The sequence below is a fragment of the Cupressus sempervirens genome, chromosome 9, assembly GCF_028749045.1.
Source record: "Cupressus sempervirens isolate cs-2001-9-10 chromosome 9, ASM2874904v1, whole genome shotgun sequence".
In the NCBI taxonomy this organism is placed as follows: Eukaryota; Viridiplantae; Streptophyta; class Pinopsida; order Cupressales; family Cupressaceae; genus Cupressus; species Cupressus sempervirens.
The window spans coordinates 605,267,443-605,339,531 of NC_143126.1; positions in this window are offsets into that span (position 1 = coordinate 605,267,443).

Sequence of the window (72,089 nt, forward strand, 5' to 3'; positions counted from 1 at the left end):
AGGAATATTCAAAGGGAGATCCATACCTTGATAATTTTCCAATCTTGTAGGAGTTTGTAGATGTGTTTCCTTTAGAGCTCCCTGGTATGCCTCCACCTAGAATAGTGGACTTTCATATAGATTTTATGCCAAGAGTCAAGCTAGTATCAAGAGCACCATATAGGATGACTACTCATGAGCTCAGTGAACTAAAGACTTAGTTGGAGGAACTCTTAGACAAAGGGAATATTTGACCTAGTGTGTCCCCTTGGGGTGCACTAATGATCTTCATAAAGAAGAAAGATGGATCACTAAGGTTGTGTATTAATTATCGATAGTTGAACAAAGTAACCATCAAGAATCGATACCCACTTCCTAGGATTGATGATCTCTTTGATTAGTTATAGGGTGCCCAGGTATTTTCAAAGATTGATCTAAAGTTGGGCTATCATCAGTTGAGGATTGTGGATAGTGATGTTTCCAAGACTACATTTTGTACGAAGTATGGTCACTACAAGTTCACTGTGGTACCGTTTGGCCTCATGAATGCTCTAGCTATATTCATGAGCCTCATGAATGGAGTATTCCATACCTTTTTGGATAAGTTTGTGGTTGTTTTCTTTGATGAAATTTTGATATATTCTCTTGATGAGAAGGAGCATGAAGAGCACCTGAGACAAGTATTACAAAAGTTAAGAGAAAATCAATTGTATGGTAGCTTATCAAAGTGTGTGTTCTATAGACCTAAGATACATTATTTGGATCATGTCATGTCTCAGTAGACCCATCAAATATTAGGGCCATCATGGATTGACTAGCACCCACTAGTGTCATTGAAGTGAGGAGCTTTATGAGACTAGCAGGATATTACTGATGCTTCATTGTAGGATTCTCTAGATTGGCACACCCAATCACATCTCTTTAGAAAAAGGGGAAGAAGTACAAGTGGATAGAGAAGTGTGATAGAGCTTTTCAAGAGTTCAAGAGACCCCTCACAAGTGCACTGATCCTAGCAATGCCAGATCCTTCTGTGAATTTTTTGGTGTGTATAGATGCATCTTTCGATGGTATAGGGGTAGTCCTTATGTAGGAGGGATGACCTATTTCCTTTGAGTTTAGGAATTTGAAGACTCATGAACTCAATTACCCTACTCATGACCTAGAGCTTGCGAAAGTGGTTCATGCTTTAGTGTGGTGGCAACACTTCCTTTTAGGTCATAGATTTGAGCTTCATTCTAACCACTAGAGTTTGTACTACATATTTACATAGCCAAACCTTAATTCTAGGAAAAGAAGGTGGATGGAGTTCCTTTGTGAGTACAATTTTGATGTTCATTACATCAAGGGAAAGGAGAATGTGGTTGCAGATGCCTTAAGTAGAATGCACCATGAGCTTTCATTTGTGACTACTTACACTAATTTGAGAGAGTGGATCCTATAGCACTTGCCAATAGATGAGCTTTATGCAGAAGTTATTTAGATGGTGCATTCTTAGAGACCCTTAGAGGGGAAGTATTCAGAGTATTCTTTGGAGTTCGATGGACTTTTGTGTCATAGAGGACATATGTATGTACCTTCCATTGGGGGTTTGCATGAGCTCATTTTACTTGAGGCTCACAGAGCACTATATGTAGCACACCCTGATGTTAAGAAGTTACATGCAGATTTGAGAAAGATTTTTCACTGGCCAAGCATGAGAGTGCAGATTGCTAGCATTGTTGCAAGATACCTCGAGTGTCAAAGGGTGAAGGCAGAGCACCATCATCCCAGCGGACTACTTCAGCCTCATGAGATTTTAGAGTGGAAATGGGATGCTATATCTATGGATTTTATTGTTGATCTCCCCATGTCATCTCACTGCCATGATGCCATTTTGGTAAAAATTGACACATTGACCAAGGTTGCTATCATGCCTAAAAATACAGGGGCAAAAACACACCAATTTTTTTTTTTGTTAAAGGTTAATAACACCACTAATTTTGATGAGGGGTTTTGATAAAGTTTACCATGTTTGATTTACCAGTTAAACTATGGAGATGTTGCAAAGTAGATAATTGTTCCCCTATCAAAACCTAAGACTACCTCTCAGTTTTAAACACAACATGTAGGAATAGATTGTTTAATGAAACTTTCATTATTAAATCAATTAATTAAATTAAACAATCCAATTTAAATTAATTAAAAGATTTAGCACATTATCACATTTATTTACTTTTAAAATATTAATGAACAATACATTTAAATTATTCAGATAACAATTAAATAAAAATAGATCTAATTATTTCAAAATATTAAAATCATAGAACTAACTCTAATTGTTCGAACATTGATATAAAAAGAACTCACTAAGTAAAATAATATCTAACATCCAATAACTCGACTTGATTTCAAATTGACATAATAATGCCATCATTACTCTAAGGATAAATAATAATTTAAATAATACAATTAACTATTACTTTATCATTATCGAACTTATACTAAATTTAAATTAAAAAATTTGAAATTAAATCTAATTAATATCCTAAAACTAAATACTAACATATCAATTACTTTAAACAAAAAAAAAAAACCTAACTAAAACACCCTATAACTAAAGCTAAGTTATAACAAATAACTTTTAACTAACACTTTATTTAAAGATTTAACATTCAAAAATACTAATTAAAATAAAATACTTAAAATAAACTAAACTAAACTAAAACATATTTAATGCTTTACAATTAAACTAATCTAAACATTTAAAGTATATTAATTAAACAACTCTACTAATAAAAAACTAATCCTAAACTAACAAATACTAAACATCACTTTACTATACTAATATAAACATTTTTGGAAAAACAACTAACTAAATAAAATAATAAATAGAAAAATACTAATATCTTTACTTTACTAACCTATCTACCTAACACCACTAACCCCCTACATCTACTAACATCCTATACCCTTTTTCCCACCTCACTACCCATGTGGGTCTGCACTTTCCCAACTTGGGCGCATTCCTAAGTGTAGGCCAAGTGGGAAGTGGACTGCACATGCCCCAAGTTACAATATGTGGGCTGGCCAAAATGCATAGGGGAGGAAGTAATGATGGGTTAAAAAGGCCCAAGCCAAATCAAATCTTTTTACAAAGCCAAGACTAAATTTTGCAGGTTGCTAGGAAAAGTAATGATAAGTTTTAAATTTCAAACAAATCTTCCCGACTTTAATCTCATTCATAGGTACCACCAGTATGTCAGTCCCGCCCACACCCCCCCCCCCAAATTTCAAATCAAAACATTTAATGCAACCCTATGTCAAAAAGGCATGTGCCTAGGGGAGAGAGGGGAAGTTAAGATAAAGTTTAGTAGTTAGGATATTTGTTAGTCATTTTACTTTCTTTTTTTTTGTTTATTTAATATTCAAGATTAATTAAATTTATACAAATAATTTTTAAAGAGGATTTTGAAAGGAATATTCCTTGTTATCTCAATGGATTAAACTTTTTTTTTCTCATACAAAATCCTAAGAGTTTTTACTCCTAGGATGCAAATTTTTTTCTAAGTGTTGGATTTTTCTAACTTGTATAATTTCCAAGAAGAATTTTTTTTTTGTGTCCTATATTTTTTTCTCCTAAGTGTTAATTTTGAAAACAATCATTTTATCTTAGCAAGGGGACTATTTATTTATTTATTTTTAATAGATGTATAACATAGGATTTAATGTAAATCCATAAAATTTGAATAGCTCTCTCTTCTTTTTAACTTCCTCATAATCATGAGAAATTATGAAATGTGAGATGTGGGTTTCATTCATGCAACTTCAAATTTCCTTAACACAATACAAATTTAAACTGTTTAATTGTATACCATCTTTTTTATCCAATCAACATAAATTAAGTGAATGAGATTTTGAAGTGTATAATGCCATAGTAAGGTAAATCATCATCACATCAACTTGAAGTAAACATATGCAAAGAAAAATTGAGATGCTAGAACTCAGACGCAAGAATATTACTCAATCTCTTTTTCTATTGAACCACCTAATTCAAAGGCTCCACTGGGAAAGAGCTAGTAAGAAAACCTGACATCATTGCAATTTCCAGAACAAGTTAAAATAATATTTTTACACAGGATTTCAATCCCAAGGAGAAATCTCCCAACATAACTGAATTTCAATAAAAATTTTGAATTTCCTTCTTGGCCCTTAACAAAGGATCCATTACAAATTCTGTAATACATCATGGTGATCATGGAGAGAACAAAAACTAACTGAGGGATAACCAATCATAACATGAAGATAGAATCAAACATTCACTCCCATCTTGGTTTGCACAACAAGTTCAACATTGAACCAGACTAGGGAGAAGTTGGATTTTTCCAATAAGAGACATCAAACACAACACCATAAAAGGTGACCTTTTGGGGCTAAGAGCTCAAGAACTTTTTTTCTTCCATTCTTACATTCCAAAACTCAAAATTTGGTTTGTGCTGATGAGTAGGAGCCCATAACACCCTACCCTCTCTCCATCTTTTCATCTTGAGAAGAGACTCTACATTGTTAGAGTCCAACTAAAGACCTCCTCCTATACATGGCCACTTCTACCCTATCCAGGGGTGAGTAATGTGAATACAACCCATACAATCTCTTCAAAATTCAAAGAAAAATACAAAAGAAAAACATTTAAGAAAACCTATTTCAATCCCTCCCAAACATACTCAACACACACACAAACATACATATGCAATAAAACTGAAACATGAAACACAACATGAACAAAATGAGGTGAATTATTCCTATCTACAAATAGGGTTATGGCAAATGAAAAAATTTGAGATGAGCTTTTTTTCCTCTCCTACTCTAATCTTGAATTTCTCTCTAAAACTAGAGGTTGGGTGAACACTCAAACCCTATCAAAATTGCCTCTAAATAAGATTCTAAACTCAACCACCTTCAAAAAGTAATAACTCCCCCACTTGCCTAAAGTTCTAGAGGCTTCTAACTCAAATAGACATAAGGCTAACCTCAAGGTGGAGTTAAAGTTATTCAACTCATGATGGAAACAATCAATTTTTGCAATAAAGAAAAAATGAGGTTTATGAGTGACCATAAAAGTCAACAAAAGGGGCTAGGGGGTGGAAAATGCCCCCAACCCATACCCATACCCCTTAGGTACTTAGGTTTCATGATTTTTGACCCTTAGGACTAATTAGGGACCTATCAAAAGCTTGAAAAAATTTAGGATTTTTTAATAAACTTCAAAAATGCAAATTACTCACTAATCTTGATTAGGGGAAATAATCTTGATTACTAACTGATTATTAAAAGGGTCACTAACCTAGTCCAACTTAGGTCTTTAGGTTATTAAATTAATCCTAACTAACATGTTGGAATGCATATACAATTCATGAGTGTCAAGCGACACTAAAAAATTACTAAACATTAACACTTACTGATTATAGAATGATACATTCATTTAACTCACAATACAAATAAAATACAAATAATAGGGTTTGCATCTTTCATCAGATTTAACCCTAGTTTCCACAAATGGTACATAGGGTTCAATTTTGTTTCTCTATTAGATTTCTTGGAAAAAATATCCTACACACTTATTGCACACATCAGTAGCTCAAAAAAATCACATGCACACACACACACACACACACACACACACACACAACTTCTCAAGGAACTCACATAAATTAAAACATCCATCTTTCAAATAACTAGTCATTTATCTCATTTTTTAACCATTAAGATTGCATAATCAAAGTGTTAATTTTGCATTCACGTTCTACACTACTTCATTAGTATACATGTTCATAAAATATTAAATAGTATAATTAAACATCTAAAAATAAGACATCACACAACATAATAACATAATAATGTTCAGTGTATTCGATAGTGTCTCAACATATCGAGTCATGAGTATCAAAATAATAACGTATCAACTATGCTAAGATGGGTCGGGGTGAGGCCTCATAGTTGCCCATTTCTCACCCATGCATACTACATACACAGCATGAGAAATAGCCTAGGTGTTTTTGTGGGACATTGTCAGAATTCATGGCATTCCCTGTAAGATCATTTATGATAGAGACTCACTATTCACTTCATCTTTTTGGAGAGAGTTATAGGCAACATTGGGCACTAGGCTCAATTTTAGTACAACATACCATTCTTAGACTAATGGTCAAATTGAGTGAGTGAATCAAGTTTTGGAGGATATGTTACATATGTACGTGATGGACCATCAGGTCAAATGGGAGAAATACTTGCATCTTGTCGAGTTTTTCTATAAAAATGGGCATCATTCCTCCGTAGTTATGCCACCTTATGAAGCCTTGTATAGAAGACCTTATAGAATGCCCTTGAGTTGGGACAGGATTGAGGATCAAGTGTCTATTAGCCCTTAGTTAGTCAGAGAGATGGAGTAGCAGGTGACCCTTATTAGAAAATGCTTGAGAGAGGCACAAGATAGCAAGAAGAATTATGCTAATGCAAAGAGGATAGATTGAGAGTATCAAGTTGGAGATAGAGTTTTCTTGAGGGTGCAACCCCACAAGAGTCTAATTTGATTCATAAAGGACTCTAAGTTGGCACCTCAGTTTGTTGGACCATTCAAGATCCTAGAGAGGATAAGACCAGTTGCATACTATCTAGCCTTGCCACCTAGCCTATCACACATCCAAGATGTGTTTCACAATTTAGTACTTCAAGGATACATTTATGATGAGTCTCACATTATAGATTGGAATGCCTTATAGTTTCACATTATTTCCTGATAGACCCTAGCTCTTTGAGGCTATGAGCTAGACCAGGTTAGGGTCCAGGGGGATTCTTATAATAAGGTCATGGCTTCTTGGGAGGATGCAACACAAATGCAATCTCAGTACCCATATCTTTTTCATGAACTCTAGGAGGAAGTTCATGTCTAGTGGGGGAGGTTGTGAGGCCTCACCCCAACCCATCATTTCATAGTTGATACATTATTATTTTGATACTCATGACTTGATATGTCAAGACACTATCAGATATAGTGAACATTATTATGTTATCTTATGTTGTGTGATGTTTTACTTTTAGATGTTTAATTATGTTATTTAATGATTAAGAATATGAGTAGAAACAAGATTACAAACTACTTATTTGAAAGATGGATATTTTAATTTATGTGATTTCCATAATAAGTTTTATATATATATATATATGCATGAGATTTTCTTCAGCTACTAATGTGTGCAATGAGTGTGCAAGATATTTTAGCCAGGAAATCTAATGGAGAAATGGAACTAAACCCTATGTATAGTTTGTGAAATCCAGAGTTGAATCTAATGAAAGATGCAAACCTAGTTGTTTGTATTTTATTTGTATCATGGATTGAATGAATGTATCATTTTGTAATCATCAAGTGTTAATGTTTTGTAACAGTGAATTTTTAGTGTCACTTGACACTCATGAATTATATATGCATTCCAACATGTTAGTTAGGGTTAACCAAGTAACCCAAATGATCTATGTTGGACTAGGTTAGTGACCTTTTTACTAATCAGTTATAATCGAGATTAATTACCGTAATAGGAATTAGTGATTAATCTACATTTTTTGAAGGCTATTAGAAAGTCTAAAATATCCAAGCTTTTTGTTAGGTCTCTTATTGATGGAGTATGACTCTACTACCACTAACAAAAATATGCTCTGATACCACTTGATGGAGTATGACTCTACTACCACTGACAAAAGTATGCTCTGATACCACTTGATGGGGACACAACCCAAATAGAGAATGGACACAACAAGAAAAGGGAAATTGTATTAACTGTGAAAATAAGCTAGTACATTTAGTACAGAGAAAATAGACTTCAAAACATGCCCTAAGGGCTTACAATAACATAAATCTAGAGATAATTTCTCCTTTCAGTACATCCTCTCAAACTCCACTCCTAACTACTTTTTACAATGCCAAAAATGTCCTTAAATAGACCCCGGAGGATTAAGGACTAGGAATACATTCTAGAAAGTGCTAGTAGGCATCCATGGACCAAATAGAAGGCTCCAAAAGTCGTGTTAGAAGTTGACGCAAATCTAGAAGAATCCAAAAATGGTAATTGAACTTTTGAGAGGCATAACTTTTGAACCATAGCTTTGATTGACGAACCGTTTACATTTATGAAAAGCTCTCAAAGTGCTCTATATTTTTTACCCTTTTCAAGGTCATTTAATGCCCCTAATCTAACTTTGAAGCATTCTTAGGAGGTCTCCAAAAGTTAAAAAATTGCGATAACTTACAAACTGTGGGGCCTTTTGACCTAATTCTTTTTCTGGAATGCTCTAAATTACAATTACATTCATCTGGCCAATTTACACCTCCTAGTTCACCAAAATGATGGATCAATTACATACTCCTATTTTTTGGCATTTATACATATCCCAAGGTGTTCAAATACTCTATCCTTGAACACTGATAGTAGAACTGTGAGAGTTGGAACCTTTATTTGACCCAAATGGGTATCTAGAAATGAAAACACATGAAACAGAAACTAAGTCTAAGTACCTTTTTTTGGGTGACACAGGATTGCCCTTATACCTCTGGATGCTCCTGCATCAGACACCCAGGGTAGATTGAAAAGTGACCCTGTCACTTTATGAATGGTAGAGGAAATCTCAAATGGGAAACCTCACCTTCTGAAATCCAAGTTGAGTCCTCGATCGGCTATCCTTTCCAGTTGACCAAGTACTCTTCATACTGCCTATTTTTGGTACTTCTACCCACACGATGATCTAGAATGTCTTCTATCTCCTCCTTCTTAGAAGCAGGAATTGGACATTGCTCTAACACCAACTCCTCATCTGCACCATCATCATGATACTTTGTTAAGTCTACAATGTTGAAAATAGGAGAAATGTGAACACCATCTGGCAGCTCCACCTCATATGCATTTCCTGAGTTATGTTTCTTCAAAATTTTGCAGGGGCCAATTTTTTCATTTTCAGCTTGTTGTAAGTACCGGATGGAAATCTTTCTTTTCGTAAGTGCACCATGACTAGATCCCCTACTTGGAATTCTTTATGTCTTCTCCTTTGATCAGCCCTAGCTTTATACTCTTGATTTATCTTGGTAATGTGTGCTTGAACCTCCTCATGTAAATGCTTGATATGTTCAGCAAATTCTTCAGCTTCAACACTTGTCCTCTCCCCTTGCTCTATCTTCCTCAATTCTGGGGCAATCCTTGGGCTACTTCCATATACAATTTGGAATGGATATTTTCTAGTACTCCTATTTATAGAGTTATTGTAAGAAAACTCTACTTGTGGTAGAATCAAATCCCATCCCTTGGGCTTATCCCCAACTAAACATCTCAGCAAATTGCCCAAAATTCTTTTTACCACTTCTGTTTCACCATCAGTTTGTGGGTGATGCGTGGAACTGAATTTCAAGTCTATTCTCAACTTCTTCCACAATGTCCTCCAGAAATACCCCACAAATTTAGTATCTTTTTCAGAAACTATAGTCCTTGGAAGACCATGTAGTCTTACCACCTCTCTGAAAAACAAGTCTGCAATATGGACAGCATCATGAGTCTTGTGGCATGGAATGAAATGTGCCTTTTTGGAGAACCTATCAACCACCACAAATACTGAGTCATTACCACATTTTTTCTTGGCAATCCAAGAAAAAAATCCATACTTATGTCCTCCCATGGCCTTGATGGAATAGGCAATGGCTGATATAGTCTAGTATTGTGACTAAATCCATTGGTAACTTGACAAACCTGGCAACTCTGTAGAAACTTCTTCACATCTTGTGAAATTTGAGGCCAAAAATAATGTTCTCCAAGAATGGCAATGGTCTTATCTCGACCAAAATGTCCTACCATCCCTCCACTGTGTTTCTCCTTAATCAGATTTTCCCTCATGGAACTCCTTGGAATGCACTATTGACTACCCTTGAACAACATGCCATCTTGAATCAAATAGTCTAACCACTTGGTTCTATCTACAACAACAGGCTCTTTACAAGCATTCCATGCTTCAAAAAAATTAGGATCCTCAGGGTACAAATTCTTGAGTTCATCAAACCCGACTACTTCAACCTACATTACTATAAGAAACAACTATCTCCTACTTAGTGCATCTACAACCCTATTAGATTTTCCACTTCTATGCTTTAACGCAAATGTATAACTCTGCAAGAACTCTACCCACTTCATATGCCTCTGATTCAATTTACCTTGGCTATTTAGGTACTGTAATGCCTGATGATTAGTATACAAAACAAATTCCTTTGGCAATAAATAATGCCTCCATTTCTTTAAGGCTTGAACTATTGCATAGAACTCTTGATCATAAACAAAATACTTCTTCTTTGCATCATTCAATTTTTCACTAAAATATGCAATAGGCTTACCTTCTTGGCTTAATACAGCCCCAATAGCACTGCCACTAGCATCAAAATCCACTCGGAACACGTTTCTAAAATTTGGAAGTGCCAACATAGGTTGTTCTATCACCTTCTTCTTTAGTAATTCAAAACTTCTCGCAGCTATTGCAGTCCATTTGAACTCTTTTCTATCCCCTCTTATTGTGTCAGTTAGGGGTGCACATATGCCACTAAAATTCTTAATAAACTTCTTGTAAAAACTAACCAAACCATGAAATGATCTTACCTCAATAGCAGATCTTGGAGTAGGCCATTCCAAGATGGATTTTACCTTCTCTGGATCCATTTTGAGACCTTTAGGTGATATAACAAACCCCAAATAGACTAACTCCCTTTTTGCAAAGATACACTTCTTCAAATTAATTAATAGTTTATCTTCCCTTAACCTTTCAAGGACACTATGAATATGCAATAAATGTTCTTCCAAAGTCTTGCTGAAAATTAAAATATCATCCAAATAGACAATAATGAATTTTCCCAAGAACTTCTTTAGTACCTCATTCATAAGCCGCATGAAGGTGCTTGGGGCATTTTTCAATCCAAAGGGCATGACTAACCACTCATAAAGACCCTCCTTGGTCTTGAAGGCTTTTTTCCACTCATCTCCTTCTTGTATTCATATCTGGTGATAACCACTCTTGAGATCTATCTTTGTGAAGTGCTGAGCTCCACTCAAGCAGTCCATAAGATCATCCATCCTTGGCAAAGAAAACTGGTAGTTGATGGTTATCCTATTTATAGCTCGAGAATCTGTACACATCCTCCACTCTCCATCCTTCTTTGGTGCAAGTACTATAGGTAATGCACATGGAATTAGGCTCTTCTGAATCAAGCCCTTCCTCAACAGCTCCTGAACCTATCTTTTTAGCTCCTCTATTTCAGTAGGAGTCATCCTGTGAGCAGCCTTGTTAGACAAACTTGCTCTTGGAACCAGATCTATCTGATGACTGATTTGCCTTGCTAGTGGCAATCCTTCTAGAACATTATCAGAGAATATCTCCAAATTCACCTAGTAAATTTGAAAATTCAAGTGGTATTTCACTACTACCTTCTTTATCTTTCCTAGGAATCAAAGCATAGCACATATGCTGATGTTTCATTCCATCTAAAAACTTCTTTCCATCAACAAGAAAAATCCTAGAACTGCTACATACCTTTTCACCTTCCTTTTTCATGGGCTTCAGTTTGTGGCGAACTCCATCCTTTGTTAGAGAATATGTGTTTGCATGACCATCATGTATTGCATGTCTATCAAACTGCCATGGTCTACCTAACAATAGATGGAAAACATCCATTGGAATAACATCACAGAGAACTGCATCATGGTAACTCCCAATTTTGAATTTCATGAGACATTGTTCACTTACTAGAACCTTATGATCATCTTTTACCCAAGAAATCCAATAGGGCTGGGGATGTTTCTCCCTCTTGAGCTTCAGCTTAGAGACCATCTCTTCTGATACCAAGTTATCAGTGCTACCACCATCAATGATCATGTCACAACATTTATCCTCACACTTGCATCTAGTATAGAAAAAACTCCTCCTTTGTCCTGGTTCAATCTCACCACTTAGTAGGATCCTTTCATTCACCAAGGTCTCTCCTCTTTCTGCATCCTCTAAATGTGATGATTGTGCATCCTCATCCACATGAGCAACCCTAGCTTGGCCCTTAGCTCACCTATTTGTCCTTCCTTGTCATTGAGGGCATTCAAAGGCATGATGACCTTCTTCATTGCAATGGAAACAGGTACCACAAAAGCCTGCTCTTCCTTGTCCAAGTCCTCTACCTTTTCCTCTCTGATTTCCAAAGTCTTGATCATGGGAGCGGTTGAAACCCTCATTCCTCTAGTTCCTACTAGTACCCACATCTTCATTTTTCTTTTGGGCTTCATTTCGACCTCTAGATGACCTACCGCTTCCCCTTCCTCCTTGATCATGCCCTCTTTGTCTCCCTTCAAACCTCTTATTCAGCTTTTCTTCAACTCGTAGGGAAAATTGGTATGCCTCTTCAAAGTTGGTCATTCTTACCAGACTTAATTCCTCCTGGATGCTAGGTCACAACCCATTGATATAACAAGCAACCTTCTCCTTATTTGCTTCTGCATGCCCTACTCTAATCAAAAGTCGATAAAACTCCTTTGTATATTCTTGGACTGATCTTCCTTCTTGCTTTAACCCATGCATCTTCTTAAACAAATCAAGCTCGTAGTCCACAAGAATGAACTGCATCTTCAATTTGTCCACCATGCGATCCCACCTTGTGATCTTCTCCTTTCCTCTTCTGTTTCTTTCCAATTGAACCTCTTGCCACCAGATTTTGGCATGGCCTTTTAGTTTGGCCTTTACAAACTTAACCCTATCTGGGTCCCTGATATCCTCATACTCAAAGTATTCTTCCAGTTCATTGATCCAGTCGATCAACTCATCTGGTTTCAGATTTCCTGAAAATACACCTACATCAATTGTAGGTCTTTTCCCAAATTTAGTAATGGCCCTGAAAAGCCTTTCCTCTGCTTGATTTAGAACTTCCCCGTCAAATTCCCCTTTTGGTCCAATTTTTTCTTCTTCATTGTCATCCTCACTATCGTTACTTGCGACAACATTTGTTCCTCTACGGAGCTCCTCCTGCAATGCTTGTACTTGCCTTTGGAGGGCTCTAACCTCCTCAGGATTAAGAGCTCTAGCTCTTGCACCACACTCTCTTCATGGAGGCATTTTCTTAACTCAAAACCACAACCACACAGTCTTGGTGCAAACTACCTCACAGTCAGTGCTCTGTCTACACACTCAAGATAACTTGCTCTGATACCATTTGATGGAGTACGGCTCTACTACCACTGATAAAAGTATGCTTTGATACCACTTGATGGAGTACGGCTCTACTACCACTGACAAAAGTATGCTCTAATACCACTTGATGGGGACACAACCCAAAAAGAGAATGGACACAACAGAAAAAGGGAAATTGTATTAATTGTAAAAATAAGCCAATACATTCAGTACAGAGAAAATAGACTTCAAAACACACCCTAAGGGCTTACAATAACATAAATCTAGAGATAATTTCTCCTTTCTGTACCTCCTCTCAAACTCCACTCCGAACTACTTTTTACAATGCTAGAAATGTCCTTAAATAGACCCCAAAGGGTTAGGGACTAGGAATGCATTCTAGAAAGTGCTAGTAGGCATCCACCAACCAAATAGAAGGCTCCAAAAGCTATGTTAGAAGTTGATACAAATTTAGAAGAATCCAAAAATGGTAACCAAACTTCCAGGAGGCATAACTTTTGAACCATAGCTCCGATTGACGAACCCTTTACATTTCTAGAAAGCTCTCAAAGCGCTCTATAGCCCTATGGACCAGCTTTACTCATCCCCCATTTTTTGGCCCTTTTCAAGGTCATTTAATTCCCCTAACCTGAATTTGAAGCATTCTTAAGAGGTCTCCAAAACTCAAAAAATTGCGATAACTTTCAAATTGTGGGGCCTTTTGACCTAATTCTTTTTTTGGAGTGCTCTAAATTACAATTACATTCATCTGGCCAATTTACACCTGCTAGTTCACCAAAATGATGGATCAATTACATACTCTCTTTTTTTGGCATTTACACGTATCCCAAGGTGTTCAAATAATCTATCCTTGAACACTGATAGTGGAACTATGAGAGTTGGAACCTTTATTTGATCCAAATGGGTATCCAAAAATGAAAACACATGAAATGGAAACTAAGTCTAAGTACATTTTTTTGGGTGACACAGGATTGCCCTTATACCTCTGGATGCTCTTGCATCACTTATTAGTCCTAGAAGCCACAAATCATGAAAAATAAGTACCTAAGGGGTATGGGTGTGGGTTTGAGGCATTTTCCACCCCCCTAGCCCCTTTTGTTGACTTTTATGGTCACCCAAAAACCCCATTTTTGCTTTATTGCGAAAATTGAATGTTTTCATCATGAGTTGGATAAGTTTAACTCCACCTTGAGGTTAGCCTTATGACTAGTTGAGTTAGAAGACTCTAAAAAATTTAGGCAAGTGGGGGAGTTATTTCATTTTGGAGTTGGTTGAGTTAGTATCTTATTTAGAGGCAAATTTGAGAGGGAATGAGTGGTCACCCAACCTCTAGTTTTGGAGTTGGTTGAGTTATTTCATTTTGGAGTTGGTTGAGTTAGTATCTTATTTAGAGGCAAATTTGAGAGGGAATGAGTGTTCACCCAATCCCTAGTTTTAGAGAGCAATTTAGGATTGAAGGAGAAGGAGAAGGAAGGGAAGGTCATCTCAAATTGTTTAATTGCCATAACCTTATTGTGAAGGTAGGAACCCTTCAAGCTCTTTTGGTTCATTTTGTGTTTCATGCTTAAGTTATTTCATTTGCATATGCATGTTTATGTGTTTTTTGAATAGGTTTAGGAGGGATTGAAATGGGTTTTTTCTTAATTTTTTTCCCTTTGTATTTTGCTTTGATTTTCAAAGAAATTATATGGGTTGTATTGGCATTACTCATCTTCGGATAGGGCAGAAGTGGCCATGTACAAGAGGAGGTCTTTAGTTGGACTCTGACAGTGTAGAGTCTCTTCTCAAGATGAGGAGAGGGAGAGAGAGTAGGGTGTTATGGGCCCCTACTCATCAGCACAAATCACGTTTTGAGTTTTAGAATTTAAGAGATGGAAGAATGGAAGTTCTTGAGTTTATAGCCCTGAAAGCACACCTGTTATGGTGTTGTGTCTGACGTCTCCTGTTAGAAAAATCCACCTTCTCCCTAAATTGGTTCAATGTCAAACCTATTGTGCAAACCTAGATGGGAGTGAATGTTTGAATCTTTCTTCATGTTAAGTTTGGTTGTCTCCCAATTAGTTTTCATTCTCTCCATGACCACCTTGATATGTTGCAAACTTCGTAATGGTTTCCCTTGTTGTGGAGCCAAGAAAGAAATTTAGAATTGTTATTGAACTCCAAATATGTTGGGAGATTTCTTGTCAGGATAGTAATCCTGTGTAAAAAAATTATTTGTGGAAATGGATAGAATGTTAGGTTTTCTTCCTAGCTCTTTCCCAGAGGAGCCTTTGAATCAAGTAGTTTAATAAAAAAAATTGAGTATCATTATTGCATATTAGTCTTCTAGTTGTTTAGTTTTTGCATATGCTACTTAAAAATTACATGTAATGATGTTTCACTCTTTTTGTTGCATTCTTATGTTTCATAATCATATTCTTTTGATTTGGATTAATTAGATAAAATGATGATAAAAAATAATACAATTTAAGATTCAAAATAGGTTAAATAAAATTCAATGTTATGATTGGGACTTCAATTTATTTTCGTGATTACTATAAGGTATAATAATCTTACATTATGGTTGTAATATTTTTGAATGATTGAAATATGATTTGTGTCAAAGGGAATTGTTTCGATGTATCTTAAAGAGGTCTTGGAACTATGTCCCATATTTTTTTTTTGTAAAAAAATAAAGATTCTTGTTTTCATATCATTCCCCTTACATAATCTCATGATTTCTATTGATAAAATTTATGTTGCGTGTTTAAGTGTTTCACTATTATTCCAACAAGAATTGAACTAGTTGAAGATTGTGTTGAACCATTTCAAATTGGCTTTTTAATTCCTTTTTAAGCCATGACTCTATAAAATAAGAAGCATTGTATTTTTTTTTGTACCTCTAAGATGTTATTTGGAAGAGTATGACCAACACAAAAATGATAACAAATGAAGGCTAGGCTAACAAACAAGTCACTAGTATTTAGGAAAGAAGGTGATTGCATGAAGATTATCTGCATAAACACTTAATAATTTACTAAATAAACTATTTCCAAATCTAGGTTGTGTTATTGTTGGTTATGAAATGAATTGGTTGGTTTTTTACACTTAACTACTAATAACATCACTAAAGGGTACTAGTTCAATGGAAGAACACCTGCTTTACAAGTAGGAGGATGGTGGTTTTATTCCACCATACCCTAATATGATTGAATTAATGATTAAATAAAATGCCAAATATACTACAAATTAAACTACCAAATATATAATCAAATAAAATAGTCTAGTCATAAATTTGGTTGGGAGATAAATGTCTGGTAATACACTACCATCGGTCATGTGATCAAAATTAGTCACATATTTACAATTTTTAGTAGTTCATTTAGTAATATATTGTTGTTTTTGTAGTAGTGAAACATCATTTTCAATGATATTTGATGCATTCTTAGATCTGCAAAATTTATCATCATATTGACTTGCCCACATTCAAAATGTTTTACATTTTTGTTTACTAATTGATGCCTTAATTTGCATTAACTTTCCTTATGCACAAAATTATTGTGTACATAACATTTTTTATGAAAATAATTAACTAGTATCTTCCTTTCTAGTTAATTTTTATTCTAATTTTTTTTTTCTTTATCCTTATGATCAATACTATGATAAATAAAGAATTGAGGGTTTTTTTTTACTTTTCTTAGGGTACAATCAACTACCTTATGACCATAGTTATTGTACTTGTGACAAAAACAATTAAAACTAAAATAGTTATAAGCATTAGGTTGCCTTACCATAGATTTTTTGATTGTGGCATCTTTCTCTCATATTTTTTTTGCCACTCCACCATCTATATTATTTTTAGTTTCCTCTTATTTCCCCTTTTTACCAATGCAAGTTCTATCCAATAATAAATTATCCTTTTGAAATATCTTCAACATGAATAAGATGAAGCTTGTTCCATCACAGCATGAGAATTCACCCCAAATTTCAAGCCTGATTCTTTTACTTTCTTCATGCCTTCCTCTAGTAATTCAAATTCCAAATTTTAATTTATCCATTTCTAATTAAAATCACCAAGACAAGTGTTTCTCTTTCCTTTCTTCTTCCATTCCTTTGTTGTCTGTGATTTACTCATTTCAACATTTTGAACATCCTTCTCAATTCTATTTGATACATTCTTAGATCCACAAAAATTAGCATCATATTGGTTTTCCCACTTTTTTAACATTTGTAATTTTCTTTACTAATTGATGCCTTAATTTTTAATTAACTAATCTTATGCCCAAAATTATTGCATACATGAAAAGTTTTATGAAAAACATTAACTCTTGTCTTCCTTTCTAGTGGAATCTTATTCTAATTTATTTTCTTTATCCTTATGACCAATACTAAGACAAATAATGTATTGGGATTTTTGAAATTTTCTCATGTTACAATCAACTACCTTATGACCATAATTCATATACTTTTTACAACAACCATTGAAACTAAAATAGTTTTCAGTATTAGGTTGTCTTACTAGAGATTTTTTGAATGATGTATCTTTATTTTGGATATTTCTTTCCACTCCACCATCTGTATTAAATTGGTGGTTACCTTTTCTTTACCCTTTTTACTCTAATTTGAACATTTTCCAATATATCTTGAACATTTTTTCCCTATATCATTCTTCTATCATATAAATAACTGATTTAGAATAGAACAATTCTCACATACTCTTGTCTTCAATTTTTTCAATCTTCTATTTTTTTCATAAACTTTCTTGGTCATTTCTTTGAAATCATCTTTAGTTTGCTTACATTCCTTCATAGATACATCCAAGTGAAAACAAGCTAACTAGTCATCAATTATGTTGTCCTTTATCTTTTTCCTTACATTAATATATTTCTCATGCGACTTTTACTAACATCTTTAATTTCTTTTGAAATGCCAAATTTTCATTCTAGACCCACAAAAATTTCTTCTAGGTTCTTTATTCCTCGTAGTTATTTCTCCAATATGTAATTTTTTTTAGACCCCTTAATATCTAGATTCACTTCCTTGTATCTTGTCTTTAATTTCCTTATTTGAACTCTTAGTTTTGTAATACATCCATTAGCATCTCTGAAAATCACTTTCAGTTCCTCATTTTTTAATTTGGTACTTTTTATGTCACTCATTTTATACTTCTAATACTCATATGATAAGTATCCTCCTTTAGTTTTCCCAACATTCTAAGATTTCACCCGAGCAGTTAAGTTTTGTTACCAATGGACCAAACTCTAACACTAATTGTTGAACAGGTTGAATAACTTAGGGGGCCGGGGGTTGAATCAGTTATTCCTTCACACTTATAAAATGTTTGGATGTATCGATTAATACTTAACAATCAGAAACCACCACTTAATATATGTAGGTTATATCATATTAAATCACCAACACAAAGATAAGGATGAAAGTACATAAACAACAAAATAATCAATGCTAGGATTTACATGAAAATTTTAAAATACAAAAAAAATCATAGAGAAGCTAATTCTCATGAAATAAAAACATTGATTAAGTTGAGACCACCTAATTTGATTTTTTATAACAATAATAACTCTCTAAAAAGATCACTAGAATATGAAAGGATTTAGTTATTAGGCTTCACTACCTAGATGGGCATGCTATAGAAATACAATAGGCTCAATTTTGATAGAATAAGGCTCACTACCAATAGGATGATAGTAGATTCAATATAGAGTATAGTTGTCAATCCTTTGCAATTATAATCTATTTATTTTTGTACCTCATCAAATCATCTATCTAGGTAAGTTCCCACTTGAATTATATACACATGCTTCATAGTCAACACATGTTTTCTGACACATAACAATAGCAATTACCTCTAATTACATCGATGCACCACTATTTACACCATGCCTTGGATACAATTCTCCTTTATCTATGTCAATTTCCAAGAATTCATACATATGTCATATTCATAACAAAATGTGTGACTAATGAACTTAGCTAAAGTATTACATTTAATTCCAAGCATTATACCTAAATATAAAAAGTATCTTCCACAACATTCCATTATGAATATGGGTCACACATAAGATATAGCACAACTTTTCATAATTACTGATGTCATAGAAATGTCACAACCAAGAAAAAAAGATGGAAAACACAAGTTCTCCACTCTAACTGATGAAACTAGAAACCAAAAAATGTTGCATCACCAAGGGACCAAAACAAAATCCTATTATATACACAAAAGATGTGTGTATGATCATATTGTAGTTGCAATAATTATGAAAAACACCAAGTGTACTAGAATGGAAGAGACTACATAAACACACACAACAAAACCAAGAAGTGTGAAATATCTACATTCTGGAACATATATGTACATACCCAAAAAAAAAATTAGGCTATTGTTAGTAACATACCATAGGATATACTAACAACTCCAAAACCTATCACTGAATCACTAAGTCTACCAAAGTGTTGCTATGGGATTTTTTAACTTCAATCACAAAGATTATCAATCACAAGCCAAGTCTAATAGATAGATGTAAATGGAAGATGCATATTTCCAATACATTTTAATGGCAAGTCAAAGAGTGCATGGAAAAAAGTATAATAATATAGGTGTTGCTTCACCATTTTTGGAACTTCAATAAACTTAGGACATTATGAGCACCTATTTCCTCAATAGATATCTCATCACTATCAAGGTTATGGGAAACATACCTTGTGATGATATTCTTATCACGACCTCTAGGAATAACTTGGTCAATAGCTAAGAAAAAAATTGTAAAGATATTAGTTTTCTTCTTAAATAAATATTGATCAAGAAAGTATGGAAATTGTAAATTATTGTAAAAATTATTTCTAAACTACCTTAATCCTTAGATATTCAAAGGCTGGGTCAAATTTTCTTATTCTGTATTTAATAATTAGTATTATGATAAGTTTATGAATCTAGTAGCTCATAACAAGAATTTTACATTGATCATATTTATTAATGAAGAGACAAGTAGAGAAAATGATTTTCTACCTTACTATAGATAAACACAATAGGTGTAATAATTTCTTAGAAAGAATAATGGGAATGTTCATCACCAAGTAATGAACTCTTTCTAAGTAAGAATTGACTTACTAGTGAAATATGGGAACATCAATTTCGTACTTATGATATTCACCTAAAATCTAACCTTGTCTACAAAAAATGGATAGAGAAGCTACTTAAAATGAAATACTAAATCCAACATATGATATAGTTATCGATGTGAGCTTTGTTACATTGTAAAATATAAAAGTAAATACTTTGTATTCCAAGATGAAACACAAAATCTCCAAATCCATTGAGTAAGAAATTTCATATGTTAAACAATGTGTCTAGAGTGTGTGGCCAAATGAGACAATAAAGGTTCCCTACTAATCATAGACTTTCTCTTAGTTTTAAGGATGTTATATATGTAGATCATCTCAAAGAGGCTTACATTTTTTAGTTAAAAGACATCAACTTTATTTTAACTTATTCCAATTACTTCCAACTAGAAAACTTGGAAAGGAAAATATTTAGAATGATAATATATTCCTAGATGTAGAAAATTGTGGATGGCTTTGTGACTCTATGAAACTTAGTTTAGCTATCAACATCAACTAAAATAGTGTTATCTCCTAAGGGAAATCTAAGATGTTTAAACTATTACCATTATATTAACACCATCCATCAATCTTGTTGGCATAACTGATGCAATGATCCTACATTTTTTATTGAGGAAGACTAGTATAGATTTGATCATAGGTGAATTAGTTACTGGGTTTTCATAAATGTCAATTATTTGACTTAGTGTTTTTAGCATGATTCCAAATATTGATTGTATAAAGTATGGGTTGTAGTATGTTTTAAAAATTGTTATTCTATAGGAAGACTATGTTATGTGTCGTGATGTTATGTTTATGATAGAAACTCTTGATATGAAGAATTGAGTGAGTTATTTTTGATAAGAGAAAACTAAGTAAGTGGTAAAAAATATTAAAGATGTGAAGTGATTTGAATGTTGTTTCAGATTAATACTATATTAATTTGAGTGGTCATAGGATATGATTGTTAATAATGTTCAAATTTTGTGGTTACGATAGAAACATATAATGTGGATAAGTAAAGATATTTTTTTGGACTAGAAGTGGTGTTAATAAGAGGAACAAGTAAACAAGAACAAGTTCTTGAATAAATGATGAAGATTTGTAGATCAGTGAAAGATTCAAAGTAGCAATGAGATTAGTGATATTTTTCATAAAATAGAAAGGTATTTCCATTAACTGTGGAAATGATTTGAGATCACATTGCTCTAAGTATGCATTTGAGAAGGATTTTTCATGAAGTTTCATTTTGGTTAAAACTATTAATTAGATGGTTTTATTTCCAGGGACGGATTCAAAAGTGAGCTAGATCACTTAGAGAAAAATAGTTTGAGTGGTTGGATACATTTTATCTTATCTAATTTGATCTAGATCATTTGGTCTAGGGTTTTTTCTAAGGTACTGTAAGGAATTATACATAATAGAAAATAGATGGAGCTAGTTGTTGAGTGTGAATTGAAGTAAGATTCACTAATATGGAAAGTGAAGGAATAAAGTGTGATCAAGCTAAGAAAGAGTATATGGTATTAAGAATATTTATAGAGATTATTAGGATTTTATCATGGAAAGGTAGTACAATTCCACAAGACTGTCTCATTTATTTCTTTTTTACCATTGTAATAGTGAAGTCCTTTAGCAACGTGAATCCTAACATATTATTATTATAAATCCTCTAAAAAGATGGCATTTGAATATAATGTTTAAAGTCTTTTAACAAATCTTAAACTAATAGATCAAAAGGAAACCCGTTAATTGGGTAGCACCTAATAGTTCTTTTGTAACCATTAATTGAGTCATATCCTTATAGGGAACATTCCATAAAATCATAGATTTTTTCAGCATCATATCACATCATATGTTTCACCCGAAATATATTTCCATGAGATAAACAAGGTCTTTACTTTATGTGATCAGTTTACATGATAAACAAGACTAAGTGAGTTGAACACTTTCTCCCAAAGCCATTCAATACAAGATAAAGTGGAGCTTCCAAGGATAACTCTTGATAAGCCTTAAATTTAATTAGCATAAACCCCAAAAAAGGATAAAGGGATGTTACTACAAAATCTAGAGAGTCATTAAGAAAGTATGCTAGCAAGGTTCTCTTTCATGCGATGTAAAAAATAGATATGACAAATGTAGATCTGAAACTAAATATATGCTAGGAGTGAAAATAAAAGATAAAGTTCTCACCTTAAAATTGTAGGATTTGATGAAATCCAACTCCATAGCTCACCAAGATCACCTGCATGCAAATAACCTATCTAAAGGAAACCAAAAGAAGGAAGAGGTGGAGCTTAGAAAAACCCTAAATGGACTTGAGAGAGAAGATATGGAAAAACAAGAAAAATGTATTTACAATATGTCTTGAAAATGAGATGTGTTGTGAAAATACAAAGAGAGAGCTTGAATATAAAGGCTCATGGAAGCTTGTAGAACAAGCTAGAAAGTGGTAGAAGATAAGGTTCACAACTAAGCATCCATAAAAAGGTGGAACATCCTAGAAGGGAACAAACTCCCATGTTATCAACAACTCATCACTACAACAATTAAATGAATGCATTAACCTAAGTAAATTTAAGTAAATAGAATAAATAATTAAATAATAAATTATTTACTCTAACACCCTCCCTTAAGTGCAACTTAGGGGAAGGCCTTAAGCTCACAAAACTAAGATGAAATGCAAAATGGGTCTCAACAATGACACCATGTTAGGTACCCATGTACAAAGCAAAGAAATGCAACTTCTAAAAATGTGGAAAGAGAGAAAACCACATGCGAAAAACCCTCCCCCAAAAAGAGGTAACCTAGTGAAGGACTAAAGAAGCTTCCAACTAGAGGAATGTCCCATAAAATAAGAACAAAAAGTGATCATGAAGAGCATCACTGAAGCATGAAGAAGCCATAAATTTTTCCATCAGAAAGAAACTACTAATCTAAAGAAAATCCATGGAAGAAGAAGGCATGGATTGAGCATGTCTATATTGGAGATGATCCATCTCACCAAAATGCATAGGTAGCTAGCCACTGCAATCACCTCGTATATAGGATCAACCATTGAATACATAGCTCACACTATCAAATCATCAAACCAAGGATGCATTAGAACAATAGAATAACCTACCTTAATGTAGATGGGGTAAGATGATAGGCAACTGAGAAGGTGGGCCAAAATCCTCTGCAGATAGAACCAAGAATGACAAGAGAGGGAAAGAGGTACAAACACCTATAAAGATATGGTCACACTGATGTTGCATGGGAAAACAAAAGGAAGAAGGCCAAAAGTAGCAAACAACTATCCCCCCATGGTGCTTTATAAAAATAGTGCAAGTACAACTATCTCAAAACAATGTTCATGAACCTAAAACGTAAGAGTGGCACTTTATCTCAGTGTGTATACATAAAATTGCTTTGAAATGATAGCTACAATGATCAAAAAAGGAAAAAATCTAGTACAAAAGATAGTATAGCCCAAAAAAAAAGATCTCATGCCATGTAAATGATCCTTAGACCTAGAACACCCAACATAGAGAAAAAATGCCAAAAATATGATAGAAAGAGCATGGGCTAGAATTTGAAGGAAATGATAGCATTTCTTAAAAAATGACAAAACCAAATTTCCAAAAATAGACATGGGATGCAAAAGATATGCATGTCAGAGTCAAAAATTGAACTTCAAACTTCAACTACAAAAATGAGAAACTAAACTACATCAAAACCTAAAAATACCTACACCAATGTCTCTATCTTGGAACTAGCTTTCTAGTGCTTCTTTTGGATCAGAAAAATACCTCTGTATGCTCAAGATATGGCCAAAAAATTGATTATAGGTCAAAAAGGACCCTGGAGAGGTGTTGGAGAGTTGTTGATGTAGTGTTGATGTCATGCTAACATTAGCATTCTAGTGGAAAAAATTTGACAGCCTTGGGGCTATCGCAGCAAAAAAAGGGCCACGTGGTAGTGCCACATGGATGCCACATGGCAGGTAGCTAACAGAGCAGGTGACATGGCAGGGTCCATGTGGAAAAGTGCCACCATGGCACCCATGCCACATGTCACCATTGAAATATGCCAACTATACCAAATAATCCACATAAGCACTGACAGTGTAAAAGTCTATGAACAAGCAAAGCATAGGTGGAGGACCTAGCAAAGCGAAGCTCAAGCAGAGAACACAAGCATTGGATATTGGAGGAGCTAGTAGAGGTGGTGCCTAGGTGGCCCACCAATAGTGGCTAGGCTTGAGTTTCCTCTATGGTGGCCTACGAGCTAGGTGTGGGCTACACGATAGTGGCCACTTGGTGGTGCAATGGTGGCCACTCGGTGGTGCACCTGTTTTATTTATTTATTTATTTTTTTCACCTAAATTGTTCGTACAGCTGTACGACAAGGCCTACAACTAAATTTTTTTTGCCTTCTAGAACTCTGTCACCAAAATTGACAAATTCTATATGAATATTGACTCTAAATGGCCTTCTAGATCTAATGGTAGTGTCTGTTTGGGTCCAAATTACTCCAAAAAAATGTTCTTCCCCCAAATTGAAGAAAAAATCATAAACAAACTAGGGTTTGTGTCTCTGAATCATGGCTTCAAAAATCCTTCAAGAAAGAAGCAACAGGGAGGCTCTAATACCATGTAGGAGTTGATGAAATCCAACTACACATCTTGCCAAGATCACATGCATGCAAAAAACCTATTGAAGGGAAACCAAAAGAAGGAAGAGGTGGAGCTTAGAAAAACCCTAAACAGACTTGAGAGAGAAGATATTGCAAACAAGAAAAATGTATTTACAATATGCCTTGAAAATGAGATGTATTGTGAAAATAAAAAGAGAGAGCCCGAATATAAAGGCCTCATGGAAGCGTGTAGAACAAGCTAGAAAGTGGTAGAAGATAAGGTTGACAACTAAGCATCCACAAAAAGGTGGAACATGCTAGAAGGGGTCAAACTCTTGTGTTGTTAACAACTCATCACTACAATAATTAAATGAATGAATTAACCTAAGTAAAGTTAAGTAAATAGAATACATAATTAATAATTAATTATTTACTCTAAAAAAAATACATACTAGAAGATGTAATTAAGACCCAAAAATTTTGGATCAAAATCATTTTCTAAAATTCTAACCATGAATCTTGGAATAAAATGATTAAAAGAACGTAGCCTAGAAATCTCCCTAGAAAAGGGTGTTTAAGTTTTGTGTCAACTTAGAAGGGCCTCCTACAACTAGTTTAACATAGTCTAGTGACCTACAACCAACTTCTCTACAAATATCTCATAGAGAAGGTTCTAGATCTCTAAGATTTGCACTAACATTCTGTAAATCTATAATAATTTATGTGTGTGTGTGTGTGTCAGTGGGTATAAAATAATTTTCCTTAGTCAACTCCCCATTTTGGTGATTTCCACCTCTACAAATAACCATTAGTAAAGATTTCATGTGTATGTGTGTATCCTAGATGTGTAGATCTAGAATAAAAATATGCTAAAATGCTAAGAATATACTTCATGAGTGAAACCCTACAATGTAAGTATGCATGTATGTAAATGTATGAAGGTGAAAAGAATAAATATAAAGCATGATATAGAAATCATAACAAGCCCCCAAGGCTAAAGTACTCCAACCATATTCAAGGTCCCTTTTCAACTCCATGTTTGATATATTCTCCTTTGAATGCTTGATTAAGAATAATGACCTTCCTTTGCAATGAAGAATAATAAATGAACCCTTTCTTTCACCTTGTAATTTCCTACAGTCAGATCAGGGTGTCTACATGTAATTTTTCCTTTTGTTCTCATGTAAAATGAGGAATTGAATACCTTTTCATAGTATATGTTTGGAATATTCATGAAATTACTTTGCAAGAGTTTACTTCACAAGTAGGAATTTGTCAGAGGAGTAAAATAACACCGAGCCCAAAATCAATGAAAGATTTGAGAATAGGTCAACTAAGTCTAGACCAAGTTAACTAGGGTCAACCTAGTCTATACTAGGTTGACCTAGGTTGATGTAGTCCAAAAGATCAAGCTTTAAGGTCTTCATGTTCTAAATTCTAGACTAGTAGGGGTTAGAGGTTAAAAATATGTCTTGCACTATCAACTATAGATCCAATCTACGATTTTTGGGGGAGGATACTTATTGGTTAAGCTCTAATTTTTTGAATGTGTGAGGAAGAAGGGAAATCAAGGAGGATTAATTATATCCTACATCAATTTAACTTAGGAGAAGGAGGATAAAAGAAATGAGGTGTATGCTTAATGTGTGAGTACAAAATGCAAACACACTAAGAGGAGCTAAAGGTCTTAAATCAAAGTGCATCAAATTCAAGACAATAAATGTATCCCCCACTTTAGCAAGATATGACACTGTGTTCATATGCAAGCTAAAGTAAGAAAACATAATCATAACTTGTAAAAAGGATATAGCAAATTCCATAAGCACAATTCCTACAAGAAAATATTAGTAATTGCATCCTACAAAACTATAAGTTAGTAATAATCAAAAATCACCTAGGACTTACTATAGGAGGATAGTGAAGCTCTTGGATATCCATATCCCTCTTGTTTTGACTTGTTCATTAGAAAAGGTGAAACAAAGGATGATTCTAAACATAGCGTACTATAAATAAAATATGATGAAAAACCCTCAAAACACTACTAGATGAACTATAGAGTCTTAGAAGGTTAGGTAATTGAATCAATATCCTAATGCCTATGACAAGGAGGAAACCAGAGCAACCAAGCTTAGGATATGATAAAAAGAAGGAATAGGTGTATTACATACAAATTAGGATTTGTAAAACATATCAAAAATGTAACCTAACATAATGTTATATAAGCTCATGTTACCTTTTTAAATCTCATTTTTTACCTTCTGCTTGAAGGAGAGAAGAAGGAAGATATGCCAAAGATAAATCCACTACAACTCATATAGATGGAGACACTTTGATAGGATGTGTTAGATGGTTTTTTTCTTGAGGGGGTAAGCATGAGATCCATAATTTGCATTATTACATGTCTTTTACACATTTCCTACTTCCATAGATGTATAACATTGCCATATGAGTGATTTGTAGGGTCCCTAATAGGATTTTGACCTAGTTCTAGGCTAGGTCAACCTAGTCCTTAGTGTTTCTAGGGTGCTTAGGGATAGGTCAACCTATCCCATAGGTAGGTCAACTAGTCCCCTAGAGATCACCTTAGTCCTAGAGAGTTTGACCTAGTCCTAGGTAAGTCAATCTAATCCCTAGAAGGTTGACCTAGTCTAGATGTAGACTAGGTGGATTGTAGAGATTTCTATGTTGGGTTGATAGCTCTCTTGTTTGGTTCTTTTATAGGATCCACCATTTTTGAGAGATCACTACATTTTCAATGTGATGATATAAATTGGAGAGCATATCTAGGATGTGGGGATACATGTGTGGACTGGGTAGTATAGAAACAATAGGTGAGGTTCCACAAGGGGATGCTAGTAGCATTGATGGAGAGATGAGATGAGATACATGCTCATTTCACTTACTAGTGGGAGAGATGAAAGACACTTTAGAGAATATATAGTTGATCTTGTACATGTTGAAACATGGACTAATAGTCTAACCACAAGGAAATAGATCACACATAGAGATCAAGATAGAATTTGTGTATTGCATGGGTATACCATACAAAGAAAGATTGAGACTAGACCAAGTGAACCTGAAGGGAATCATCCTTGGGTGAGTGCCTCTTCTTAGGAAGAATATCCTATGCATTATGGCCAATAATTCCATACCCAATACAAAGGGTATAGCTTTTATGAATCCTCTAGCACATATAATTAGGCGTATGGATGGAGAGTTAATAATGTATGTATGGGTATGGGGTGTGGGAAATTTGTGAGGTACCAATGATAGAGTCTTATGAAATGTACACTCTTTTACATGTGGGCCTTTAAGAACTTTAGATTAATCAAATCATCTAGGTTTCTAATTGCTATACTAGTTGAGTCACCAAGAGTGTATTCTTCCACACTAATCCATCCCTATAAGTTTTGAGATATATTATATTGGAGGATCATATTTGATTGACTATAGTCTAATGATGTTATGTAGAGACCCTAATATTTTTTGATAACATAGCTAGACTCAATATTTTAGTTGATATGGATGCAAAGGTAGAGGATTTTAGAGGGAAAGCATGAGTACATAGTGGTGCCCTACTATTATGATAGAGTGCTATGGTAGTTTTGTCTTTAGGAAGGTCCTACTCCATTTGTGGCCCAATATACATATGGGACTAGATACAAAGGCATTCCTAGGACTAGACATAGGTTAATAGTAAATGATGTGACATTGATAGATACTAAGGGTCTAGATGATAGAGAGGTTCCCCCAACATGAGAAGATGTAGAAGCATTGAGAGACTATGTATAGTATTTTAGTGTTGAGGATGTGAGACCCTTATTCCCATATGACTACCCTATGGGTGATCCAAGTCCATATTTTAGATAATCATGAGGAGAGGATGACATACAAAAGGGTGATAAATGATGATGATGAGCCTTTACTAAATGGAGAGATAATGGAGGCTGAGGATGAGAAGGATACACTGATAGTGGGTGGGGGATCCCAAGAGAGGATGACATCTCCTATAGTAACTAGACAACTACTATTATGCACACTAAAAGTTAAAACTAGAACCCCTCCTTTTAGAACTAGACAAGAAAAGTAAAGAGTGTCAAGTCAACCACCACCAGCTACCCATATTCAAGATATAGTTCCTAAGTTCTAGAAAGGAGATCCAAGTATGAAAAATGATGTAGAGCCAATTCATGAACAAATAATGATGCATGATAAATTTTTGATAAAAATAGAACTTGTGCAACTACTAAAGAGAGTAGAGATCCTTCATAAGGGACATCATGATAGACATGGCCATAGAAGTGAGGACTCCTTTGACTTAGCAAATTTGATATGTGAGGAGATTAGATCTAGGATGCCACCTAGACATCTTCATACTTGTAGCAATAGAGCTATAGTTGATGAGAGAGAAACTAGATCACTAGAGCCATGAGCAATAGGAGCTACACAAGCACTAACATAGATCTTATAGTCAATCAAAGAGGAGTACCACTAGGATTTACACATATGTATCAACTACCTAGTGGTTAGCTCCACCATCACATCATAGAGTAGAGAGATCAGGATCTCACCATCCTATGGATAATTTTTGGTTACACTATTTTGATATAGGGCACATTTTGCACCTAGTGCCTACTCTATATACCTATATAGTATGATGATAATATATGATGAACATATTTCTCGATTCTTTCTTATGATTATTTGCATTACTAATTAGAAAAGAAAGAAAGAAAACATGTGAATGTACTTAGTATTTTTAAGATCATTTTTTGAAGAATAGGAAAAATGTATGTACATAGTGTGAAGAATGAATAATTACACATAATACTGATGTAAATGCATAATATTAATGGGTTCCTTAAAAGGCACACCATTCATATCAAAAAATTTGTATGCACATGATCCATATACTTTTGTAATAATATAAGGGCTTAATCAATTAGAACTCAACTTCCCTTTTTCACCCAATAAGGAATTTACATTCCTTTGAGTGTCATAAAGAACTAAACCACCTAAGAAAAAAGAGTATTCATTCACTTTATCATTATATTTTTTTTTCAATGTTGAATGATAAGCCATGATGTGTTCCGTGGTATTGATTTTCTACTCATCCAAAATCTCAAGCTCTTGTAAATGGTGTTCTTGAAAAGTATCCTTGTCAATTATACCTTTGAAAGTTACTCTCAAGGAAGGAAACTATAAATATAAAGGCATTACCCCATCTACTCCATATACTAGTTTATAAGGAGATGTTCTAGTTGTCATTCAAACACAAGTTCTATAAGCCCATAAAGCATAAACCAATTGAATTTGCTAATACGTATCATATTTATTAGTTATCATCCAAAGGATCTATTTGATAACCTGATTAGAAGCTTATAGTTGTCCATTAGATTAAGAGAATTAAGGAGAAGAGAAAGGGTGATAGATACAATATTTCTCCAAAAATGCCTTAACTTCCTTATTTTTAAATTTAGTTCCATTATCTAAAATGATAGCCATAGGAATACCAAATATAGTGATAATGTCTTGACAGATGAAGTCATAAATTATATCCACAGTGGTAGAGTGAAGGGGCTCATCTTCTACCCACTTACTGAAGCAATCCATAGTGGTAAGAATATGGATGGGGGATAAATATTCACAATAAGATTAAGATTAAAAACCCCACACACTAAAAGGTAATGGTGCAACTTGATAATATAGAGCATATGCAAGAGTATGAATAATATTATTATGGTGCAGACATTGCAAACACTTGTTGATAAAAGTGAATTATTCTTGCTCCATAGTTTGCCAATAAAATCCCATTCGAAGGAGTTTTTTAATTGAATATTCTTTGCTAGAATTCCCCCCCCCAAAATGATCTAACATGAGCTTCTTGCAAAGCCATTGAGAGGACCATTGTAAGATCTCTTATAGAGAGAATCAACAATAATTATATAGTGAGTTGCAATAAACCGGATTCTACTCCTAGAATTCCTAGTTCCTATCTTAGGAAATAATCCATCTTTAAGGTACTAAAAAATGTGAGAATATCTCTCATCTAAATGTAAGTTAAGAAAAGTTACATTTAATGGCGTGTTTTGTAAAATTGTGAGTTCAGAGAGAGTATGAATTGTGAATTGAAAATCTTACACACCTTACTCTAAAGTAATAAGTGATGTTGCACTAGCCATGGCATTAGCATGTAGATTATCCTTTCAAGTTAGGTTTTGAATAGAAAACAAAGTAAATTTTCCAAAAAAAATTTAGCTAGATCTTGATACTTGGTCTATTTATCTTTCTTAGCTTGATATGTTTCATTAATATATTATATGAAAAGTTGTGAATCACCAAATATTTTAATATGCTTAATGTGTAAGGATTGGAATCATACTCAGATTGTTAGTACATGAGAAGGTGAGCTTTAAGATAAAGGAATTTGTTTACTAGATGGGGGTATTAATATAACACCATATCTAGATCTAGTTTGACATCTAGATCCATCAAAGTATAACTTCCATGTCTCATCTACATCAATAGGTTAGACAAATTTGTCAGGAAACTCAGTAGGTTCCAATGTTGAAGTAGGAGAAGGAGCCTTAGCTTATGGAAAAAAACTTTAAATAAAACTCTTTCATGAGAATGACCCATTTAGAAAGTCTCCTAGATAAATATATTTTTGAAAAGAGATTCTTTAAAGGATAAAACTTCACGTAAACATTAACTTCTATGTGAAGGAGATAATGTTTGCATTTTTACTAGAATTTGTTTACTAGATGGGGGTATTAATATAACACCATATCTAGATCTAGTTTGACATCTAGATCCATCAAAGTATAACTTCCATGTCTCATCTACATCAATAGGTTAGACAAATTTGTCAGGAAACTCAGTAGGTTCCAATGTTGAAGTAGGAGAAGGAGCCTTTAAATAAAACTCTTTCATGAGAATGACCCATTTAGAAAGTCTCCTAGATAAATATATTTTTGAAAAGAGATTCTTTAAAGGATAAAACTTCACGTAAACATTAACTTCTATGTGAAGGAGATAATGTTTGCATTTTTACTAGAAGAAACTAAAGCACGAAATTATTTTTCAATTGTAGTGTAATGTGTTTAATAATCAATAAATTTATGACTTATGTAATAAACATGGTCCTTCTTACTATCTTAATCATGTTGAACCAAGATAACACTCAAAACTTTAGAAGAGGTAGAAGTGTAAAGAAAGAATGTCTTATTAGCTTGAGTTGATTGTAAGACAAGAGGATTAGCAAGGTAGGTCTTGAATTTTTCAAATGAGAGTTGATAATCCTCATATAAGACAAAAAAGAATCTTTTAAAGAAAGGAAGTGAAAGGGATATTACAATGCACTAGATTAGAAACAAACTTATGAATAGCTTGTGTCTTTCATTGTAAGCTATGAAGTTGTGAGATATTTTGAGGAGGAGGAATATTGACAATAGTGTCAACTTTCTCTCTATCTACCTTACTAGATCTATTAGATATAATAAACCCTAGGATATTTCCAGTGTCAACCCAAAAAGAATATTTTCATGGGTTAAAGTACATATTATACTTATTCTCTCAAAGATCTATCTAAGTGTAGGAACATGTTCATTGAATATTTTATAGACTTTTATAGAATGTCATCCACATGGTCTTTAAGAATCTTATCCATATAGTCATGGAGAATCAAAGTCATAGCTCATTAATAAGTAGCACCCATATTTATTAATCCAAGAGGCATCATTACCAAATAGAAATTTCCCCGAGTAATGAAAGTAGTTTTATATTGATCATAATGAGGAAAAAAAATATGATTATATCCAGAGAACCCATCATTAAATGATAATAGTGCATGTCTAACAGTTGATTCCACTATCATATCAATGTTAGGTAAATAAAAGTAATCTTTCATAGAAGCCTTGTTTAAATCATGAAATTTGGCACACATCTTTATCTTATTTTCACTCTTAGAAATAGCCACAATGTTAGAAATCCAAGGGAATAATGTATAGGATGTATAAAACTAAAATCCAAGAGTTTCTCTATCTTGGCCTTAATAAGAAGAGTGATTTTGGGATTCATTTTATGAATCTCTGTCTTAATAGGTTTAGGATTAGGTTCAAAACTAAGTTATGAGTAACAATTTTAAGATCAATGTCAAGCATATCAAAATATTTCCAAGTAAAGATATTATAAAATTCTAAAAGAAGCTCCGTAATTTATTTTTCTATTTCACCCAAACATTTTCAATCTTAATAAACTTTTTAGTGTCATCCTAATCAATAGGAACATCTATCATCTTAGTGATCAAAATATTTATATTTTGTGCTTCCTCTATAGGATGAAGAGGATCAATATGTGTTTTTGATTTAGTTTTTTCTCCAAAATATCCATTAATACCCATACAATAAGGTTTTCTCTTATTATGATATAAAGGAATTAAATCCTAATATGCACCTAAAAAGTTACCCAAGGCATCATTAGAGGAGAAAATATATAAAGAAGATGATTGATCAAATGTGATAAGATATGGGTTTGATAATTTCAAAAGACCACTGCAAATGTGATTCACCTTTTAGAAAGAAGGAAGGTTTCTTATAAGGATTAAATCCTGAATGATAGGTATGTTCACAACCATCACTAGATAGAGGAACTTGTATTTCGTATTCAAATTTTCTACATCCTTGACCATAAACCCATGCTTAGTGAGAAAATAGTATCTAGGACCATAACAATCATCCATGTCAGAGATATTTAAGGGAGCTTCATAAGAAACTACCTCTTGGAAATCTAGGTTAATAATTTCAATTGTTTATTTAGATTAAATGGTGATGAAGTTACTACTTTTATCTCTTTAGAAAGAGGAGTTGAAACAACATTTTTGTCCTAAGTTTGTTTAGATATTTTTATGAAAGAAAGACCAGAGACTTTGTATTCTCCAATTCATGTTGGATAAAAGTCTAAGGTACTCTAGTCATCTTCAAATAAAGAAGAGGAAGTTTCTTCACTTGATTGATTTTTAGCTTCAAACTTATCCTCCCTAGGTCTTGGCACTTTGGAAGATTCAACATAATGGAAGCTATTCGGTCTATCATCTATATCAATATTATACATCATCTTTTCATTGACAAACTTAACATTATGAAAGAGAGTAGAGGGAATAACATGCATATTATGTAACCATGGTCTTCCTAAAACAAGGTTATAACTAAGAGGTCTAGGCATCACATGGATTAGAGTATCTAATTGAAGATGACTGATGTAAATAGGAATATTTTTAGCTCCCAAAGTTTCCTTAGAAATTTTATTGAAGCCACAAATAGGGAGACTATCCAACTTTATCATGGACATATCAACACTGATAGCTTTCAAGATATCCAAACTACAAATATGTAATCCTGAACCATTATTAATTAAAGTTCTTCAAGTAATATTTGTATTAGAAAGGACCACAACCATAAGAGTTTCATACCAATCTTGAACTTTCTTAGGTTGAAAATAATCTTTAGTAAATAGAATCTAGAGAAAACCAGGTCTATCATCCATACACTCTAAGAAAGGATTAATGTTATCTTGATTTGGCAGATATTTAGGAAGAGTGGATTAAGAATTTTGTAAAGCTTTATAATAAGTAGGGGAGGTTTGAAAAAGTTTCCATAAGGAGATCTTAGTGGGAGCATCATGTAGATAATCAACTAAATCATACTACTTCCCAAAGGAATGAAGTGAATGAGGTGCTTGAGGAAGCACTAGTTGAGAAAGTGGTATGGGTGTAGGAGTTATCATAATATTTGGTTTAGGATTATTTTGGGTTCGATAAGTGCAAGAAACCAAAGTGTAATCGAGTTTCCCTTTAAGGAATATAAGAGGCTTATCATCATGAGGAACACCCTTAAGAGTGATGATGATTTGGTAAGGTGGAAATCCTTTGAGACTAATATAGGACTGAAAAAATTGCACAAGCTCAGTACTACGCATAGTATCACACATAGAAAGCCATGATATTACCCTATTGTAAAGGTTAGTTGTAAAAGATGTAGTGGAAGTCAAAGGAGGAGTGAACTCAATGAAAGTATCATTCTTTTCATCTAGACCTTCACTACTAGAAACCTTTAAATTTTTATTAATAAATACATCATCAAAATACTCATAAAACAAATCATACATCTTGAAGAAAAGAAATATCACTCAAGAGCATAAAGATGTAAAATGAAAAGTAATCCTAAAAATGAAATATATTTTGAATTTTTGAATTTATAAATGCAATTCATAAGGAAAGATCTAACTAACAATATCAACTAAAAGGAGAGTTAACATTGGGTTCACCAAAATGTTCAAGGGGAAAATTGCATCAATGATAACAATGTAAACACGACCAAGTGTGTTCAACACTTTCTCCCTAAGCCATTCAATACAAGAGAAAGAGGGGATTCCAAGGATAACTTTTGATAAGCCTAAATTTTATTATCAAAAACCTAAAAAATGATAAAGGGATACCAATACAAAATCTAGAGACTATTTAAGGAAGTATGCTAACAAGGTTCTCTTACATGCAATGTAAACAAGAGATATGATAAATGTGGATCTAAAATATACACAAATAGCCCAATAGAGAAGTAAAAGTAAATATATGTTAGAAGGGAAAATAAGAGATAAATTACTCACCTTGAAATTTGTATTAGAATATATAATTGATCCCCAAATGATGTGGATTTGAATCTTTTTATGAACTTCCAATTGCAGATCTTGGAATAAAATGACAAAACAAAAAAAACCTAGAAATCTCCTTGAAAAATGACACTGAAGGTCTAGGTATACTTGGAATGGTTCCCTAAAACTATGTTAATTTATTTGTGTGACCTACAACCAACTTCTCCATAAAGCTCATGTATAGTAGGTTCCAGATCTATAAGCTTTCAAATGATATCCTACAAATTTGTACCAACTTTTGTGTGTATGGGTGGCTATAAAGATGTTTACCTTAATCAACCCTTAGTCCCCCCATATTGGTGATTTCCACCTCTATGAATACTTATTAGAAAATATTTTTTTGTTTATGTTTGTACCCTAGATGTGTAGATCTAGAATGCATATATCCTAAATTGCTAAGAATCTACTTTGTGAGTGAAACCCTAACATGTAAGTGTGCATGTACATAAATGTATGGATGTAGAAATAATTAGATCTGAAGCATGATATAGAAATCATACCAAGCCCCCAAGGATAAATTATTCTAACCATCTTTGAGATCCCTTTGCAACTCTATATTTTATATATTCTTCCTTTAAATCTTTAATGAAGAATAATAACCTCTATTTGCAATGAAGAATAGGAAACCAACCCTTTCTTTCACCTTGTAGTTACCCAAATTTAGATTGAGGTGTCCATGTCTGATTATTCCTTTCTCCTTGCATGGAAAAATGGGGGATTTAATGCCTTTTTGTAGTAGATTTTTGAATATTCATAAAGCTACTCTACAAGGGTTAACTGCACAAGTGGGATTTTACCATAGGAGTAAAACAACACCAAGCTTAGAATCACTAGAAGATCTAGGATTAGATCAACTTGGGTTGACCTAGTCTAGATCAGGTCAACTTGAGTTGACCTAGTCTAGAAAAATTTAACCTAGGTTAGTCTATTCTAGATGGTCAATCTTCAAGGTCTTCCTATTCAAGATTCCAAACTAGTAGGGTCAAGGGATAAATGTCCTAGCCTATCAGCTAGAGATCGAATGTAGGATTTTAGGATCCTAAGAAGAGAGCATATTCATAGGTTAAGTCCTAATTTATTTAATGTGTGAGGAAGAAGTTAAATCTAAGAGTATTCATTGGGTCTTACCTCAGTTTCACTTAGGAGGAGGAGCAAAGAAGTGAGATGTGTGCTTAACGTGTGAATATGAAATGTAAACACACTAAAGCAGAACTAAAATGTCTTAAATTGAAGTGTTTATAATTTAAGATGGTACACTTATAGTTTTAATTGAATAATCTCAGTTGTGTAATTAAATATTTTTCTTGTTAGTTTTGATAGTTTGGGAAAGATTAATGTGCAAATATGTGGTATATGTTTGTCTTCTTTAATTAAGCCAAATAATGCTTCCTTTAAGGAGTGTTAGTTTAGAAAAAATATTGGTTCTAGTTTTTCTAGTAGAGTCTACTCATCTCAAAATATGATTGACCTTATACACACTAACTTTTATTGACCAATTGGAATTGAGAGATACTAGTGGAGGTAAGTCCTTTATCTTGTATGTTGATGATCAAGGATTATGTTTTTTATATTTTTGAAGGTTAAGTATGATGCAATATACATGTTTAAGTTGTATAAACAAATAGAGTTGAGAAAGAATTAGGAAATCACTCAAGTGTGTCAAATATTTTAGAGGAGATGAATTTAATTCAAAATGATTCACAACATTTGTCAAGAGCATGGAATCAAGAGACCAATGCCAGTACCAAGGACACACTACCAAAATGAAGTTGTTGAGAGAATAAACAAATCCATCATTGAATGTGCAAAAACATGTGTCAAAAAAAAGGGAGTGGCTAAAAAACTTTGATAGAAATGATAAGTACTATTGTTCATACTTTGAATATGGTACAATTTAAGAAAGGTACAAACAAAAACCCTTATGAGCTATTGTATGGTCACTATCCTAGTGTCAATTATTTCAAATAGATGGAAGAAAATATTCCATAAAGAAGGATTATAAAAAATAGTGAACTTTTAATTCTAAGAGTGGTGAAGGGATATTTATTGGCTATTCTAGTAGAAGAAAATGTTATAAGTTCTTGAACAAATTTACCAACAAGATGATTGAAAGTTCTAATGTTAAAATTTATGAATCTTATGGGAAAAATGAGGAAGATAGCAAGAAGGAATTGGAAGACTACAACTACTTTGTTTATATTTAACTAGTGGAACTACATACAATATATCAAATGAATGAACAAGTGAATGCTTCACAATTGGTGAATTTTGATGAAGGTAACCAAAGAATAGAATTGTTACTCTTAAGATATGTGAAACTTAATCACTCTCAAGATGATATTATTGGAGATAAAAATGTTGGAGTGATGATAAGAAGGTAAGAGAAAAGTTTTGTTTACTATTTAAATTTGAACCCAGGATTTTTTAAGATGCTTTGAAAGATGATGATTGATAAAGGCTATAAAAGAAGAATTGGATTAGATTAGGAAGAATAGTATATGGATTTTCATACCTAGACCTACTGATAAGAATGTTATAGATATAAAGTTCATTTCTAGGAAAGGGAAAAAAAAGTGGAATAAGAGAAGAGAAGTGATCGGAAATAGGGCAAGGATGGTATGAAAAAGATATGAACAAGAAGGATTGGTTTATGGTGATACCTTTGCACCTATTTATTCAACAAGAGGTGTAAGGATACTTCTAGCATATAAATCTTATAAAGGTTTCAAATTCTATCAAATGAATGTAAAATTTGCATTTTTAAATGGAGTGTTAAAAGAAGTATACATTGAATAGCCCAAAGGTTTTTCTAGTGAAAGAGGAAAAGACATGGTATGTAAATAATGTAAGGCATTGTATGGACTAAAACAACAACCAAGATCATGGTATGAAAGGTTGTGTTCTTATCTTATTCAAGTAGGTTTTATGAGAACTAGAAAAAATAGAAATGTATATCTAAAATCTAAAAGTGAGGATAAGATATTATTTGTTGAAAATTTAGTGGATGACATAATTTTTTTGGAAGTAAAGCATCAAGAAGGACATTCACAAAAGAGATGAGAAATGATTTTTAAATTTCTATGATAGGAGAAATCAAATTCTTGATTGGTCTTTAAGTACAACAAATGAAGAAAGGGATATACATTGGTCAATCCAAGTATGTAAAGGAGATTTTGAAAACTTTTGGCATGGATGATTCAAAACCAATGGCAAAACCTATGGTCACATATTGTAAATTATCTAAGGAGGATGTATCCAAAGAGGTAAATGAAACTCTATATAGACTTTTGATTGGTAAATCATAGTATGTAGTTCATAGTAGACTTGATATTGCACATGTTGTTAGTGTTGTTGTAATATTTTCTTCAAATCGAAAGGAATCACATATGGTTACACTAAAGAGGATCTTTAGATATCTCAAAGGAATTGACTATTATGGCCTATGGTATGATAAGAATGGAGATTTCTCTTTGAATGTATTCAGTGATGCAAATTGAGCTAGTAATGTTGATGATAGGAAGAGCAAGAGTCATGGAACATTCTTTCTTAATGAAAGATTGGTATCTTGAAAAAGAAAGAAATAAAATTATATTTCCCAATCTACTATGGAAGAAAGGTATGTTTTTGCTTCTATCAACTATCAACACATGATGTATATAAAATAGTTTATTGAAGGAATCCATGAGAAGGTCATGGAATGGGTTGTTATCTTTTGTTAATGGAGTGTTAAAAGAAGTATACATTGAACAGCCCGAAGGTTTTTCTAGCGAAAGAGGAAAATACATGGTATGTAAATAATGTAAGGCATTGTATGGAATGAAACAAGAACCAAGATCATGGTATGAAAGGTTCCATTCTTATCTTATTCAAGTTGGTTTTATGAGAACTAGAAAAAATAGTAACGTATATCTAATGGAGTGTTAAAAGAAGTATACATTGAACAACCTGAAGGTTTTTCTAGTGAAAGAGGAAAAGACATGGTATGTAAATAATGTAAGGCATTGTATGGACTAGAACAAAAACCAAGATCATGGTATGAAAGGTTACGTTCTTATCTTATTCAAGTAGGTTTTATGAGAACTAGAAAAAATAGAAACATATATCTAAAATCTGAAAGTGAGGATAAGATATTGTTTGTTGAAATTTTAGTGGATGACATAATATTTGGTGGAAGTAAAGCATCAAGAAAGACATTCAAAAAAGAGATGAGAAATGATTTTTAAATTTCAATTGTAGGAGAAATCAAATTCTTGATTGGTCTTTAAGTACAACAAATGAAGAAAGGGATATACATTTGTCAATCCAAGTATGTAAATGAGATTTTGAAAATTTTTGGCATGGATGATTCAAAACCAATGGCAACACCTATGGTCACATATTGTAAATTGTCTAAGGAGGATGTATCCAAAGAGGTAAATGAAACCTCTATATGGACTTTTGATTGGTAAATTGTAGTATGAAGTTCATAGTAGACTTGATATTGCACATGTTGTTAGTGTTGTCATAATATTTTCTTCAAATCCAAAGGAATCACATATGGTTACACTAAAGAGGATCTTTAGATATCTTAAAGGAATTGACTATTATGGCCTATGGTATGGTAAGGATGGAGATTTCTCTTTTAATGTATTCAATGATGTAGATTGAGCTAGTAATGTTGATGATAGGAAGAGCAAGAGTCATGGAAAATTCTTTCTTAATGAAAGATTGGTCTCTTGAAAAAGAAAGAAATAAAATTGTATTTTCCAATCTCCTATAGAAGAAAGGTATTTTTTGCTTCTATCAACTATTAGCAAGTGATGTATATAAAATAGTTTATTGAAGGAATCCATGAGAAGGTCATGGAATGGGTTGTTATCTTTTGTAATAACTCTAATACAATAATTATTTATGAGATTTGGGTGATGCACTCAAAGACAAAGAACATTGCAATACAATATCATTTTTTAAGAGAATAGGTACAAGAGAAAAGGGTAAGGTGTGTCTATGTTTCTACTAAAGAATAAGTTGTTGATATATTCACCAAGCCATTACTAATAAATACCTTCAAGTATCTTATAGGTATATTACAGGTCATTCCCCTATTTTTAGTTAATCAAAGGATGATGTTAGTTGCATCAGTTCATGTATGTGTTAATCAAAATATCATGTGTATGAATTGATGTAGAGGTGGACTATTCTATTGTGGGAGAAGTATTAGTATAATTTTGTGATGTAGTAATGAGGAAAGGATAAGAAAAGAATAGTCAAGAATATATAGTAAAAATAATATTTAATGATTTGTAACCTTTGGCTTTATCATGAAAAGGGGAGATGAAGTGGGATATGAAGCAATCAAATATTGTAAAGACCAAATGAGTTATTTGTATGTAATGAGTATTTTCATAAGGATGTGAGTACTTTCATAGGTAGGTATATGTAATGAAAAAGTTAGGACATAATGGAAAGAAATTAGTATGATCATAGGTATAGACAACAATATACATGAGTGGAAATATTGTTGCTAGAGTTACTATAGAGGTGATATCAAGAAAAAAGTTATGATAATATGCAAGTGTTCCATCAATGAAAAGGGGGAGATTGTTAGCATAACTAATTTTTAATAATGATACATATCTCATTGATGAATATTAATATAGATATGATGATATGAAAATGAGTTATTTGGTTTTTATTGGTGTTAGTTCTAGTTGACTTAGTATTTTCAACATGATACCTATATGCACACTTAAATGGCCAGCTAGGCTATGGGTCCCATTCTTCAATTTATCAACTGATGGAATCAATTAATCAAATTATGGAATTAATTTATCAATTTCCTAAATCAATTCCTTGCAATATTTTCAATTCAAATCAATTTTCATGATCAAATCGTAATAAATTCAATTATTTCAATATTTCCTAAGGTTTGATCATTTCATCAATAATCTTATTTAATTAAAAGAAAACATCCCTTTTAAATAAATAAAATAATCTTATTTAATTAAAATAAAATCTCTCTTTTAATTAAATAATTTTATCTTATTTAATTAAAATCTCTCTTTTAATTAAATAATTTTATCTTGTTTAATTAAAATATCTCTTTTAATTAAATAATCTTATCTTATTTAATTAAATAAAATCCCTCTTTTCATTAATAAAATAAATCCCTACTTAAAGCTCTCTTTTTGATGAAAAGAGGAAATAAATTAAATAAATCAAATAGAAATAAATAAATATTCATTTTTTGCACATATTTCTAAGTGGTGGGCTTTTTCCGCTCACTTGCCTTTTTAGGGATTTATCCCACATTGCTCTTGAGGATGTAGTCCTCTCCATACTTCCTTTATAAGGAGCCCTCTCCTTCTCATTTTCATAGAAAAAGATTTTATTGTTATGTTGCAGGTTTGGAGAGTGATGTTGGCAGTGAGCTTGAGCACTTGAGCTTAGACATTGCAACTTCTCTTTTCTCGTCTACTTCTCTAATGCATCCATAACAATCCATTTAGATTACTCTTGCATTTGCATGTTAGATTATATTTATATTTCCTTTCATAGAATACTCTTTCATTACTATTTCCTTTGATGCATTAGTTTTCTTTCATGCATTGTTATCATATAGAAAAGCTTCCATTTTTATTTGATGCATATTTGATGATCAAGGAGACTAGAACTCTTGCTTTTCTTCTTTGCATCTCTCATTTTATGGTGTACTTACATGGGCACAAACTAGGTCTAAACGAAGGACCTCCATTATAAACCCTTGTACTCCATGAATATAGAGTTATGAGTCATCATTTGAGAACTTATTATAGAGAAATCTTGGATATAATGATTCATAGAAGTATGTCAACATTTTGGCACACATTTTTGGCACCCACCATCAGGAAACTCACCTTTACATGGTGGTTTTTGTTATTTTTGGAGCTAATCCCCTTGCACAGATTTGTTTAGAGATAAAAACCCTAGATTTTTAAATATTTGATCATATCTACCAAATGGCTTGGAGGTTCGGTCTGAATTTTATTTTGTAGGTTGGCGATATATTAGAGAAGCTTTATTAAAAATTCAAAAAAAAATTGAGGTATTTCAATTTTTCTATAAATCTTTTCTTTATTTTTCATTTAAAAATTTGATTTTTGGTGAAAAACAATATTTTTCAAAAATTTTGCATTTTTGGAAAGGTCTTTAAATTCTATCAGGGATCATTCTTTTTGTTTTAAATTTGGATACAATTTTATAGCTTATTTCAAGGTCAATTTATGAGAACTAGTCTATTTTGGAAAAATGGCTCCCTAGGGTACAAATGAAAAGATCTTTTCAAATTCCAATATTTTTGAAAAGCTCTATGTTTTTTAATAAGGGTCTCTATTCTACATTTAGGGTTTGTGATCAAAATTCATGTCATCTAGGTCCAATCTTGTTGACTAGGTCAAAAATTAGAATTAAAAAAAGGCATTTAATGATTACCTTCTACTAATTTTTCACATGGTTCAATGCAAGATATGAGTTATCGTTTGGATTATTTGCTGGTTATTATTACTCCTAACAATTAATTTTTAGATATAACCCTAGGGTTTGGATAAGTAAAGTGTACATTGCATATCTTGTTTGCTTGTTTGTTTGTCTTTCTTGTTGGATAGTTCGTGGCTTGCTTGCACAAAAAAGCTCAAGAAAAATAAAAATGAGGTAAAATCTACTAAGCGCATTACATGGTTTACTAGGTATTATGTTTGAATCTCTATAATATTTAATTTCGTTTCATTAAAATGAACCTATCACATTTCTTATTTCAGTAATTTTCTATCATCATAGATCACATGTCAATTTCTGCTCGAAAGGAACAAACATAGATTTATTCTCTTGCATATCTATTACACATAGTAATTTGGCCCTATCAACACTATTTTTGGATCTTTAGAGAGTGTGTTTCAAGCTCTTCTTGATGATAGAACCACTTGTAGGTAGGGAAGGTGTTGATCAACTCTAGGTTCAAACATTGTCGATTCTTTGGCAACTGAAAGTATGCTCTCTCCTAAGAGAAATAGAAATTGTTGTTCGTAGATAGATTTTGTTGAGTTGGTATTAGCAAATTAGTAGGTTAATTAATTTTTTTGTTGTGTTTTAGTGAGGTAAAGAGGCTAGAGGATTATTCTTTGTTCCCTTTGGGAGCATCATAAACTTGGAACCCTTGGATCTAAACCAAGTCCCCATGTTGTCCATGTTGTGAGTTGTCCTTGTTAGGGAGGGTTAATTGTAGCGGAGAGTCACTTTATTGGGTAAACCACTTGGCTAGAACCTCAAGAGGTGTTAGCCATTCCTATCATGGAGAAACGACTTCTATATAAATTTCCTTGTGGAAGAAATCTCCATAGGTGTGGTCTCTTGTTGGGCTATTAGATCTCTTCACCATCTCCTAATTGATTAAATTCTCAGACTATGTCAAAAGCTTGGTACAATGAGATTGGATTTTTCTCACTTGAGATTGCAAGAGTTGAAGAGTTGACCATTGTTATAAAGGTTAATCTTTCCTTGGATATATTTTAATTGGGATATTCCAAGCGTCCCTACATGTAATTTGTCCACTTGTACACATGTGGAGGACATGTCATTATTTGTCCTTTATTCCACATGTAAGGACAACTCTTGTTTATTTCTTTATTTAGTTTATCCTCCTTAAGAGGATTGTGACACTTTGCACACACCTATTATGAATGTGGCATTCATAGAAATGGGAGTTACAAATGCAACTCCTCTCTCATCTCTATATAAGAGATGCTCCTCCTTCTTTCTTCACAACTACACACCACTCTAAGCACTTGATGTTATTGTATTGAGCTACCTTTGCTCCAACACTCTCTCTCTCTCTTCTTTAGGCATTTGCCTTCATTCATAATAACTCACAAGGGGTTTTCTTTGCTTTCCCCTTATAAATCCTTGTCTCCATTGTTGAACCATCTTGGTGTATGCTCTTGGAGTTGCTTATCTTATGGTAACATTGTTTCACACTTAACTTACTTGGATTGTTTCTCATTCCTTGCTCAACATTATTCATTTCTTACATGGTATCAAAGCTTGGTTATCTAATCCTTGTTTTAAGTTTTGTGGTGAAGGTTGCCATTCATTGGAGCACACCTTATTTGGAGACGTTATTGAGAGAAGAAGATTGTGTTGTGATCTTAGCTCATTTTAACTAATCTTGTGCATGCAAGTTTTTTTACTAACCCTCTTTGGAAGGCTTGCTGCCAAAGGGTTTTCTTGCAAAGCTTCATTTTTTTTACTAACCCTCTTTGGACGGCTTGCCGCCAAAGGGTTTTCTTGTAAAGCTTCATATTTTTCACTAACCCTCTTTGGACGACTTGCCGCCAAAGGGTTTTCTTAGTAAATTTTTTTTTTGGTTTGTTTTGGACGGCATGCCGCCAAAACAAAACATATTACAATAGTGAAGCTTTCTATATCTTTATTTTTTCTATTACTTTATTTTTCTAAAAAAAAAAAATTTTTTTTTAGGAAAAAAATAATATATTTTACTACTTTGTGTTTTTTTTAAAAAAAAAAAACAAAAAAAATAGTGCAAAGTTTATATATATATAAAATCAAATAAAAATTCTTTTATTTTTTTATAGGGCGGTCGCGCCACCCGCGTGCCACCCCGTGCCTCAGCAAATCTTTCACCGCCGAAGGCACTTTGGCCCGGGACATTCCTTGGCAGCTTAATCCGCCGAAGCATTTCGGCCACCATCTCTGCACCACCGTTGCACATTCGCGCCGCCGCGCAAACATTCTCGCCGCCGCGCAAACAACCGCCGGTTAAAACTTTCGCCGCCGCCGCCGGTGCAGCTCGGCACCTCTGCAACCCTTGCCGCGCGCATCCACCACTCTGTGATTTAAAAAACCCCCCACAACCGCTTCCTCCGCTCCCACCATGCGGTGACCACCGACTTTGGCCGCTCCCGCCACGCGGCAACCACCGCCCGCGGATCGCCGCTCCCACCACGCGGCGACCACCGACCGCGGCTCTTCTTTCGACACGCAGCAGCCACCGCCCACTTCCCTCCCTTTTCAAATTTAAAAACAAAACGTTTCCCCCTCTTTCTTTTCCAATTTTTAACTAATATTAATTGTTTAACTTACTTTTTAATTTTCTCTATCACCATTAGTTAAAATTTAAAAAAAACCCAAATATTCTTTAAAAAAAAATAATAACATAAAATAATAAAATTTAAAATAAAAAAAAACAATTTTGTTCAATTCATAAAAATTTTAATTTTTTTTCCAAATCATTTGATTCTAAAATTAAGGGCATTTTTTTCCCACAAAGCGAAGAATTTTTTTTCCTAAACATGTCAACATTAATTCCAGAAATCAAACTTAATTATTCGAATTATCATTCTTGGAAAACGCATATCTCATTTATTTTTCATTTTAAACATCTCTTTGAAATAGCCACTGACCCTTCTCTTGAGCCCAATTCAGCGGCTACTCAAGATGAGAAAGATACTTGGAAAGCTAAAAACGAAGAGGCTTTAGGATTAATTGGTATTTCTATTATTCCAGATTTATATGTCTTAATTGCTCACTGTTCTAAAGCTTATGATGTATGGTCCATCTTGAAAACCAAGTATGACAGTGGCGATGAATATCGCAAAATACAATTGCAAGATCAACTCGAAGATCTCAGGTATGCAGATTTTAAAGGTATGGATGAATTCCTCTTAAAATTTGATTCTCTTAAAAGTCAAATTATGGCTTTAGGTGTTCAATTAGAGGACATTCTTTTAATCCATCTTATTCCTAAAAAATGTCTTCCAAGACAGTTTCAATAGTTTATAACCAATATTCATGCTCAGCTTGCTATTCCTACTTTATCTTCTCAGTTAACTTATGTTATTTTTCAAACTTTATTGAGACAGGAAGAAGCTAAGCTAATTCAGTTTGGTACTCTCAAATCAACTGAACATGCATTTGTCTCTAGAAATTCAACTCATAATTTTCGTTCCAATAATCATAATTACAAGCCATCTAATTCAAATAACACCAACAATAAATTTCATCCCAAATATAATAATACCCATCATCCTAATAATACTCGTAATACTAATAATCAAAGGAACCATTCCAATTCCAAACCTCATTGTTCTTATTGTGGCAAAGATGGTCACCTTGTCAATAACTGCTTTCAAAAAAAAAATGATAGAAAACCTATGAATCATAGTACCAATCATCAAACCTCAAACCATAGAAAAGGTAATTCAACTAGTTCTAATTCTCATCAAGCTTTTACTTGTAGCTTTAATCTTTGTAAACCTTTAGAATGGATTGTTGATAGTGGTGCATCTCAACATGTCACCTCTCATAAAGAAATTTTTGACTCCTTACAACCTGATATTGCTAACATTCCTATTCAGTTAGCTAATAATCAGACTTGTAAAGTTGAAGGACTAGGTGATGTTACTATTCCTAATGGTAAATTGCATGATGTTTTCTATGTACCTGACTTGAAAACTAATCTAATTTCTGTTTCACAGCTATGTCAAAACTATAAAGTTGAATTCTATAAAGATACATGTTATATTATAGATCCTCCAACTCTTAAAGTAATTTCTTATGCTAAAATGGATAATGACAATTTGTTTAAATTCCATGAATTTGCTAGTTCACGATATTCTTTACATACTTCTATTGACTTCAATATATGGCATGAAAGACTTGGTCATTTAAATTTTGATTATATTACTTTCATGCAAAAGCATAATATGGTTGATGGCTTTCCTAACATTATTCCTTCCAAGATTACCTGTACAGGTTGTATGAGTGGTAAGATGCATAGGGAACCCTTTCCAAGTGGAAAATCATGGCGAGCAACTCATAAGCTGCATCTTGTCCATAGTGATCTTTTGGGTCCCATGGAGAATACCTCCATCCAAGGTTCTCGGTATGCCCTTACCTTTGTTGATGATTTTTCTAGATGAACTTGGATCTATTTTTTGCATAGCAAGGATCAAGTTCTTGATATATTTATTGAATTTCAGTTATATGTTGAAAGGCAATCTGGATATAAACTTAAAATTCTTAGAACTGATAATGGGAAGGAGTATGTGAATAATGCTTTTCATTCTTATTTGAAATCATGTGGAATTAAGCACGAGCTTACTATTCCTTATACACCACAACAAAATGGTGTAGCGGAAAGAAAGCATCGGACCATTGTTGAAATGGCTCGAAGCATGTTGCATGCTAAGAATTTGCATTATAAATTTTGGGCTGAAGCCATGTTTTGTGCAACTTATATTCTTAATCGGACTCCTACCAAAGCTCTCAAAGCTATCACTCCAAAAGAGGCTTGGTCTGGTAGGAAACCAAATTTACATCATTTACGGATATTTGGTTCTATTGCTTATGTTCATACGCCTAAACAGAAAAGGCATAAATTAGATGCTAAGTCATCTCCTTATATGTTTGTTGGCTATGATGAACACACTAAGGGTTATCGTGTTTATGATTCCACTACTAACAAAGTTCAAGTTGCTAGAGATGTTTGTATTGCAGAAACTGGAGTTCATGATTGCTCTACTACAATGAATGAAGAATTTAGTGGCACTAAAATTGTGCTAGTGGAGGACCAACCTCCTTCTCTTAACCCTACTCTTTCAATTAATCAAGTACCACTGGTTATTTCTACTCCTACATCTCATGATACTCAAATAGATACTAATGATACTTTTCTTACTCATGATTCTTCCTCTAGTGATAATTCCATTACAACTAAACGTAAACCTAAATGGGCTCAAAATCTCATCAATGAAGCTGATGATTATATTTCTAAATCTGGTGGAATTAAACATAGAAGGATTAATTATTGTAATTATGCTTTGATGACTACTATTATGAATTCTAACAATCCTAAGTCTTTTGATCAAGCTAACTCTCAACCTCATTGGCAGAAAGCCATGCAAGAGGAATATGATTCGTTACTTGCTAATCACACTTGGGACTTAGTCACATTACCTCCTGGCAAAAACCTAGTTTCATGTAAATGGTTATATAAAACAAAATTGAATACTAATAATGAAATTAGTAAATTTAAAGCTAGACTAGTTGCTAGAGGCTTTTCCCAAATTGAAGGCTTAGACTATAATGAAACCTTTGCACCTGTTGCTAAAATGCCTACTATCAAATTAGTTCTTGCTTTAGCATCTAAACTGAATTGGCCCATTCATCAAATGGATGTTAAAAGTGCTTTCTTAAATGGTGAGTTACATGAAGAAATCTATATGGCTCAACCTCCTGGATTTGTTAAGAAAGGTAGTGAAAATCTAGTTTGCAAATTGAACAAATCTATTTATGGTCTTAAACAATCACCTAGAGAATGGTATTCTCAAATTAATTCTTTCTTCATTTCTCAAGGTTTTACTAGAAGCAAAAATGATCCTAATTTGTTCATTAAACATACTACCGATGATATTATCATTGTTATTGTTTATGTAGATGATTTAATTCTCACTTCTAGTTTAGACATTTTGATTTCTGATATTAAATTCCAACTTAAACAAAAATTTCAAATGACCGACTTAGGTATCTTACATTACTTCTTAGGTATGCAAATTTTTCAAACTCCTAATGGTATCTTTGTTTCTCAAAGCAAGTATGCTTATGATCTTTTAGAAAAATTTAAGATGAATGACTCTAACCATGTTTCCATTCCATGTGAATTAGGAAGTAAATTAATGAATGATATGAATACTCCTTTTGTTGATGAAACTCTGTATAGACAATTAGTAGGAAGTTTAAATTATTTAACTCTTACTAGACCTGATATTACTTATAGTGTTGGTTTAGTGTCTCGTTTTATGTCTAAACCTCAACAAACTCATTTTAAAGTTGCTAAACGCATCTTAAGGTATATTAAAGGAACTATTAATATAGGCTTATTTTATGATCCAAACTCTAAATTCATTTTACATGGCTATACTGATTCTGATCTAGGTGGAGATCCCCATGATGGGAAATCCACTTGTGGTTATTTTTTCTTTGTTGACTCAGGTCCAATCTCTTGGAAAAGCAAAAAGGAACACTCTATTTCCCTATGCTCAACGGAAGCTGAATACAAAGGTTGTACCAATGCAACTAAGGAAGCTTTGTGGATTCGAAGACTTCTTGATGATTTTGGTCTACCTCAACAATCACCTACACCTATACATTGTGACAATCAAAGTGCTATTGCCTTGGCAAAGAATCCAGTGTATCATGCCCACACCAAACATATTTCACTTCAACATCACTTCATTCGAGAACAAGTTGAAGACAATCAAATTATTCTTCTTTATTGTAAAGGAGAAGATCAAGTGGCTGATATCTTAACCAAACCACTTTCTAAAGAGAGATTTCAGTTCCATTGTAAAAATTTGGGTTTGCAACCCGTTGAAGTACACTCCCCAAGTAAAGATTAAGGGGGGAGTGTTAGAAAGGTTAATCTTTCCTTGGATATATTTTAATTGGGATATTCCAAGGGTCCCTACATGTAATTTGTCCACTTGTACACATGTGGAGCACATGTCATTATTTGTCCTTTATTCCACATGTAAGGACAACTCTTGTTTATTTCTTTATTTAGTTTATCCTCCTTAAGAGGATTGTGACACTTTGCACACACCTAATATGAATGTGGCATTCATAGAAATGGGAGTTACAAATGCAACTCCTCTCTCATCTCTATATAAGAGATGCTCCTCCTTCTTTCTTCACAACTACACACCACTCTAAGCACTTGATGTTATTGTATTGAGCTACCTTTGCTCCAACACTCTCTCTCTCTCTTCTTTAGGCATTTGCCTTCATTCATAATAACTCACAAGGGGTTTTCTTTGCTTTCCCCTTATAAATCCTTGTCTCCATTGTTGAACCATCTTGGTGTATGCTCTTGGAGTTGCTTATCTTATGGTAACATTGTTTCACACTTAACTTACTTGGATTGTTTCTCGTTCCTTGCTCAACATTATTCATTTCTTACAACCATTACTAAAAACCATAGTGTAACCAACTCCTTTTCTAGGACTGTGTGTGTGACTAAAAAATATTTTGAGAACATACAAAAGTAGAGTCCTTAGGGAGTAGAATATTATGTCACTATTCTTGTTCATGTGCATGGTTGCTTTGTCCCTTGCTCATTGTTTGAAGACAATTATTTTCTTGAACTCCTTGATTGAATGCTAAAAATATATTAATTCATCTAGTTGGCGAATTAAAATGAACAAAAACTAAGTTCCCAAGTCGAAACCAAACCTTTTAGCTTGCTCAATTTTCTATCCTATCATTTTTGGTCTTCCTCAGTCAATTTGGGTCAGATTAGGTCACTTACCCATTCTTAGAAGCATTTTTTCACTTTAGATTCTTGTGTTTTGACCTCTAAAACTTGTAATCTTTGATTTCATAAGTGACCTTTCTTAGAATTGGTGAGTTAGAAACTGTCCTTTTTAAGCAGATAAACCATTGGATCCTTTGATAACACACTTGGATAGTCTTAGTAATCTCTTGTCCATTTATTTACATAAAAAATTTAATTCAATCAATATAAATTGGGTAAATAATCCTCTTGATCCATATGTGTTAAGGTATTCACCCATTTAGTGGGTAGCTCTGTGGCAGTGTTGGTTTATGCCTCATGCAAAATTCTATCTTACCACCTCTCTTTTGGACAATTGAGTATTTTACTATCTTGGTTTGGTACTATTACCCATTTTTGTCACCATGCACAAAATTGGTTCAGGTTGACTAGTCATATCTCTTAGGGTGGTGAAAACATTTTTTTGACTCATTTATGCCCATGCAATGAGGGGATACATAAAATGTTGACCATGCTTTATTGTTATATCCCTAGGTTTTAATCTTATAAAATCTACATGTCTTATGGTTACACAAAATTCTATTATAACCCCTAAGTTTTATGGGTCCCATTTTATGTCACAAAATCAAAAATCATGAGGGCCCTTGATCTTTAATAGATCAAGGGTTTTCATTTTGCCACTTTGGGGAGTTGCGAGGTTAGTACTTATAGAAACATAGTGACATGTTGATGTATGTCTAGGTGGGGTCAGAAGAAATGATTAGGTTGTGTAGTAATAAAAGAATCAAAGAAAACCTAATGACATGGCAATGCCTGATTGGCCAAAGTTTTTTCCTATGTCAAGCAAATCTCAACTTTCGATATCTGTAGATCTTAATTGATCCAATGGATGTCACTTTGTTTCTTTATCAAGTTGCACATTTATTATCCATAGAGACAAAGTAAGGAGGTGACGTATGTCTAGGTGGGCCCAGTCTTATGAGTTCATGTTGTCATAGCATTGTGAGTCTCAACTTTTTGAGGAGTATTGATTGATAAATATTTCACATTCCAATGCTATGATAGATAGTATTCAAGAGATCTCAGGGGCCATTAATGTGATTTATGATGTTACAATTGTTGTTTCTCATGAAATCATGAAGGTTAAATATCAAATTTTTGATGCTACACCATTGAAGGAAAAGGGTGATTGTAAGGTCATAGGAGGTTAAATTCATATTCCAATGCTACAATATAGGGTTTTTCATATGGTCATAGAGCTAATTTTTATGGGCTCACAATACTACAATATAAAGAGGATTTCTAACAATTGTAGGATCATAAAGCTAGGGTCCTCATGTCAATTAATTCTTTCCCCAAGTTGGCACAATATCATTATAGAAATGAAGCAACAAGTTAGCATCAATTGAAGGGATGGGTTGGTGATTCAAACTACGTTTTAATGAATATTTGATCTACATTTGAGTATGGGGATGGTAGAGATCGAATTAGGTTGGTTCCATCGAATGATCACCAAGAAATATATGATCTTTTCTTAAATATAGTTGTAACTGTTAATGTTATACCAGGGGAGTGGTTGTAGATTTGACCTTTGAACACAAAAAGAAGCAAAGGGTAGTTAAGGTATTCTATGGCATGTAGAGCTCAATAATTCATAATTATTCTCCTCGCCTTACCCATGATGGGGAGATGCAAAAACTTAAAAGGTCAATGTAATTCTCTAAAATATTGAACTCTTTCATTATTTTTTTTGGTAGGTGCCCCTCCCATCTAGAGCTTATTGCAATTCTGGTCTATTTAAGAATTCCCAAGATGTGGAGAAAGAGCTAGAAATTTTTGAAGTCTTATGTAAGATATCATTATTGAGATCTCTTAGAAGTCCTTCATGATTTTCTCGACACATCACTTTATTTTTACAGTCAATCTGGATGAATGTTTTTCAATGACATTTGGAATCTAAATGAAGAAACAATCTTAGAACCCTTATTGCGTCTTCTTGTTGCTTAAGTCTCTAATTTGGTAGAATTTCTTGGGATTTTATCTTTGAATCCCTAGATTGTATCTCAGTTTTAACTATAAGCAAGATTTGATTATTCATGTAGCTTGCAAGTCGAGATACTTTACATTCCTTCAAGTTGTGACATTGTGAATGTTAGTGCTCCCTTTAACTTCTTGTCTAAATTGTATCCTTCTTGTGAAATATTTATATGTGGATGATTCTTTGAAATATTGAGTTCTTATTAGTAGTCTAGAAGTGTTCCATTGAGTCAAGCCAGCAATATCTTCATCCTACCATTCTATGTATCACCTCCTATTACTTTTTTATTAGTTATTTCCAAGAATCCTTCTATCCCATTTTCTTTTAAGTTTATTTTCCTATTTGAAGAGGTAAATCAGTGAAACATCAAGAGGATTTGACCTATAACCTGGAGATTTACTCTTAACTTAGGTACCTCCCACTACCTAGGAGTTTTTCCATGTTACTCAAAGTTGATTGAGGTAGAATCCAGTCATAGGCACAACTTTGAGAGATAACAATTCTAGCATGCTCAATGGGACTAAGAGAAAAGTGTTTTCTTCCTTTTCTCAATTATTTTGTTGTTTCTATTGGTGTATACAATAGTAAATCAACTTGTGTAGAGGAATAGAAAATACACTCTAGAAACTCTAACTATGGAAAGAGACAAGTACATATGATTAATGAGAAAAGTGTAGACAAGAAGTAGCTCTGCAAGTTTTGAATATACAGAACTATTCCCACCTAGGACGAAAGGTAGAATAGCTAAAAGAATTCAAGATACCCTCATTTAAACAAGAAGTTCCCGATCTACCCCTTTTCCATCAAGTCATGTCATTGTTGTGAGGCAAGTTGTTTTCCCAAGAAGAAGAATATTTCAAGTACCAATGGAAAGATAGTTCACTTTTGTTCCTTTCAACCAAGGGAGTCTATTACTCTTTGCTCAAAATCATGATATTCCCCTATATACCTTGAAAAGTTTACTAGACTTCACTAGAGAAGGCTAGACAATAGCATTTGAGCATATTAGAGACATTGCTACACTATGTAACATGCATCATATCATAGAAGAGAACATTACTTGGAAGTTTCTTGTAGCCTCATTGAAAGGGAAAGCTCTACAATGGTTTTGAAGCCTTGATGTGGGCTCAATCACTTCATGTGATGCATTGGGAGATGTCCTAATAAAAAACTTTGAAGACAAGTCAGACTTTCTATCTCTAGTTGAGAAACTTGCAACCATCAAAAGGGCTCCTCATGAGTAGATGATGGATTTTAAATACAAATTTCAAAGAACATGGAGCAGAATACCAGTTCAGGTAAGGGCTTTAGAAGAGCATTCTTTTTTGTACTATTTAAGAAGCTTGAATAGTGATATCTCTATTATGGTACAATCTATGGGAGGTTACTCATTTCCACAAGGTTATGACATAGCCATAAGAGATGAGAATAGTCCTATTCAAGTGGGTAAAATTTATCCTAGGCCTCTAATGCCTATATGTCTAGATATCCAACCTAACACACCTCTAGTTATAGCACCTTTTAACCCATTACTAGCCACTATGTGCCAAGAAATAACAACTATAGGTACTTCATCAGAATTGCAAGAGCTAAGTGATAGCTTGAAAAGAATGGAAAGTCTCATGCAAAGCCTTATGAATGAGGTGGTGAATATTAAAAAGGGAGGATACTAGACTAGACAGTCATTCCAACCTCAAAATCAAACTTCAAACCAACCTACTCAACAACAATTTCAAATTCAATACAAACCTTATAAGAAAACTATAATCAAAGGCCTTTTAGGCCTTATAATCCAATTCTTATGAATACCACCCCTCCTCCAAATATTACCAATGATATGGTTCTTACTCAAAGTAACTTACCAATAGAATATGAGTGGTGTTACCCTTGTAATCATCAACATAATCAAGCTACATGTTCCAATGGAATGATGAATCAAGCCTTAATGGTTCAAGGTGCTTCTTGTTCACAACCTACATTTGATGTTGATGTTGAGAGGAAACTATAGGTCCCCCCTATGGATACTATATTCATGAAATGGCTAGTGAAGGAACATTTTTGTGTGAATAGAGATAATACCACAAGTGGTGTCTACACTAGAGAAAAGAAGAGAGCCCTAGAAAATGATGTAGGGACAAGTAGAGATGTACCAACTAAAAATCCATCCTTAGTTCAAATAAGGAAAGAGATAAAAATAAGTACTCCTATTTCCATTCAATAACATCCCCAATAACCACTACATCCTATTGTTCCTAAAGTTCAAACAAGGGTGCATGCTACTATGTCATTTAACATTGCAAAAAATATGAAAAGAATGAGTATCACCATGTCCATGTGGTATTCCCTATCCATTCTAGGAAAAGCTAGATTGTTGAGGGAAGCTTTGGAAAAAGATGTATCAAGCCAAATTATTAATGAGCCTTCAAAGGCTATATTTACAAATCAAGGAGTTGATACCCAAGATGACAACAAGAAAATAAGTCAAAACCAAAGTAAGGGTGTTAAGCCTCCACCATTTTATGTTTCATTAATTATAGGAAATAATTTGGTTCATAATTGTATGGTGGATAGTGGGGCTACAAGCTCTCTCATGCCCAAGAAGATATCAAACTATCTAGGTTTAAAATATGGACCCTTGGAAAGGGTTTGGTCAAATTAAATGGTTCGTGTGTTAACACCTTAGGTATCATAAAGAATGCAAGCCTAACACTTCATTCATGTCCTACCTTTTCTATCCCCCAAGATATCTTTGTGATAGATTTTCCCCCATATTTTACCCTTTGTTTGTTAAGAGAATTTATAGCCAAGATAGGAGACTATCTATCAATAGATTGGTCTCATGTGTTATTTAGGACTAGATATGGAACCAAAGAAACAATCAGGTCTGGGTTACTTGCCGAAGACCACATTGAACCTTACACACCCAGTGTGATCAATGCTAATTGTATTGCTCTTGATTAAAAGGAATATCTTGTCACCCAAGATACAAATACTCAAGTTGATGGTATCCCTAGTGTTTTCCTAGATGAGTGGGTGACATGAAACTCCTCAAGAAATGAGACCAATGGCATTAGCATTGAAGATATTATAAATGTTTGTCTAGGGAATTATGTCTTCCAGTAAGTTGGGCTAGTAATGCCAAACCTTACAAAAAAATATAACTAATCATCTTGAGAAGAAAAATTAGGTTTGGGAATTATAATTTGATGGCTCTAGGAGAAAGAATGGTTTAGGTGGGGAAGCAATGTTGATCTCTCCTTAGGGGGAAAAGTATTATACAACCATTTTTTTAAGTTTTACATGCACCAGCAATATAGTTGAATATGAAGGGCTAATCCAAGGATTAGAATGGGCCAAGACAAGAGGTGTCAAATGTATAAAAGTATCTAGTAATAGTGAGTTAATTGTCAACCAAGTGAGAGGGTTGCACATGACCAAAAATAATAAGCTAAAAAGATGTAAACAAAGAGTTTGGGATATAATTGAGGAATCTTATGCTTTTAACATAGTTGCTATCCCTAGGAAATTGAATCATCATGCTGATAGGTTAGTTTTTGTAGGGCCACAATTTGATACATTTGACAACATTAGCAAAGAAGATGTACAAAAATATATCAAAGTTGTGGTCAAGCCCTCCATACCTAGCAATGATGTCAATTAGAAAGCCTTTGATAGTGATGAAAAAATCCTAAACTTTCTACTTGATGAAGACCTACATTCAACATTTAATCAATGAAAGGTGTAGGAACAATGTGGTGATCAAGTTATATAACTAAACTCTAATAAAATGCCCAAGGGGTTGGTTACCCTAGAGTCTATCTTTAACACTAATGACCAATTCAAGAAGAATAAGATTATTTTGGTAGTTTAGCAAGAACATTATGAAGATCTTGAGATTGCAGAGGGAAAGAAATGAAACTTTGGAAAAGCAATTCCTACTGAAGAAAGGTAGTCTTATGTCTAGCTCTTCCAAGAATATAATGATGTTTTTGCTTTGGGATATGCTAATTTTAAAGGATTTGATTTATGCCTCGTCGAACATACAATTGATTTGGAACCCATTTCTGAGCCCATAAGGAAAAAGAAAAGGCCTATTAATCCAAAACTAGAAACCTTAATGCAAAAGGAGGTTTTCAAGATCATTGAGAGAGGAATAATATTTCCTATCAAACACACTAGTTGGGTATCAAATCTAGTCCCTATCAGAAAAAATAATGGAGAGCTAAGCTTGTGTGTTGACTTTAGAGACCTAAATAGGGTGTCATTGAAGGATTGTCATCCTTTACAATATATGGAGTAGATGCTCCAATTTGTTTCATGTTCCAAAAGGTTTTCACTCCTTGATGAATATTCTAGCTATAATTAGGTTCTAGTCAAAAAGGAAGATTAATTCATGACTGCATTCACCACAAAGTGGGGTACTATGGCTTATAAAAGAATGCCTTTTACCTTATCTAATGCAGGAGCAACTTTCCAAAAGACCATGGAAATGGCTTTCAACAATTTGATATACAATTTTGTGCTGATCTATCTAGATGATATCATTGTTTTCTCCAAACATGATGAGGAACATATTGAACATTTAAAACAAATCTTAGATAGATGTAAGGAATTTGGCATATCCCTCAATCCAAAGAAGTGTGTGTTTTTTTCTCCATGAGGGGAAGTTATTGTGATATGTTGTATCCAAAAAAGGCATTACCATTGATCTTGAGAGGGTTGTAGCCATCCTAGAATTGCCTTTGCTAGATCATAAGAAGAGATTACAAAGTTTCATTGGGAAAATCAACTTTGTCAAATATTTTATTCTAGATATTGCTAACTTGTTGAAGCCATTGACCTCAATGCTTAAGAAAAATATTGTTTTCATTTGGTTGAAAGAAGCCAAGCATAGTTTTGAGGTGATAAAGGAAGCATTTTCTACTACTCCTATTTTTATAAATCCTAACTTTTCAAAAGATTTCATCTTATATGAATATGGTAGTGTGGATACAATTTCTACAATATTGGTTTAGCAAAATGATCAATATATAGAACATCCTGTTACTTTTTTTAGTAAAGGCTTAGAAGATTATGAGCAAAGATATATAGCTTCATTGAGAAGAATGTGCTTGTAGTGGTGAAAATCTCAAACAAGTTTAGATATTTGGTATCTAATAATAGGATTCATCTTATGGTGGCCAATCCTAGTGTGAAAGAGTTCTTGTTAAGCAAGGACCCCAATGAGCAAAGAGCTGGTTGGATAACTAGGGTCATTAAATATGATGTGGATTTTCAAGTAACCAAACTTGTTAGAGGAAAAGGGTTATATGAGTAGTTAGCTAATGGAGGAACTCAGAGTATAGATGACATAGTAGAAGTTGTCCAAACCAATCAAGATGTTCCCCAGCAAGGTTAACAAGAAAACTTGCTACAAGTTATGACACATTTTTTGCAAACTAGAGAATGTCCCCCTTCACTTGACAATGCCAAAAGAAGGTATTTTAGATTGCATTTCGTACCCTACATATTAGTGGATGTCCTTTTTTTAGAAAGGATATGAATGGAATTCTCCTTAGATGTATTGACAATTATGATACTAGCAAACTACTAGAGTAGTATCATGATGCAAAATGTTGTTTTTCTCCAAAAACAACAACATATAAAATCATGAGGGCTTGATATTATTGTCCCAACCTATTTAAGGATGCTCATTCCTATGAAATAAAGTGAAAGCAATGTGCATTATTTTCTAGGAAGGAAAGGATAACTACCTTATCCCTACATCTTATTTTGGTTGAGCAGCCATTCATGAAGTAGGGTACATATTTTGTGGGCCCCATTAATCCAAATTCTAGTGCTTGCCACAAATGGATTCTAACTCCCACATACTATTTCACACATTGGACAAAGGTAGTAGCTCTAAAAGAGGCCAACAAGGCTTCTATTATGAACTTCTATGATGATCTATGCTATAGATTTGGAGTTTCTAACTCCATTATATCTAAAAATGCCTTAGCATTTGTGGGGAAAAGAATAACTACATGGGCACTAAGGAATGGAGTGTATCTCAACATCTCATTGAATTATTATCCTCAGGGTAATGGATTGGCTAAGAGCACAAACAAAATCTTGATGAGGATATTGAAGAGGAATTTAGTAGATAACAAATGGGACTAGCATTCCCAATTGAGATCAGCCTTATGGCTTGATAGAATCACCCCAAGAAGATTTTGGGCAACTCACCCTATGTTTTAGTGTATGGGAAACAAGCCAAATTGTCTATCTCTATAGAGTTTCCATCACTAGAACTTTCTGATAGTTTGATGCTTTTGAAGAGGATGATCCTCTAAAAATGAGGTATGTCAAGTTGTTGGAGCTTGAGGAAGAAAGGAGTAAATCATTACAAACAATGAAGAACTAGCAAATGTAAACCAAGAGGGTGTTCAACAAGATTTCTAATCTTAGAGTATTCAAGGAAGAAGATCTAGTTTTGTCTAGGATGTTCTTAAAAGTAGATTGGGCCATCATAATAAGTTTGATAATATGTGGATTGGCCCACTTGTGATCTCAGAATGCAAGGAACACAATGTATACTAGCTAGCTACTATGGAAGGATAATTCCTACCCATCCCATTGAATGGGATACATCTCAAGCTCTGCTTTGAGGTATAATCTTCCTATGTATCCTCTATGGTTTGTATATATTCTCTATTTTCACTTTCCCTAAGTGTAGTCCAACACAAGTGTGTTTAGTTGTAGTCTTCCCTACTTTCAATAAGTTCCTAAGGTCCCAAAGGTCTGAGTAAGCAAGTTGTTGCACACCTACTAGTATAGAATGTCTCTTTTCTTAGTATCCTTCCATGTCAATGCTTGATCCAAATACATAGATATACACATGTATGAGTGCCATTTTCAAGTCCATTATCATTCCTAAGTAACTCTATGCCCAATAGATTGCCTAAGGCTACTAGTTTGATGTCTAGTTGGCAACCATTCCATAGAAATCACCAAAAGAGTTAACCATTTTTGTCACCATGTGCATAAAATTGGGTCAGGTTGACTAGTCATATCTCTTAGGGTGGTGAAAACATTTTTTTGACTCATGTATGCCCATGCAATGAGGGGATACATAAAATATTGACCATTATTTATCTTTATATCCATAGGTTTTAATCTTATAAAATCCACATGTATTATGGTTACACAAAATTTTATTATAACCCTTATGTTCTATGGGTCCCATTTTATGTCACAAAATCAAAATCATGAGAGCCCTTGATCTTCAGTAGATCAAGGGTTGTCACTTTGCCACTTTGGGGAGTTGTGGGGTCAGAATAAAGGCTAAGGTTGTGCAATAATGAAAGGATCAAAGAAAACCTAATGATGTGGCAATGCCTGACTAGCCAAAGGGGTTGATTGTGCCAAGGAAATCTCAACTTTTGATGTCTGTAGATCTTAGTTGACCTAATGGATGTCACTTTGTCTTTTTCTAGAGTTGTACATTTGTTATCCTTAGAGACAAAGTGAGGAGGTGACACATGTCCAGGTGAGCCCAATCTTATGATTTCCTATTGTAATAGCATTGTGAGTCTCAACTTTTGAAGGAATATTGATCAATAATGATTTCAAGATCTAATGCTATGATAGGTAGTATGTTAAGAGATCTTAGGGGCCATTAATGTGGGTTATGATCTTATGATTATTGTTTGTCATGAGATCATGAAGGTTAAATATCAAATTTTTGATGCTATGCTAGTGAAGCAAAAAGGTGATCATAAGGTCATAGGAGGCTAAAAGCATGTTCCAATGCTATGATTCAAGGTGTGTTGTATGGTTGTAGAGCTATTTTTATGGGCTCATCACACTATGATATAAAGAGGATTTTTGATGATTTTAGGATCATGAAGCTACGATCCTCATGTTAGTTAATTTTTTCCCTAGGGTGGTTCAATATCATTATATAAATGAATTGTTGGGTTGGCATTGATCAAAGGGATGGGTTGGAAATTCAAACAATAGAGTTTTAATGAATATCTAATTTGCATTTGAGCATGGGGATGGTGGAGATCAGATTAGATCACTTCTATGGGATGATCAACAAGAAATATATGATCCTTTCTTAAATGCATTACAACTATTAATTCTATATAGGTGTGGTGGTTGTAGATTTTATCTTTGAACACAACAAGAAGTAAAGGGAAATTAAGGTATTATGTGGCATGTAGCACCTGACAATTCATGATTATTCTGCTAGCCTTACCCATGATGGGGAGATGGAAAAACTTAATGGTGAATGTAATTCTCTAAAATATATGTACTCTTCCATTATTTTTTCTAGCAAATGGGATGACATTTTTTGATTTCTTATGTAAGATAGCATTTTCAAGATCTCTTAGGAGTCCTTCATGTTTTTCTTGGTACATGCATCACTTTATTTTTACAATCAATTTAGATGAATGTTGTTCAATGACCTTTGAAATCTGAATGAAGGAATAGTCTTAGAACCTTTATTGTGTCTAATTTTTTCTTAAGTCTTTGATTTGATATAATTTCTTGAGATTTAATCTTTAAATCCCTAGATTCTATCTCAGTTGTAACTATAAGAAATATTTGATTGTTCATGTAGGTTTCAAGTAGAGATACTCTTCTTTCCTTCAAGTTGTGACATTGTTAATGTTAGTATTCCTTTAACATCTTGTCTAAATTGTATTATTCTTGTGAAATATTTATATGTGGATGATTCTTTGCAATATTGAGTTCTTGTTAGTTGTCCAAAAGTGTTCCATTGAGTTAGGCCAGAAATATCTTCATCCTACCATTTGATGTATCACCTCATTTTACTTTTTCAGTATTTATTTCCAAGCATCCTTCTATCCTATTCCCTTTCAAGTTTATTTTCCTATTTGAAGAGGTTAATCAGTAAAACATCAAGGAGAGCCATCTTATAACTTGAAGATTCACTCCTAACTTATGTACTTCCCACTACCTAGTAGTGTTTCCATGTTACTCAAACATGACTAAGTTAGAACCTAGTCATAGGCACAACTTTTAGAGATAACATGTACCAACATTTATTAGGGTCATGCTATCACCTAGTACTTTTTCTTCCATTCTAGTTACAATAAGATATTAAGTAGATCAAGGAAAGAGACCTCAAGTAGTCTTTAACCAATCACCCTTAGTTCAAACTCAACAAAAACATAAAGGAAATGAATCTATATTTGATCAATCACCTAGTAACAACTTAAAAGTTTTGTTTGATCCAAAGAATAACTTTAGTGAGTTGAGTACATCCTTAGCATCTTATTGCTTCAATATGGATATGAGTTATACAATGAATCAAAGAGAGAGGCAAGAAATGGATAAACACATTGATGACATATTTTAAAAACATAGAGATAAAATTTCATTTGGTAGCCCCTCCCATGAAAATAAATTAGTCTCAAACTTTATCTCAACTATATATTTGGATGCACACCAAAGGGTAGAAAGAGGCAAGAGGAAATCCCATCTAGAAGAACAATCACAACATGAAGACCAAGATGATGAACCTTATGGAACTCATGTAAATGAAACATACACCAATGACTTTTTTAGACATTCAATACCAAGTACTCAAAACAACTTCAAGACACATGAGCAAAAGACTTAATGGTGTAGGAGCACCTATGGGTAAAGGTGAAACCCTAATGAATTTTTTTGGTTTGTAAATGGTCTAACCAACCATTGCAAAAATAATGACTAGGAATAAAGACCCAAAGTGAACTTAGGAGATTTTTTTAGGTAGTATTTGGAATGTGAGTTAAGTTTTGTCAATTAGGTCCTAATAGGTAGGAATTGCTTAGAAATTTCCCAATAAGGGAGAATGTGGAAAAAGGATTAAAAATGAGATAGATGTGTTCAAAAGTGACCCTTATGTGTTTTAAGTTCATTTTATAAGGTTTGGAAAAAAATAAGTCAAGTTTAAAGACTCCACTTGCAAAAATTACAAAAGTTGTCAAAAAGTTGCTCATTGACAACTTTGTAGTTTTTGCAAAAATTGCATAGCAACTTTGTGTAGTTTTGGAAAAAAGGTAATAGGGATAGTTATGGGTCAAACCAAAGGGTAAAGTGGTTAATTTATTCTATAAGAAGACCTTCCAAATAATTTTCAAGGGTTGGAGACACCATTGTATGGACATCATATGCGAGAAGGATAGTTTCGATTGATAGAAAATGAGTTCTTGAAGGATTGAATAAGATTTTGGATCAATGGGTTTAGTGTTTCTAATGGAGTAGTTTATTTGGATCATATGTAGAATCTTTACATATTTATTTGGATTCAGAGAATTCATTTTAGAAGGTTTAGAAAATTAGTTAGATTTTCCATTCCCGTTGTCTAGTTCTAAGTTACTAGCACTATAATGGCTATGGCTTGAACTTCCTTGATCAAAACACCATGGATCTTGTAAATCAAGATATAGACCTTTTAAATAATGTAAATAGTATTTTTGGGGTCTATTCAAGTCAAGGAGTTAATTTTTCAAGCGAGCCCTAGGCAAGCAATGAAGGCTTGACAAGGTGCAATGAAAGCATCGATAGAAATTTTGGCAAGAACAATGGATTGGCACATACCAATCTTGTTTAGGAAATGAAGAAGTAGGTTGTGAAGGGTTCATAACTCAAATTAGGATGTTGGAATTTTATTTTTAAATCATTGGTGAAATAATCATTGTCATTGCCTTTGAATCCCTTGAAATAGGGGTTTTCTGAACTTGTATTGTACAGTCATCACAAGAGCCTAAGATCTAAAAAATATTTAAGACCTAGCTTGGTCATTAGGAAAAAAATTCCTAAAGACACCAAGTCACCTTGTTAAGATTTTTTGGTAGTTATAGCTTGTTCCTTGATTCTAGGAGGGCTAATAAGGGCTCTTAGGGCTACAAGAGTAAATAGGGTAATTTGGAGTTGTGGGTGTGTGAAACTAAAAAGAATGATACAGAATGGTAAAAAATGTGTCAAGAACCCCATAAGGGTGATTCAAACTTGATTTTGACCCTTTAGGTGTATTCAGTGAAGTCTTGGCATTATAGTTTAAATATTGCATAGTTAGTGAACTAAAGTGGATGGAAACTTAAATTGTTGGGTAAGTTTCTTGGTGAAAGGAGATTTGGAAGGAGTCCTCTAGGTTGGGATTTGGGGTAGTAAACCTAAGTAGTATAGTAGTATCCTTGGAAGAGAAAGAAACCTCTAAAGTGGAGAAGCTTCCCATCAAAGTGGTATTAGAGCCATAAGATTGTGGCTTGTGGGGTTATGTTGTATTTGACTGAGTCAAGTGGATCTTCAAAGATGGTTACCAATGCAAAGTTGGAAAAGGTAGTAGATGAGAAAAATAATCTCATGGAAGAGATAATATTAGGCTTCTTGATGAGGCCCTATAGGATGTGAGAGACAAGATAAAGAAGATGGAAGACACAACCCAAGCTAAGGAAAATGGAGACTTCAGAAAGGGTAAAGAAAAGGTGAGTTTGGAGGATGAGATACCTAAACTAGATCCTCCACTTGGTGAATAAGAACCATTCCTCAAAGCCCTCAAGGAATTTGGAGGAAAGAGACTAGAAACTGTCTCACTATTCTATGGAAAGATGGATGTAGGGGTGGTCCTAGAATTGCTTGAGAGCATTGAGAAGTACTTCAAATGTGAAGGGACAATAGAGGCCCAAATTGTTATATTGTAGAATCCATATTGAAAGGTCAAGAATTGATATGGTTGAAGTGTGTGCAAGAGGAAAGAGATAGTGAAGGGAAGAAACCAATAACTAATTGGAAGGCTATGGTTGCAAAGATAAAAGAAACCTATTTTCCAAAAGACTATGACATTCAGTTTCACAAGTAGAGGTAGAATCTCAAGCAGAAAGATCTTGATATGGCTACCTAAACTAAGGAGTTTCAAAAGTTGGCTCTAAGGTCAAGGGTACAAGAGGCAAAAATAATCAAGGTGGAAAGGTATCTAAATGGTCTTAAGTGGTCTATTCAAGATGAGTTGAGTGTTTTTTAGTATTACCACATTATAGAGATATTTTTAAATGGTCTATCGTCTATCCTAGGATAGAGATATTTCCTATACTAAACAAACTCAACTCATTATATCCATTACCACATTATATAGATATTTCCTATTTCTAGGATAGAGGATAGAGATACCTTTCCAAAATTGATCTCAAAAATGGATATTATCAGATTAGAATGAAAGAAGGCGGTGAGTGGCAGTTTTCATTTAAGATGAATCAAGGTCTCTATGAGTGATTGGTAATGCTATTTGGTCTTACCAATGCACCAAGTAACTTCATGAGAGTCATAAATGAAGTCTTCAAAGACTACATAGGAGTGTTTGTTGTTGTATATCTAGATTTTATCCTCATCTTCAGCAAGACAAATGAGGAGCATATGAAACACCTAGATATGGTATCAAGAAAGCTTCAAGAGGAAAATTGATAGTGAATCTAAAGATGCACAAGGACAAGGTGGAGGCACTCTTGACTTGGCCTACTCCTAGATCTACTACTAAGGTCAGAAGTTTCCATGGTCTAGCATAGTTCTATAGGAAATTGGTGAGAAGATTTAGTGAAATTTGTGCACCTATGAATGACACCATTGAAAGAGGCATGAAAACCAAGTTCACATGGACCAAGGTAGCAGATGCAAGTTTTGAGAGGTTGAAGAAACAAGTGGAAACACAACCAATATTAGTTTTCCTAGTTTTGAGAAGCCATTTATGGTGAAGTGTGATCCTAGTAACATAGTAGTTGGGGTAGTTTTAAGCCAAGAGAGCAGATCAATATCATTTTTTAGTGAGAGGCTTAATGAAGCCAAGACAAGGCATTCAACATATGATCTAGAGCTCTATACACTTGTCCAAATCCTCAAGAAGTGGAGGCATTGCCTATTTCCTAAGGATTTTTTTGTCTTCACAGATCACCAATCCTTAAGCTATATTAACTAATAGGAGAAGCCAAGTTTGAGGCACATCAAATGGATGGAGTTCTTATAGTCCTGCACTTTCACCATCAACAACAAAAGGGGAACACACAATAAAGTGATAGATGCTTTGAGCAAGAGGTTGTTGATAGTACAAGAGGTCAAGTTGCAAATCATGGGATTAATGAATTCAAGGACCTATATGGGGAGGAAAATGACTTCTCATAGGCCTACAAGGTATGTACTAACTTTGCTAATCATTTTCATAGTGATTTTGCTTAATACACCTTACAACATGGGTTATTGTTCAAGGGTCAAAATTTGTGCATCCCAAGGGGATCTATGGGGAAAAAATGAATAAAATAAAAGTACAATAGGAGCATGAGTGAGAAAATTTATCTTAACAAGACTTTTGACCCTGTGGAGAGGTTCTATTATTGGCTTAAGATACAAAGGTATATATAAATGTATGGGATCAATGTGGCATATGTCAAAAGACAAAGAGAACTTCATCAAATCTAGGACTCTACCAACCTCTACCCATTCCTAATATGCCTTGGGAATGCATCGACATAGATTTCATAGTGGGATTGCCAAGAACTAGGACATGGTTAGATAGTGTGTATGTGGTGATGGATAGGTTCAGCAAGATGATCCATTTCATCCGATGCAATACCACACATGATGAAAACAACATTGCCAACCTATTCTTCAAGGAGGTGATTAGGATACATGGCTTACCAAGGAGCATAGTGTCTAATAGAGATCTCAATTTTATGGGGAACTTTTAAAAGACCTTGTGGAAGAGGCTTGGAACAAATCTAGCTCATAGTTTTTCCTACCATCCCCAAATAGATGGTCATACATAGGTCATAAACAAGGTCCTAGGAAACCTATTAAGGTGTCTAACCATGGAGTATGGGAAAAGTTGGGAGCAAGTCATCCCTCAAGTTAAATTTTCCTACAATGATAGTAAGAACAAAACAATAGGTTTAAGACATTTCCAAATAGTGTATAGGACCCATCCAAGGGGCATCATGGAGCTAAGAGACTTACTAGGCCAAGCCAACATTAGTGGGCATGTTAATGACTTTGCTCAATCTATGAAGGAGGTGCATGATTGGGTGAAACAAACCTTGATGGAGGAAAATCATAAATTGAAGGAGAAGAACGATGAGGGGAGAAGAGAGTTAAAATTTCAAGTGGGATACTTGGTGATGGTTTATCTAAACAAAGCTAGGTTGCAAAAGGTCATCCCAAGTAAGTTACAAATGAAGAGGATTGGGCCATGCAAGGTGCTTGAGAAATATGGACACAATGCCTACAAGGTAGACTTACCCAAGGATATCAATATCTCTCCCATTTTTAATGTCAAAGACCTAATACATTATAAAGGTCATAAAATAGATGAAGTAGAGTATTAGGAAGATACAGGTAATGATATCTTAGACCTGTAAGTACCTGAAAAGAGACAACCACAAGAGGAGAGGATTTTGGATTCTAGAGTGAAGAAGAGTACAAGAAACAAGGTCTAAAAGGTATGTCTACTAAAATGATTTGGTACACCTAAAGCTGAGGGAACTTGGATTGCTAAAATTGATTTCAAGAAGCATGACATCAGCAAGGAATACCTTTCTCTAGTAGTACCTTAGTTTTCCTGCAGGGGAACAATGGTGCAGGAGCACCTAGGGGTAAAGATGAAACTCTAATGCATTTATTTGTTTTGTAAATGGTATAACCAACCATTGGGGAAATAAGGACAAGGAATAAATTCCCAAGGTAATTTTAGGAGGTCTAATTAAGTAGGATTTGGAATGTGAGTCAAGTTTTGTCAATTAGGTCCTGATAGGAAAGAATTGCTTGGAAATTGCTCAATAAGGAAAAATATGGAAAAAGGCTTAGAAATGGGGTAGATGTGTTCAAAATTATCACTTGGGTTTTTTAATATCATTTCCTAAGGTTTGGAAATAAACTGGTCAATTTTAGAGGCTCCACTTGCAAAATTGCAAAAGTTGACAAAAAGTTGCTCATTGGCAACTTTGCAATTTTTGTAACAATTACATAGCAACTGTTGTGCAATTTTGAAAAAAAGGAAATATGGGTAGTTATGGGTCAAACCAAAGGTTAAGGTGGTTATGGGAGTCTATAAAAAGACCTTCCAACACATTGTTAGGGGTTGGAGATAGCATATGCAAGAAGGATAGTTCTGATTGAGAGAAAATGAGTTTTTGAAGGATTGAATAAGATTTTGGATCAATGGGCTTACTATTTGTAACAGAGTAGCACCTTTGTATTATATAGGATTTGTACATAGTTTTTTTGATTTAGAGCATTCATTTTACAAGGTTTAAAAATTAGTTAGATTTTGTGTTCCTATTGTCTAGTTTTGAGTTACCAGGACTAAAATGGATATGGCTTGAACTTCCTTGTTCAAAACACCATGGCTCTTGAAAATAAATAAAAATCCCTTTTAAATTATCTAAATAGTGTTTTTGGGTTCTATTCAAGTCAAGTAGTTAAAAAATTTCAAGCAAGCCCTAGGCAAGCAATGAAGGCTTGGCAAGGTGTAATGAAAGCTTGAATATAAGTTTTGGCAAGAACAGTGGATTGGCATGTACCAATATTGTTTAGAAAATGAAGGAGTAGGTTGTGAAGGGTTAATAACTAAGAGGAGGAGGTTGGAAGTGGATTTTGAGACCATTGTCATTTCCTTAAAACCCTTGAAATAGGGGTTTTCTAAAGTCATATTGATATTAGGTCTTTAGGAAACAAATATTTGAAGACACCAAGTGGCCTTGTTAAGAGATTTTTGGATTTATAGCTTGTTCCTTGTTTTTAGTAGGGCTAATAGGGTCTCTTAGGGCTACAAGGGTAAACAAGGTAATTTGGAGTTATGGGTGTGTGAAACTCAAAATAATGATCTGGAATATTAAGAAATGTGCCAAGAATCCCATAAGGGTGATTAAAACTTTATTTTGGCCCTTTAGGTGTTTTGGGTGAAGTCTTGGTACTATAGGCCAAATATTGCATAGTTGGTGAACTAAATGTTGAGGAAGGAAACTTGAATGGTTGGGTGAGTTTCTTGGTGAAAGACGATTGGGAAGTAGTCCTCTAGGTTGGGGTTTGGGATAGTAACCCAAATTAGGCTAGGAGTATCCTTGGAAGTGAAAGAATTATTTAAAGTAAAGAAGCTCCCCATCACTTAAGAAAATTGAGCTTCAAAAGGAAGCCTTCCTAGATGAATGTCAAACAAGCTTAGAAGGAAGGGAAATTTAGACTCCTAAAGCTAGAGACAAAAACCTTGTTGGAGATAGAAAGGAAAACCTACTAGGAGGAGAAAGATAGACTCTTGGATCAACAACTTAATGGTCAATATAACAACATGTGTATTGGTGGTGGAAAAAATTTTCCTCCATCCACCCCTCATAAGACTTCAAAAATTTGAAGACATTCAAGAACACATTCATGATCTCCTAGCCCTAGAGGAAGGAGGGCTTCAAGACATGATCATTATAGGAGATGAATACCTCTTAGGAATTTAAGACAACCTTCACAACTTTCTCATCATGATTCACAGCATGGCGGTAGTAGCTCAATTTTTGGTCTCAACTCTGAAGAATTCATGAAGATACAAAAAGAACCACTCTTCTAGTAGCATGTGGAAATATACTTAGAGAAAAAAAATACACATTCCTAGAGAGTTTAATCAAAAAGGGTGCTAGAGTCCCCTAAAACTTTGATGTGGACAAGAAGATTAAAAAAAAAGGTCCATCTAAAGAAGAAGAGATCAAAAAAATTAGGAGTATGATGGAAAATATTTTTCCACCCAAGTTTTCATTCTCAATTGATTCAATTTTTTGTAATCCTTTTGACAAAAGTGTTAACATGAAAGAGTTTCCTAGAAAGGTTGAAATCCCTAAATACGACAAGTATGATGGAAATGGAGATCCACATGATATCATGCATCAATTATATATCATGAGTTTTGAGTTCCATCAAGATGATTTTTACATCATGAGATTGTCCCCAAGGAGTATTAAAGGTCAATGGATGGAATGGTTTTCCAACATAACTCCCCCCTAATGTAGTGACTTAGGAGAAAATATTGTTTTATTCACAATGATGCAATATTGGTCAAATTCCTTGAGAAATTTCTTGATATCAAAAATGTGATTACAAATGTTTGTGAATATTTCACTCCTTGTCTATAATGTTCACCCTTACTAACATCCTTCAATAAATTTTCTTCACCAATCACCAAACTATGAAAAGTAGAAAATTGCACTTTTAGCCCTAATGCCAATTATTCCTCCTAACTCGATGTTCCCCAAACAACTTGATATTTCTCCAAAAGACCTGGTAAATGAATTATGGATTTTGATACCCTTTTGGAAGTTGTTAGAGACTACAAGGTTTTAGATTCCAACCTTACTCTAGCATCCCAAAATGGTCCTATGACTCACAAACCTAATAGGCATACTTAGGCATTCTTTCTTAAGGAACTACTCTAAAATGGGTTCATGGGTTTGAAATACTATTTCCAAAAAGTGTCCTAACTCCAAACTACACCAAATACACCCTCACTTAGCCAAATCAATACTTCTTAGCCATTTGATTCTTCAAACACGATCACTAGATGTTAAATACATTGAGATATTTAGCCTAGGGAAAGGAAGAAAAAATAGAAAACTTTATTCCTTGCATTTGTGCCTTTGGAATCTCATTTTTTGTCATCCTAACTTGATACCTCCAAGTGGCCATAAAAATCCACTAGTGGGAAGTCAAGTTAGGGCTTTATTTTGATGAATACTCTAGATTTAAGGTTTTCATAGACCTATTTTACAAAAATCAACACAACTTTCTTCCTATTTGATTAAATGATTTCAAACCAATGCTAATAGCATGATACTCTCCCCTCTATCTAACCATGTCATCTATAGATCTCAAAACATCCGTGCCAATCATAGTTACAACAAAAATGCATAGAAATAGGGTATATTTTATTGATTTCAAAAATGTACTTATGTACAATGGTTCTCTCTAACTTGAGAGAGATGATAATTATCTAATATAGCCTCCCTCCAATGGCTACAACTATATTTTGGCTATTCGAGGTCATTTATTAAGTTTTGCAACTTCTTGTAAAAATGTTGCTAACACCTTTTGCAACAAAGTGCAGTTTTGCTTCAAACAAAAAAAACTAACTCCTAACCTTATTAGGTGGCTAATATAAGATTAAAACCATATTTTAGACCTTTTTGGCCTTATTAAACCAAGCTAAAGAAAAACTCCTAACTAAGGGCCATATAGGACAAATACAAACAAGATTTATAAAACATCTTGATGCATTTTCCTTTACAAGTGACCAAGACCTTATATGACTAATCACAAATCGAATCATGATGATGTCAATCCTAGTTGCTAATGAGATGAATTACCTTTGTTCCTTGTCCCTGTATGGATGCCCTACACCACCCCCTTAAGAATTTCAAAGAACTCATCCCTAGATTTGTCCAACACTTTGCATACAACCCTTCAAGATCTATCACCATGTTGGACTTATGCAACTTAAAGAAAAAACAAGGGGAATCCTTTGTCCCTTTCTTGCAAAGGTGGAGATGAAAATTCTCTCACTACTCTAGGATCATCCCTAAAGATGAGAAGATTGACATCCTTGATAGCAACTTGGTTCCCGAAATGCAGTATGAAGTTAGGAAGATGGTTTTTTATTCCTTTGACACTGTGGTTCAAACTAGATATAAGATTGAGGATGTTTTGAAAGAACAAGGAATTTTGACCAAAGATGGAAACAAAAATAACAACAGTGGTCAAAATAAAAATAACTCTAACAAGGATAAAGGAAAGAACTCACATTGGAATAGGATCAAACAAGTGGTCAATTATGGAGTTGTGGACTCTTGTAAACACAATGATCAAGTTGTTCTCCACTTGTCTAGTGCTACTCAAGCCATGAAACTCAATGCATCTAATCAACAAGATATTGGTCAAGATACCAAGATAGGCCTAGGAAAGATTTCAATTTTCAAAACTTGTTGATTCATATGAGGGTGTCTTGAAAACACTCATTGCTAACAACCTTGTGTATCCTTAAGATCCTGCAAGCATTATATATCTGATGTTAAACCACATTTATGGGATGAGAAAGCC